The 72089-nt window shown below is 42.1% G+C and overlaps 1 protein-coding gene across 1 annotated transcript; it reads left to right on the plus strand.

Moving 5' to 3' along the window:
- Window positions 1–32705: 32705 nt before the first annotated feature.
- On the plus strand, window positions 32706–54754 carry LOC308501952 (cryptic protein-like; the record flags this gene model as incomplete). The annotated part of the gene is made up of 9 exons (XM_081058998.1): window positions 32706–32767; window positions 33079–33128; window positions 33220–33387; window positions 34143–34257; window positions 34770–34879; window positions 42061–42208; window positions 50757–50830; window positions 53999–54114; window positions 54614–54754. 9 exons carry the CDS (start codon window positions 32706–32708, stop codon window positions 54752–54754), a joined length of 984 nt encoding a protein of 327 aa, XP_080915124.1.
- Window positions 54755–72089: the final 17335 nt, after the last annotated feature.

Consider the following 72089-nt stretch of genomic DNA (forward strand, 5'->3'; position numbering starts at 1 on the left):
AAATCCTGATGGTATTTTTTGTAGAAATAGAAAATCCATCCTAAAATTCATATGGAATCTCAAGGGACCCCAAATAGCCAAAGAACAAAGCTGGAGGACTTACACTTCCTGCTTTCAAAACTTACTGCAAAGCTACAAAATGAAATCAGTGTGGTACTGGCATAAAGACAGACATACAGACCAATAGATTGAAGTAGAGAATCCAGAAATAAACCTTCACATATATGGTCAAATTATTTTCAACAACGGTGTAAAGATTATTTAATGGGGAGAGGACAGTCTTTTCAACAAAGAGTGCTGGGTAAACTGGATATCCACATGCAAAAGAATAAAATTAGATCTTATCTTACACCATATACAAAAAATAATTCAAATTAGATCAAAGACCTAATGTTAGAGCTAAACTATAAAATTTTCAGAAGAAAACATAAGGGAAAAGGCTTCATGATATTGGAACAGATGTTAGGTGTACACACTCTGTTCAAGTTCCTGTTTTCAAATACTTTTGTATGTATACCTAGAAGTGGAATTTCATTAGGCTATTGTCTTGGGGTGCATTCTGGGTGGGCAGGGGACAAAGTTGATAAATAAAGGGGGTAATATGTATATATATTTTTTACTTCCCTTCTTTTCTCTTCCCCCAATCCCAATCTTTAATTTTGTAAACATTAAGATTAAACCTTTCACTCTCAAAAGTTGAGTGGACCTCATCAAAAAGGTCCCTGTCTTCTAAAAGCAAGTTTAGTATAGATTAAAAAATTTTTTTTATTGTGTTAAAATACACGTAACTTAAAGAAATTCCACATCTGGCTTAAAGAAATGTTCCCTGCACAAACATTGGCAAGGTTATCTTCAGTGTCTTCTTCAGACATTTCTTGGTTTTGGTGAGAATATACTTCTCTCTTTTTTGTCTTGGACCTCACATGTGCTCAAGGGTATTGGATTGATTAACATGTGTCATTATGCTCCAGCTTCCAGTGTTAGAAGACAACAGTGTATCATTTCCGAAGCGTCTAATAATGAGCATTCCTGATCTTTGACAGCTGAGAGCAGCAGTTATTTCTGCTGCCTCTTGGAAGCAGGTTTAAGATTTCATGATGCTCTGCAGACGAATGCAGAAGAACAAAGATATGGAATGAGAATCTCTGTTATTGCTTTACTCGTACATATGCTAGAGCTGTTCTCTGGGGTCCTTTTTCCTGGCAAGGAAAGCTGTCAAAATAAACCTGCAGGATAAACCACCTAATTAACACCAAAAACCTAGGATCATTGTCCGAGGCGCTATAGGTGGCGCCAAACTCCACGGAACTCTTGTCAAGTTCCCGAGAGCTTTGTCGCCTCCCATCCTTAAGGGGTCTCTTCAGGTCATTCTGAAAGTTCCATAACCTGATAACTGCACTGGGAATCTTTTCACCTTATTGATTTTTAGAAGGACCTGGATGGAGAAGAGGGGAAGCTCTTCAAGTCCAGCCAGATCTATCTCCAGAGTTCTGAGCGCCCCAATTATAGAGGCACCCCACAACTCTGACCCACATGGGTATTCAGAGTTAGCTTCTGACAGATTTGCATGTCTTTGAGACTTTTAGATTTGAGTATAGAGGCATTTGATAAATACATGTCCAATGGATTGTTGGGTGGACAGATTATGATCTTTCCTGAACCCCAAAAGTGAGGGGCCAAGCTCCGCTCCAGTTGTACCATGCAGGCACAACAGAGCTCCAGCGGCCACAACCTGAAGGCGATGGTGTTGCTAAGCTTTCTACATTTAGACAGCATGGTCCCCCTTCTCCTAGTTTCCTGTCATATCTTCTGTACTTCCTTCTGAACTTTGGCTATTAGTGTCCTAGTGCTTCAAGGTCCTGATTTCTACTAAAAGTCTGTTAAAGGCAATTTAGCCTCTCTGTAACATGCCCTCAAAATCTTTCCAGCCTCCATTACCTGTTTCCAAAGACACGCCCACATTTTAGATGTTGTTATGGGAACACGCCTGTCCCAGTACTCAAATCTATATTAGTTATCTGTTGCTGAATTAATAATAACCCAATCTTAGTGCCTTAAAACCATATCCAGTATTGTCTCATAGTTTCTGGGGTTCAGGAGTCCAGGCATCATTTAATTGGGTCCTCTGGCTCAGGTTTTCCCACCAAGGTTCTCACGCTATTGCCAGAGATATGAATTCCTTGCCACATGGACTTGTAAAGTGCGAGTTATGCTTATGATATATGATATATGAAGTATAAAAAGCATGACAGAATCTTAGATTACCTATGTAAAGCAGAGTTCTTAAAGGGTGGGAAATATATTCCAAAGTGATCATTGTGGTTATTTCTGAGTAGTGGATCATGGGTAAAGTTTATTCTCTCATCTATACGTTTCTATAATTTCTATATTTTTATGTGTATATTGTATATGTGTATATATGAATGTATATGTCTATATGTTATATAATAAGGAAAGAAATATTTTAAAATACAAATGCAAGAGTAATTTATGAGTGCTAGATTGTATTATTACTAGTGACAAAACTTAGTAAATCTCATGGGAAAAATGAGGAGGTAAGATCGAAACATAAAAAGTTACCAAGAAAAAAACAAGGTGATTTTATATCTACTGGATATAGGATAGATGTTTATTTCAGGGAAAATTATGGCAAAAGCTTACACTGTGATTACACAGATAAATAAAAATGCTGACAATATATTAGGATAGTGAGATTATTAATGATTTTTCTTTTTCCTATATCATAAAAGGTATGATTAAAGCAATTTTATGATTAAAATTATTTAATCTTGGTAAAGATTTGTTGTGTGTTTATTCTTTCAGTAAACTGCTATTAAGAGAAGTCAAAGGAACTGAAAGGTCATTACAGCTAATATTTAGGAGGAAACATGGGAGCTGAGGAAAGTTGGAGGAAAAAGAAAACTATAATTTGTGTTAAAAAATGTTCTGGGACTTTGTAAGGCAATTTAAAGGTTTAAGGAAGGGTAGTTATATGATCAAATTTGTGTTTTAAGATCACTCAAACAGCAGTATGCACAAGAAATAGAGGGAAGTAAATGGCACCTGGAAGCCCAGCTGGGAGATGTTGCCGTTTTCTGGGCTTGGACCAGGGTGGAATAAGGGGATGAAAAGGAGGCGATGGACGTAAGAAGTGTGAGAAAGATGAATTGGTAAGATGCGGTGATTGCAAACAGCTCCACACAAATATGTGGTACAAAAATAACACAATTTAAGAAAAAATTAGACTTGGAAAGATTAATGATCTGTGTCCCCAGTGGGGAATGGTGATGCTAATGAAAGGTATTTACCTTGATTCCAAAAAAGCCTGGGTCTTGATAAGATCTTGGTGGTTGTCTAAATAGGTTCTGTGCAATATGAGCATAAGGAAGAGAAATGTTACTCATTCTTATCTTTTCCTGAAGTTTGGGGACAAATATTTCAAAACAATGGACTTGACCAATTTTTTGTACATTCCAAAGCCTTTTGAAAGGAAAAACAGGGAGAGAATCCAACACATAATAATGGTTTGCTAGGAACCAGGTCCTCCACCTAGGTAGGCAGCAAATGTACATTGATACTTTAACATTGAAGTTATGTCATTTAGTACTCACAGCAGTTTGTGGAATAATTCTTACTGTCTCTATTTCACACATGAAGAATGACATTCAGAGAGCCTGAGCAACTTCCCTATTAATAATAGTAATAATAATAATAGTTGCAGTCATGATAATCAGCACTTCTACAGCAATATATGAGAGAAATACTATTATCTACTTTTCACAATTAAAACAGAGGCACAACTTTGGCCTTTTGCTCAAGTCACAGAGTCAGTAGATAGCAGAACTGAGAGGCAGACGTGCTTGGCTCTAGAGTTTATGTTTTCAGCCTTTACAGTGGTGTTTCTTAAAGTGGGTCTCTGGACCTGCAGGACCAGCATCCCTGGGGAACTGGTCAGAACTGCAAGTTCTTGGGCCAAATCAGAACTGCTCAATCATCTATTATATTTTAACAGACGCTCCTCATGATTCTGATGCCACCGAAGCTTGAGAACACCACCATTATACCATACTATAGCATCTCAACAAATAACACATAGCAAAAGTCACAATTTTACCGTGGTCTATCCAACTCCAAAGTCTATGTTGTTTTCCACTCTGCCCAATGAAGAAATTGTTAAAATTTAAATCCTTTTGAGGCATTTCACCGCCCATGAGAAAACTCTTAAAGAAAAGAAGGAAAAAGAAAACAAAAGCATTTACCATCAATTTATGCAGAAACGTTTATGACTGGTGGCCATACGCCAGGCACTGTGGCTGGTGCTGGGCCTGGGATGGGGCAAGTCACCTTTTCCCGGTGAGGAGAGTAATCCAACTATTCAGTGCTGGGGCCAATATACACATAAAAGGCTAATGGGGACAGGCAGAAGGATGAGGAGCTCAGAGGTGAAACTTAAACTGTGCCTGGAAGAATGAGCTCAAAGCAGAACAGGGTAGGCAGGTGGAAAAGGGCCTTCCAGCTAATGTGTCAACATCTCCAAAGTCAGCAAAATATGAAGGGACAAAGCATTAGCAGCCCTGGATGGGTATAAGAGCATGCTGGGAGAGGGGGGACAACCTGGGCACCAGGACAGCGCTGGTGGACAACTCTGTGGGGCCTGGGAAGTGATGAAATGAGAGTAAGCAGAAAACAAAAAGATTATTGCACAATTCCCACCCAAACCACCAGGTGTTGACCACACAGAGCTGAGTTTCTTCAGCTTTCTGAGCAAAAGTGAGCACCACCTCAGCAGTATCCCAAAGGGAGAATGAGGGCAGCACGTTGGTAGGGTTTTGATGGTTCTGTGGTAGGTCTCGGCAGAGACTGTCCAGAATTTGTAAACCAGATGAGTTGCTGGTACAATCTTATTTTTGGAGTCTATGTGGAGTCCCGGTACTAAAGGTTTATCTTGGAACATACAGGTTTGAATGAGCTTGTGTTAAGCCAGTTTGAGCTTAGCTTGTCTTCCATGTCATGGTTTGGTGCAGTTCATTAGTTTTGAGACTCATACAGTTTGTTTTACAAATTGTGGTTTATGTTTCATTTCTCATTATGTTTGCATTTTAGAAAGATCTTCAGCATGTCATGTGAGGAAGGGATCAGGTGAGGATAGATGGGAGGCAAGGAGACTTATGGGAGACTTTCAAGTAACACACAACCTAAGGGGCAAGTACCGTACAGCAAGGAGCAAGAGACATACGGACAATGCAGAGAAAACGACAGGAGCACGTGGAAATGGAATAACTTTGAAAAGAGGACTAGGGCAAGACAAGAGAAAGGGAGGATTTTGGATTAACATTAGCCTTCTAGCTTGGATGAAGGAGGAGGAAGAAAAGCTTGACAAAAATATAATAAGTTCAAGGTGGAATGGTTGCCTGTGACATCCAGGTGCTGTCCAGAGGACACTCACTCATTCATCTCTCAACAAACATTTACTGAGCACTCATTATGTGCCAGACTCTCTTCCAGGTATTGGGGTAGATAAGCGAATTGCCTTTCCCCACCCCTCAAATTCCTGCCCATGTGGAGCTTCCAGTTGAATGAGAGGAGATAAACATAAACAATAAACATGACAAATAATCTAATTATCTGGTGTGTTAGAATGTGACTAACGTTACAGGAAAAATATAGAGCCAGGTAAGGGGATTGGGAGTGGTAGGAAGTGGCCTGGGTGGCAATTTTAAATGTGGCACTAGTTAGGCTCACTGAGGGAGAGTCCTCTGGGCAAAGACTTGAAAGAGGTTAGGCACCAAGATATCTGGGGCAGAGCATTCCAGGCAGGGCATTCAGGTAAAATATGTGACACCCAAGTAAATTTGAACTTCAAGTAAGCAATGAGTAATTCTTTCATATAAATATGTCCATTATAATATTTGGAACATAGTTGTTTAAAATTATTTGTTTTTCTGATGTGCAAATTCAACTGGGCTTCTTGTATTTTCATTTGCTAAATCAGCCCACCCAATTCCAGGCAGAGGAACAGCTCGTGCACAGGTCCTAAGAGAGGAGTGTGCCAAGGGAAAACAAAGGCCAATGTGGCTAGGACACTGCAAGGGTGGAGATGGGTGAGGGATGCAGGCTGTCCAAGGCCTGGCCAGTGGCCACTGTGAGGTTGTGGCTTTAACCTGAACAAGAATGGGAGCCGCTGTAGGGTTTGGGGCAGAGGGGATAGGAGCTGCCCCACTTGTTAACAGGATCATTCTGGCTGCTGTGGTGGAGAATGGGAGAAAGCAGGACGACCTCTTGGTGACCTCTGGAAAAGGGCCTGTGTGTGCAGAAAGGTGGGTGGTCAGAATTCCTTAGCTTTTCTGTACTTCTGAAGAATATTTAAAATTTGAGAATAAAGATACTGTTTGCAGTTTCATGGGCACTTATCTTATCTGTCTTAAACTAGATCATATACTCCTAGAAACAGAGACAAAAATCTCTCCTCCAGGATCCAGCAAACTTTATTTGTAAATATTCTAGGCTTTATAGACCAAGAGGCAAAATCGATGATATTACCTATATTCTTACACAAGCGAGAAAACAAATTTCCACCCATTTTACTGACAAAATTTGAAATATAATAACTGAGTATGATGTTTTGTGATACAGGAATACTAATGAAAACAATGGAATTCTTTTGGGGGCATAATATTTTGCTTAGTTGGAGTTCAAAGTTAGTGTTTCCTATCATTAAAATCTATTGCAAATGTTCATCTCTTACTGCTGATCTGTAATAAGATCTTACCTATTTTATCTTTGAAAATGTTTTTTGTTGTTGTTGTTTTTTCCCCCACACGGAAAAGTGCTGCCAAATACTGGGATCAATCCATAAAGATATTGCTTTAATTGAGAGTATTTATCACTTGGAAGTCATTTATAGAATTCTACCAGATTCTTCTCTTGATCTATTCTCTTTCGGATATCATTACATTGCAGATTAACCACTTCCAACTGAAAGTTATGTGGAAGCTCCTCTATTTCACAGGTAAATGGATTTTGAAACAAAAAGTTTCCTTTGCACTTTCATTGGGAACCAAAAAAACATTGTTAGAATTGTTATTTTCAGCTCAGAAAATATACCCACAGTAAATTTGTAGGGAAATGAAGATCTCACTTCTTGTCTTAATTTTTGACAGCACAGGAAAGCATCTTGACATTACTTGTGATTTAAACATTACCTGTTATCTAAATGACTTTGACACAATATAAATTTTGTACATAAGCTCTATTTTTCCTTATAGTTTTAGGCTGATTTCATTTAGAATCATGATCAAATCTGCACCCAAAGTTTATTTCTAAATTCATCCAATGTTTGATAATAGTGATTGAGGGTGGTTCTCATTCAGAAAAAATTCAATTTCATCCCTGAGCTTAAAAAAAAAAAAATCACAATAAAACTTTACCAATGCTAGCAATTGAATTGGTAAGTGGGCAAGTTAGGATATTCAGTTTTATTTTGATAAAAACTAATGAAAGTCATAAAAGTTAGCTTTTTATGGAGTTAGCTCTAGCCACTACTGGTTCAATAACATGTGATAGATTAAAATATTTTGTGCCAAGTACCTGCTGTAAAGAAAGAAAATAAACAACCATTCGCTTTGAAGACTTTACATTTTCAGAAGCTTTCTCAATTTTTCTGACAAAGCCCTTTTCTGCTCCACAAGTATTTTTACCACTATCAGTTGTAACACATCTTAACAGTGTCCATTCAGGTTGTACCGAATTAGTCTATGACTAGTGTGTGTGGAGAAAGAATATCTTTAAAGAGGTTGAGAAGACAGTTGACAATGGCTAACACACCATAGCACCACTTAAAAACAACTCCCTGAGCCTCCAATAAAGAAAAATCCAATTAAAAAAAAAGATGCTCACTTCTATGTCTGCAAGGTGGGCACACAAGAATTGTTAGAAGGGATGGATACTGGTGATGTGGTCTGACTTGGTCTTAGAGGAGAGGGAAGCCCACTTTTTTTATGTCCTTCTGTACTCTTTGGAATTTTAAACTGTATGCTTGAATTTATTTGTCAATTATCAGAAAAGAAGAAGTAGGAAAAGCTAATATCTATGGATTAAGTGGTTATTTCTTGATGTTACTGACTTTGAAATTTTCAGGTCCCACTATGGCTAATTTCTTAGTTTATTTACACACACACACACACACACACACACACACACACACACGTAAATGGTATCAGTCTTATTGTGTTGTTCAGCAACATGACTTTTTAGTCCATTTTAAAGAAGACTTCAAGTAAAATGATGTGGATCAAAAATATACATTTTGTTTAAAATTTCAAATCCCCACTAAAATGACAGTAAATCAGAAAGAAAAGTATTGATCACCAGAACACAAAGAATGGAAGAAACCTCTCTAAGGGAAAAGAAAAAAAACCTCTGAAAGGTGATCTGATGGGGTTTTTGAGGACTGTCAGAGGACAGGGTCACTACGGAGGCACTCACAAAATGCATGCATGGTTGTAAGTGGGTTTTACCTTGAAGGAGGGCCAATTGTGCTTAAGAAGAACAGGAAACATCAAATATTACATGGCTCCTGTGTAATATGATTTAAAAAAAACCACCAAGGGAATCTAAGATGGCAGAGTAGATAAACATTGTGCATGCATCCTTTTGTAAGGAACATTAAAATTACAACTAAATTATAGAACAATCAATCTGGGGAACCATCTAAAATCCAGCTAAACAGAAGTTTTATAATTAAGGGTATAAAAAGGAAGCCATATTGAGGCAGATGGGAGGGTCAGAGACGCAAAATAGGCCCCAAACCTCCATGTGGTGGTTGAGAATCAGAAGGAATATCTCGGCTGCATAGGTCTTCCCTGTTGGAGCGAAGGAGCCTAGCTCCACAACAGGCTCTCCAGCCCAGAGTACTGGTGCAGGAAGAGGAGCCTCCACAACACCTCGCTATAAAGGACAGTGGAGATTCCAACCATCTGGGTGGGATGGAAGCCTGTGGGAAACCCAGATGTCCTCTTAAATGGTCTGCACCCAGGTTCTCTCACTTGTAGGTACTCACCTTGGGCTCCAGTGGAGGGACGGTGACTCGGGGTGGGGGGGCATCAGAGGCATGTGGTGGGCAGATTGAGGTGTGTGGCTTCAAGGTGAGAGCTAGAGGACAGTCATCATCTTCCCTGTGTGGGGTCTTCCTCCTAAGCAGCTGGCAGGCGGGAGCCATCTTTCCTGTGTTGAGCCCTCCACCTATGCTTACAATCAAATCTGAATCTGATTGGTCTGATGAGCTCCACTGAGACTCCACCCCACCAATCTCTTCCAATGCCAGAGGCACTTTCTTGTGAGCAGACAGTCCTGTCCACATTGCATTCTTTCTTGGAAAAACATCAGAGAACGCAGGCCTCAGACAGGTGGAGATTGACCTCGGTGTGCTTGAGACTTCTGCTGAGTAGCTTCAGGCTCAGCACTGGCACCAACCCAGAATCTACCTTAACCTGATGATCACAACTCTTCCCACTCTAGTGGCTTCCTCAGACCCTGCCTCACCCAACTTGTGTACTGCACAGGGCTTTATCAGTGACTGAATCTTAAGGGAGCCAGCAGGTGACAGCAGGCCTCAGGGTGTCCTGGCTTTTTGTGGAGTTATCCCAACCCAGCACTGGTGGCAGCCATCCTCGGTTCACAGCATGGCTTTTCCCACGTGCCTCCAACTTTAGCACAGGCAGCAAACAACCACAAATTGCTTTGTAGCTCTTACTAGGTATCCCCTGGCTGGTCACAGGCTGTGGGTGACCTGGGCCTTCACTGGAACCCCTCCTAAGAGGGCTCAGAACCAACACACTTGGAGGTTGACTTCAGACCACAGCAGAACACTTCTGAATTAGCCCCACAAGTGGCAAGCACAAAAGGTGGTCTCAACAAGCACCACAGCCTGATGGGGCAAATTCCACTCAGTGGGGTAAAGGCCCCACACAGCAGCCTGTAAGCTATAGAAATGGCCAAAATCCATAGCCAACCACCCTGAAGGCCAATCCCACCTACTCACATGCCGATAGCAATCAAGGATCAACTATAACAGGAGGGCACACACAACCCACACAAGGAACACTCCTGGAGCACCCAGAGCAGGTGACCAGGGAGACTGTGCCAGGGCCCCGCAGGGCACCTACTACATAAGGCCACCCAGCCAAGACTGGGAGACATAGCAGATCTACCTAATACATAGAAATAGACACAGAGAGGCAGCTAAAATGAGAAAATAAAGAATGTGTCCCAACTGAAAGAACAGGAGAAAACTCTGGGTGTGGGGTGGGGGGAACTAAACAAAATGAAGACAAGCAACTTACCAGATATAGAGTTCAAAACACTGCTTACAAGGATGCTCAAGGAACTTAGTTAGAACTTCAACAGAGAGATAGCAAGCATAAAAAAAGACATAGAAACCATAAAAAAGAACCAATCAGAAGTTTAGACTACAGTGGTATTTCAGTTTTCAAACATAATTCATTCTGGAAGACTGAGTTCTGAAACGTTTGAAAACCAAGGCACGGTTTCCCCACAGAAAGTAATGCAAAATGGATTAATCCATTCCACACCTTTAAAACCAACCCCTAAAACTGCAAATTTAGCATGAATTTTACTATCTAATGATACCATAGATCCATAAAATTTATGGCGTTTGTAAACTGAAATGATTGTCAATGGAGACGTTCAAAAACCGAGGTACCACTATACAATAACTGAAATGAGGAATGCACTAGAAGGAATCACCAGCAGACTAGATGAAGCAGAGGATCAAGTCAGTGATTTGGAAGACAAGGTAGTAGAAAACACCCCATCAAAACAGCAAAAAGAAAAAAGAATCCAAAAAATGAGGACAGTTTAAGAGACTTCTGGGCTGGCTCAGTGGCTCAGGTGGTTAGAGCTCCATGCTCCTAACTCCGAAGGCTGCCGGTTCGATGCCCACATGGGCCAAAGGGCTCTCAACCACAAGGTTGCTGGTTCGACTCCCACAAGGGATAGTGGGCTGTGCCCCCTGCAACTAGCAGCGGCAACTGGACCTGGAGCTGAACGATACCCTCCACAACTAAGATTGAAAGGACAACTTGACTTGGAAAAAAGTTCTGGAAGTACACACTGTTCCCCAATATAGTCCTGTTCCTCTTAAAAAAAAAAAAGAGAGACTTCTGGGACAGCATCAGCATAACAATGTGAATCATAGAGGTACCAGAAAAAGAAGAGAACAAAGAATTGAGAACATATTTGCAGAAATAATGATTTAAAGCTTTCCTAACCTGGTGAAGGAAATAGACATACAAATCCAGGAAGTGCAGAGAGTCCCAAACAGGATGAACCCAAACAGGCCCATACCAAGACACACTAAAACTCCAAAGATTAAAGACAAAGAGAGAATCCTAAAACCAGCAAGAGAAAAGCAACTAGTAACTTATAAGGGAGCCCCTGTAAGATTTCCAGCTGATTTCTCAACAGAAACTTTGTAGGCCAAAAGGGATTGGCATAAAATATTCAACATGATAAAAAGTAAAAACCTACAACCAAGGGTACTTTATCCAGCAAGTCTATCATTGAAAATTGAAGGAGAGATAAGGAGCTTCCCAGACAAGCAATAGCTAAAGAAGTTTATCACCATCAAACCACTATTACAAGGAATGTTAGAGGGACTTCAAGACAGAAAAACAAAGATCAAAATTATGAATATTAAAATGGCAGTAGCTACATATTTATCAACAATTACTTTCAATGTAAATTGATTAAATGCCCCAATCAAAAGACATAAGGGGGCTGAATGGATAATAAAACAAAACCCTTACACACGCTGCCTACAAGAGACTCACTTCAGGTTGAAAGACACACACACACAGAAAGTAAAGGGATGGAAAAAATTATTTAATGAAAACGGAAATGAAAAACAAAAAAAGCTGGGGTAGCAATCCTTACACCAGACAAAATGACTTTAAAACAAAGTCTATAATAAAAGACAGAGAAGGACCCAGTAATCCCACTTCTGGGTATTTATCCGAAAAAAGCCAAAACACTACTTCGAGGGGACATATGCATCCTTATGTTCATTGCAGCACTGTTTACAACGGCCAACATGTGAAGCAGCCTGGGTGTCCATCAATGGAAGTATGGATAAAGAGGAGGTGGTACATATATACAATGGAATATTGCTCAGTCAGGGAAAGAAGTGAGCTTTTGCCATCTGTGGCAGCATTGATGGACCTGGAAGTTACTGTGTTGAGTGGGGTGTAACACAGAGAATGACAGATGGAATGTGATTTCCCTTACATACGGAATCTAAAGAACAAAACAAATAACAAAAACAGAAATAAACTCACAGATACACGAAACATTTTGATGGTTGCTAGATGGGAGGGGGGTTGGGGATGTGGGTGAAAAAGGCAAAGGGATTAAGAAGTACAAATTGGTTGTTATAGTTATCACAATGTAAGGTGTAACATAAGGAATATAGTCAACAATAATGTAGTAACTATGTACAAGATCTGACAATTGAGTTCGCAAAATTTCCACTTTGCTCTTACATTGGTAGTACTGTACAAAGAGCTCAGCAAGGTTTCATAACCTTACTGAGATACATCAGTGTCTCACAGAGATATTTGTGTCGACGTGTGGTGGTGTCTTGCTGAGTGGTGTTCATTATTGTTGTTGTTTTTCTGTGTTGTTGCAAGAATGTCAGAGCTTGAATTAGAGCAACGAACAAACATTAAATTCATTGTGAAACTTGGCAAGAGTGGAAGTGAAATCAGGGACATGTTAATTCAAGTTTATGGCAATAATGCCATGCAGAAAACAGCAGTGTACAAATGGATTAAACGTTTTTCTGAGGGAAGAGGATGTGTCACTGATGAAGAGAGGTTAGGGCAGCCAGTAATGAGCAGAACTGATGAAAACATTGCAAGAATTCATTGACTTGTGTGTGAAAATCATTGGCTGACTGTGAGAAGCATAGCAGACCAAGTAAACATTGATAGAGAAACAGTTAGGAAACAGATAGGAAAGGCTTACTGAAAATTTTGGCATGAGAAAGGCGTGTGCAAAAATCGTCCCGAAGGAGCTCACTGATGAATAAAAGCAAAGGAGAGTCGAAGATTGCTAAGACCTTTTGGAGAGGCAAGACGATGTTTTGAGCCATGTTATCACTGGTGATGAAACATGGGTGTACCAATACGACCCTGAAACAAAGCGTCAAAGTACATAATGGAAGTCAGCAAATTCTCCACGACCAAAAAAGTTCCATCAGTCCAAATCAAGAGTCAAAATGATGTTGCTAACCTGTTTTGATATCAGAGGGATTATTATTCATTATGAATTTGTACCAACTGGACAAACAGTTAACCAAATTTACTATTTGGAAGTGCTAAAAAAGCTGTGTGTAAAAGTTAGACAACCTGAACGTTTTGCCAACAATTCATGGCTCTTGCATCACAACAATGCACCAGCTCCCACAGCACTGTCTGTGATGAAGTTTTCAGCCAGTAAACAAATAACTGTATTGGAACACCCTCCCTACTCACCTGATCTGGCCCCCAATGACTTCTTTCTTTACCTGAAGGTAAAGGAAATATTGAAAGGAAGACATTTTGATGACATTCAGGACATCAAGGGTAATACGATGACAACTCTGATGGCCATTCCAGAAAGAGTGCCATAATTACTTTGAAGGGTGAATGAGACCTTGGCCTAGGTGCATAGCTTCCGAAGGGGAGTACTTCAAAGGTGACCATAGTGATATTCAGCAATGAGGTATGTGACACTTTTTCTAGGATAAGTTCATGAACTTAAGTGTCAGACCTTGTATGGTGTCAGATGGGTACTAGATTTATCAGGGTGATAGATGGGTGGGAAGTTGGGGGGCAGGGTGAAAAAGGTGATGGGATTAAGAAATAGAAAATGGTAGTTACAAAATAGTCATGGGGATGTAAAGCACAGGGAATATAGTCAATAATATGGTAATAACTATGTATAGTGCCAGGTGGGTACTAGACTAGTCAAGGGGTCACTTTTTAAGTTATATAAATGTCTAACTACTATGTTGTACACCTGACATTAATATAAAATAATATTGAATGTCAACTGTAACTGAAAAATTAAAAGTGGGGGGGGGAAGGTGAAGGGGAATGAGGTCCAAATTTCCAGGTATAACACAAATAAGTTATGGGGATGTAAAGTAAAGCACAGGGAATATAGTCAGTAATATTGTGACAGCATGGTACAGTGTCAGATGGTTGATGGACTTATCATGGTGATCACTCCTTTAGGTAGATAAATGTTGAATAACGATGGTGTACACCTGAAACTGATATAATGTTGTATGTTAGCTATATATTTAATAAAAATCTTTTAAAAAATGAAAGGATATTCTATTTTCACAAACAAACAAACCCCAAAACCCAAGGAATTTTGACTTAACAAAAAGAGAAGAGTTTAGTTTAATTATGTTAGAAGGATGGAAAGAGGAATACATGTGTGGGTGGAGTAACAGAATGAAATCTGAATCTTCCTTAGTAGCTAATCAAGAAATAATTGGGAAACATCAAGAAGCAGCAGAATAAACACATTGCATAGAAAGCTGACATTCAGGACATAGGACATAAATAGTGCCATCTGACTTAAATATTTTTTATGTGTACTGATTTGACACAAACCAAAATTAACTTTAAAACAGAAAATAAAAGAGTATAAGCAGATGGCACCAGATAATCGATCTGATTTCTTTGGTCACATAAAAAGGTGTCTTTCTCCCTCTGTAGCCAAGCCTTCCCAAATGGAAAAACATAGAAAACTAGGAGTCCATGGTTAAGGCTGGCGGACTCATCTGCCCTGACACGCCCCTGTCCTGACTGCACACCCCGCTGGCGTCTCCCTGGCTCCGTGGCAGCTCCTTCTTCTGTTCTCCTCTGAACTGCCTTCCTATTTACCCTCAGAGGTTCCTTTTCTTATCTTGTAGATGGCACTTGGGGGTTGAATCTTTTGTATTTACAGATCCACACACACATATGAGAATGCCTGTTTCCCCATAGCCTTAGCAAAAAATATTGTCAAACTTTTTGGATTTTTGTCAGTGTGATAGTTCAGATATTGTATGTCAGCATAGTTTTAATTAGAATTTCTCTTATTATGAGTGAGGTCAAACATGTTTTCATTGATTTGAAGGTCATTTAATTTTTTTCCAAATGAATGTCTTTATATCATGGTTTATTTTTTCTGAGGCTTTTACTACTTAACTCTTAGATCTCTCTACATACTAGAGTAATCTTTTTATTTTTCATTTGACATTACTTAGTGTTTTTATTAATTATGTAGAAGTTTTGTTTTTTACATTGCAAATATTTTCTTTTACGGAATCTGGATTTTGAGTCATAATTAGAAAGGTCTTTTAAACTCCAAGGTTCTAAACTATTGTACATATATGGCTGCTGCCCTGCCCCAAACAATCGATGTATTTGTGTGTTGGTTACTCACCTCTACGGTGATCTTAAAGGAACGACACACAGGGACGGAAACATGCCCTGGGAGCAGCCAGCACATGCAGGGAGGTCCAGCCCTCGCATCTCAGGCTGCTCCCTTCTCTGCACCAGCCATACCCAGAAGATCTTGTGTTTCAGGGTCTACTTGCCTCTTTTCCCCTCAAAGCTTGTCACTTCCTGAGGGCAGGACCTGGGTTTCTTTAGTCTGTACTTTCAGCACCTGTAGTAGTGTCTGACTCACAGTGGACACCAACGGAAACTGTCAATAGGTGGATGGATGAATGAATGTCAGTAGCACTGTAAGCATTTTGATTTTGGCCCACTTAAACATTTTACATACATTTTAATCAATGAACAAAATTGTGCCTATATTTTTTCACTATACCTGTTACTAGGGCTGCGTAACAAATTATCACAAAATTTACTGGCACAAAATAACCCTTTATTATGTTCAAAGAATTTAGACAGCGCACAGCAGAGATGACTCCACAATGTCTGGGGCCTTGCTGGGAGGTGGAATCATCTGGAGGCTTGTTCATTTATGCCTGGAGGAAGGTGCTGGCTGGAGGCTGAGGCTTCAGCCCCTCCCTATGCCATCACTCTGTAGGGGCTTCTCCAGAGCAATGGCCCACAACGGCAAGGCAGGCAGAAGTTGTATCTGTCACCTAGCATCACTTCTGCCATACTCTATTAGCTGGAGCAGTCGCAGCCCCCACCCAAATTCAAGGAGAGAGGACATAAACCTCAGCTTTCCTTGGAAGTCACATTGCGAGAGCATGTAGGACCACCATATTGTTGTAGTCACTTAGAAAATACTACCTGCTACACTAACTTTTCAAGACTTTCATTTCATCCTGAATTCTATCTACAACCATCATTAACTCTGTCTACCTACCACCGTAGCTTTTGACTGTGATCCAAGACAAAGGCTCTGGTTTACCTTGAGAAAGATTCATGTTTTCAAGGCTCAAGCTTGAGTTGTGTTGTGAGCTGTTGATGACAAGTTGGTGACTCTGGTCAGGTTGTTTTGCAATCTTGTTCTTGGTGCTAGCTTATAAACCAAAATAAACAAATGAGAGAAAATCATTTTAGCTCATTGTCACTATTTTTAGTCCTTCAACAAAAGAAGAACTTTAAAGAAAAAAATATACGGGCATAAGAGGTTGGAATCATTTCCTGTCTATGTTCTTTCAATGGCAGACCATTGAGGGCAGACCTGGTAAGCCTTCTTTAATAACTGGTAAATAGGCTGTAGAAAAACAGAAAAGGCCAAAAGTACCAATGGAATATGGATTTTTAATGTGCAACAGGATAACACTGAAAAGCATGTAAAGCTTTGGTTTAACATTTTATGTGAGCAGTTGTCAAGGGAGTCCTGAATGGGTTACTATTAATGAATACTATTATTCAGTTCCATTTTCTTAAATTAAGTCACCAATATGGGGTGCATATGAAAATTCATTAAACTCTGCACAGAACCATTTCTACAGGTGTCTTGGTGGAGAGGCCCAGAGATAAATGGGAAGCAAAAACAGACTTAAGTGCATCCCTCTTGGGCACTCATTAATGAAGGGGCTGTTTGACCATCTTCTCCACAGTTACCACTCTGCCCAAAAGTCCACTGTGCCCACTGTGATTCATTGACAGGAAGATAGGGTGCCTGTCTCTGCCCTGGCCCATGGTCATAAATCACAAGTATGACAATAATGCAGAAGTGTGCAATTTTCCTGGACTTCAGTTGGAGCTTTCGCATGACCTCATATCCAAGAATGCTGTTCTTTATCTTTTTTATAAAATATGAAATAGTAAGTTTCACTTAAGTGGACAAAATTCTATATAATGCTTATAAAAACGGAGAAGCTCAGAAAATGACTCGTATTATAAATGAATGCTTTAGGCTTTATAAAAAAATTAACCTTTGGTTCTTTCAAATGGTAAGCAAGCTCTTCTAGAGTATTTCATTTTGCTTTATTTCATTTTTAACATTTACTACTATTTACTGACAAAATCCAGAATGCCTAAGTTATATGCTTGTTTCTTATCGTTTATTAAGGGGAAGGCATAATTAATGTCCACTAGATTATAGGAATATCTGTGGAACCATCTCTGTCCCTAAAAATCTCTTTAGGCAAAAGCACAAGTCTCCACATTCCTAAATAAGAGCCATCAGTTGATGCTACATCTTTCAAAATATATATCTTATGTGCCCCTCCCTCCAGTTCTTGTGTTTCTCGAGGCATTTCAGCAATGCCTCTTTCTCTAGATACACTTTTCCTGGGTTGTAAGTGTTGTAAGTCTAGGTACATTTTTCCTTAGTTGTAAGTGTTGTAAATAAAAGATCAAAGGTAAACCAAGGGAAAATATACCATCAGTTGGCATAAATGCAGGGACTTCAATGTGAATCTTTGAAGTTGTATATATTTTTGTTTATGGCAGTATTTGTTTAAGTTTGTGTCATTTAAAATCATAGAATTGCAGACTTGGAAAGAATAAAAATCTTGAAACATTAAATTTGATTTTACATGAAACCTATTTATACCACACAGCCATTACCTTTGGTTGTTTTGTTTTTATACATACAGGCGTTTGTAAAAAAAAATTGTATAAATTTACATAAAATTTATTGGTACAAAACAAAATTTTATTATGCTCAAAGAATTTAGATAGAGCACAGCAGAGATGACTCCACAATGTCCAGGGTCTTGCTAGGGGATGGAATCATATGGAGGCATGTTCATTTATGTCTGGTGGAAGATGCTGGCTGGAGACTGGAGGCCTCAGCCTTTCTTTACGCTATCTCTCTGTAGAGGCTTCTTTTAGAAATAATAATAACTATCTAAAAATGAAAATCACAGCATATAATTGTGCTTTGTAAAATTGCTTCCATTGGGACAATTGATTTTGTGAGCAATTAATATAATTTTTATATTATTGATTTAGGTCATTTACATTTAGTGTAACTATTGCGTTATTAGGGCCTGTCTTCCATTTTGGCCCCATGCCTGGCACTGGTACCAAATCTGAGTCTGCATTAAACTGGTGGACACCTGTCACATTACCCTGATGATTCCCTGAGACCACCCCACCCAACACATGCACCGTCAGAGGCTCACTCTTTCAGCAGCAGGCAGCCAGCCTTGGCCTGCATTGCATTCTTTCTTAAAAGATCTCAAAGGGCTGCAGGTCCCAGGCAAGCAGTGGCTAGCCTTGATGTTCCCTGTGCCTTTTACTTAGTGGCCCCAGGCTCCCACTGGCACCAAATCTGAATCTACACTGATCTGATGAACAATACTCACCCAACTCTGGTGACTCCATGAGACCCAGACTCACCCAAACCATATGTTTCCCAAAGCTCTTTCAGTGACTGTTCCTTACGGGCAGCCAGCAGGAGACAGCAGGCCTCGGGTTGTAGTGTGGGCTTTTCCACGTGCCACCAGGTTTAACACAGGCAGCTACCTATCCTGGATTGTTTTTGTAGGTCCTACAAGTAACCCCAGGCTGGTCACAGGAAATTTCTGAACTTGATCTGCACCTGAATCCCTCCTCAAAAGCCCAGAACCAACTCACCTGGTAGCTGGTGTCAGACCACAATTAAGCACCATCTAAATAGCCCTACAAGGGTGGTGTCAGCTGGCACCAAAGCCCACTTGGGAAAATCTCACTCCATGGAATCAGCCCTGACATAGCAGGTTGTATACTGTGGCCATGGCCATTCCTCACAGCTAGTAAGCCTGAAGGCCAACCCCCCCACTGATGTGAAAACAGCAATCAAGTCTCAACTTCAACAGGAGAGCACACACAACCCACACAAGGGACATGTCTGGAGCACCTGGCTCATGTGATCAGGGAGACTGCACCATTGCACCCCATAGGACATTTACTACATAAGACTACCTTGCAAAGACTGGGAGACATAGCAGATCAACCTAATATATGCAAATAAACACAGAGAAGCATAAAAAAATGAGGAGACAAAGAAACATGTCCCAAATGAAATAACAGGAGTAAGCTCCAGAAAAGGAACTAAATGAAATAGAGACAAAATATCTACCAATTACAGAGTTCAAAACACTGGTTATAAGAATATTCAAAAAACGTACTGAGAACTTCCAAAAAGAGACAGTATGCATAGAGAAGGACATAGAAACCATGAAAAAAGAACCAGTTAGAAATAAAGAATATAAAAACTGAAATGAAGAATATACTAGAAGGCTATGGAAAACAGTATGGAGGTATCTCAGGAATCTGAAAATGGAACTACCCTATGATCCAGTAATTCCACTCCTAGGCATCTAGCCGGAGAAATCCAAAACTCCAATTCAAAAATCTGTATGCACTCCTATGTTTATTGTAGCACTTTACACAATAGCCAAGACATGGAAAGAACTGAAATGCCCATCGGTAGATGACTGGATTAAGAAACTGGTACATTTACACAATGGAGTATTACGCAGCCATAAAGAAGAAAGAAATCTTATCATTTGCAACAACATGGATGGATCTAGAGAACATTATGTTAAGTGAAATAAGTCAGAAAGAGAAAGACAAGTACCATATGATCTCACTTATATGCGGAATCTAAAGAAAAGAATATGTGTATGAACTAATCAGAAACAGTTTTGGGGACAAAAAGGAAAAACTGAGAGTTGTTAGATGGGCGGGGTGGGGTGGGGATAAGGAAAAAGGTGAAGGGATTTGGAAACAGTTGGTAACCACAAGATGGCCTCAGGGCTTTTGAAAATTAATTTGGGGAACGTAATCAATAATGTTGTAAAGATTTTGTTGGGTATCCGATGGACACGTGTCCCATTTGGGAGACCACCTCAGGGATACTGTAGATGCCTGATCATGGCACTGTACACCAAAAGCTAAACAATAATGAATGCCAACTATAATTTTATATATATAATGTGATGGCTCGGTGCGAGGTCGGAGGGATAGTGGATGGGGGGAGGGGAGTTCACAGTGTGAGGGATATAAATGATGAACGTCTAGGTATTACCTTGTCTTGTACACCTGAAACTAATAAATTAAAAAAGAGAGAGAGAGAGAGAGTAAAAGAATACACTAGAAGGAATCAACTGCAGACTAGATAAGCCAGAGGGTCAAATCAGATTTGGAAGACAAGGTAGCAGAAAACACCCAATCAGAATAAGAAAAAATAATTGAAAAATGAAAATAGTTTAAGGAACCTTTGGGATAACATCAAACATAACAACATTCACATCATAAGGGTACCTGAAGAAGAGAGAGAAAAAAATTGAGAGCCTATTTGAAGAAGTAGTGACTGAAAACTTTCCTAACATGGTGAATGAAATTGACATACAATTTCAGGAATGCACAGAGTCCCAAACAAGATGAAACCAAAGAAACACATACCAAGATACATCATATTTAAGTGCCAAAGGATAAAGACAAAAAGTGAATCTTAAAAGCAGCAGAGAAAAGCAGTTAGTTACCTGCAAGAGAGCTCCCATAAAACTGTCAGCTGATTTATTAACAGAAATTTTGCAGGCCAGAAGACAAAACATTCAAAGAGATGAAAAGCGAGAACCTACAACCAAAATGACTATACCCAATAGGCTATCATTTAAAATTGCAGGAAAGAAAAACAGCTTCCAAGACAAGAAAACCCTAAAGGAGTTCATCAACATCAACCAGCATTACAAGAAATGTTATAGGGATATTTTTAAGAAGAAGGAGGAAAGAAGAACATAAATATGAAAAATAAAATGGCAATAACTCTGTACCTATCAATAATCACTTTAATTGTAAAGAAATTTGGTGCTCCAATCAAAAGACAGGATGGCTGAATGAATAAGAAAACAAGACCCATACATATAGTACTTACAAGAGACCCACTTCAGATAGAAAGATACACACGGACTGAAAGTACAGGGATGGAAAAAGATATTTCATGTGAATGGAAACAAACAAACAAAACTGGGGTAGCAATACTTATATCAAACAAAATGCACGTTAAGACAAAGAAAGAAAGAAGGATATAACACAATGATAAAGAAATAAATCCAGACATCATCAAAATGGTGGCATGAGGTGAGCCTCTGTAAAGCTCCCCTAGAATTTACAACTAATCGAACAACAATAACTCCACAAAGGACTCCCTGCACAACAGACAGGCAAGACGAAGAGGCCCACTACTGAATTCACATAAAGGTGGGAGAATTGCGCGAGTGGGGGAGGAGGGAAGGGAGAAGTGCGGAGATGGAGCCGCTCGGTCACAGGATGCAGACCTAGCTCAGTGCTCTGAGCTCGCTGCGTCCCGGAACTACCACAGCATTGGGAGAGGGAAGGACTCGGACTGCGAGGGCTCCGCTTATGGCCCACAGGGCTGAGGGGGCAGCATACAAAACCGCTGAACCCAACGCTCACGGCAGACACCTCGGATAAAAGACTGAGGGAAGAAGGCTGAAAACGGTGGTTTAAGCCCTCACTGCCGAGCAGAGAACGGAAGCCTTAGGCACGGAGAGGAGCCACCCCCCGACCCTATCAGAGCTTGCCCAGCCCCCACCTGCCCAGTGCTAGAAGCGGAACAGTAGCAGTGTCAGATCAAAAGAACAGAATAGTGCAGTGATCAGGCATCTACATCATCCCTGAGGTGGTCTCCCAAATGGGACATGTGTCCATCGGATACCTTACAAAATCTTTACAACATTATTGATTACGTTCCCCAAATTAATTTTCAAAACCTCATGGCCATCTTGTGGTTACCGACTGTTTTCTAATCCCCTCACCTTCCCCTTTATCTCCATCCGCCCGCCAATCTAGCAACCGTCAGTTTTACCACTTTGTATCCAAAACTGTTTCTGAATAGTTCATTCACTTATTCTTTTCTTTAGATTCCTCATATGAGTGAGATAATATGGTATTTGTCTTTCTCTGTCTGGCTTATTTCACTTAATGTTCTCTAGGTCCATCCATGTTGTTGCAAATGGTAAGATTTCCTCTTTATGGTTGCGTAATACTCCATTGTATAAATGTACCACAGTTTCTTAATCATAGGTGGGTATACATGTAAAATAAAAAATAAAAATAAAAAAGAACAGAATATTCGCTGTTTTGAGAACTGTGGACCACAGATACAGATTCGCAGCCGAACTAGTTCCGGCAAAGAGGAGGGAGCCGTGGAAGCAGGACCGCCTGTGGTGCTGGTCGCAGCCATTGCTCTGGGCCACCTCTCACAACTCACCCTACCCTAGCCCCACCTATCTGGGCAGATCCCTGAAGGAGTAAACAGAACTGCTGAAACATACAGGCTCTGAATCTGGTGCAGGAAGAGCTTTGGAACTTCAAAAGCTCTCCGCATACCCAAATGGACACTATGCCCTGTGACCCAGGTGAACTGTTAGCAGAGGAGAACCCCACCATCCAGGGATTCCCCCCATTCTGTGAGAAGCTGGAATAGTGCAGAGAAAACATAGCACTACCGTGTGAGAGAGAAAAAAAAGGCTGCAGTCGGAGAGAAAATAAAACATTCTACCAACAAGTATTGGAAAACAAAAGAAACACCTCTTTCTATCAACCTGTTGCAGAACCTACTCTTGTAGATTTCTAGGAAGAGAAATAATAAATCATTAATTGCCATGAATAACCAAGACAACAAGACAGCTCAGAAGGAAAGTGAAAAGTCTCCAGAAAAGGAACTTAAAGATATGGAAATATGTGACTTAATGATAGAGAATTCAAGACTGCAGTTCTGAAAAACCTCAATGAGTTGCAAGAAAACACAGAAAGGCAGTTTAATGAACTCAGAAACACAATCAAATAACAACATGAGCATTTTACCAAAGAGATTGAAATTTTAAAAATGAACCAAGTAGAATTTCTGGAGATGAAGAACTCAATAGAAGAAATTAAAAATGAAATAGCCAGCTTAGGTAGTAGAGTTGACCAGTTGGAGGAAAGAATCAGTGACATTGAAGATAGAAACCTGGAAATGACATGGATGAAAGAAAAGAGACCTGAGACTTAAAAGAAATGAAAGAACTCTACAAGAACTTTCTGACTCCATCAAAAAGAGCAATATAAGAATAATGGGCATACCAGTAGGAGAAGAAAGAGAGAAAGGAACAGAGAATATATTCAAACAAATTGTTGATGAGAACTTCCCAAACTTGTGGACAGAACTGGATCCTCGAATCCAAGAAGCAAATAGAACACTTAATTACCTCAATCCAAAAAGGCCTTCTCCAAGGCATATTGTATTGAAGCTGTCAAAAATCAACTACAAAGAAAGACTCCTCAAGGCAGCCAGGGAAAAGAAGACGGTAACCTACAAAGAAAAGCCCATTAGATTATCATCAGATTTCTCAGCAGAAACTCTACAAGCCAGGAGGGAGTGGAACCAAATATTCAACTAGTGAAAGAGAGAAATTATGAGCCAAGAATAATATACTCAGCAAAGATATCCTTTAGATATATAGAAGCTGAGGGAATTTTCTAATACACGACCTGCACTAAAAGAAATACTAAAGGAGGCTATTCGACCACTATCAACAGGGACAATTTGTGGCAACCAAAACATAAAAAGGAGGAGAGTAAAGGCCTGAACAGGAATATGGGAATGGAGAAAGTAGGCATGCTGAAGAAACTGGAATGCTCTAAATATCAAACTTCCTTTTACATAAACTTAAGGGTAACCACTTAAAAAAAATCCAGAACTGAAATATGTACTGTAATAAAAGAAGAAATAATGGGAAACATCAAAGTATACCATCACACAGAAATAAGAGACAATAACGAAAAGGCAAAGAAACAATGGAGACACAGAATTATCGGAAAACTAAAGATAGAATGACAGGAAATCCTCACATATCAATAATCACCTTAAATGTAAATGGACTAAACTCACCAATAAAAAGGCACAGAGTAGCAGATTGGATCAAAAAACTAAACCCAACAATATGCTGTCACCAAGAGACGCATCTCAGCTACAAGGACAAGCATAGACTCAAAGTGAAAGGATGGAAATTGACACTCCAAGCAAATGGTACCCAGAGAAAATCAGGTGTAGCCATAATGATATCAGATGAAACAGACTTCAGGGTTAAAAAGGTAACAAGAGACAAAGATAAACATTTCATAATGGTAAAGAGGACTATACAACAAGAAGACACAACAGTCATCAATATTTATGCCCCCAATCAGGGAGCACTGAAATATACCAAGCAACTACTAACAGAACTAAAGGGAGAAATTGACCAAAACACAATTATACTAGGGGACCTGAATATGTCATTGACAGCTATGGACAGATCATCCAAACAGAAAATATATAATGAAATAGCAGCCCTAATGTACATTAGATGAAATGGACATAATTCACGTTTATAGAGCATTTCATCCTAAAACATCAGAGTATACATTTTTTTCTAGTGTACAAGGAACATTTTCAAGGATAGACCATATATGGGACATAAAACTAACCTCAGCAAATTTAAGAAGATTGAAATCATACCAAGCATATTCTCTGATCACAAGCCTTTAAAATTGGATATCAACTGCAAAAAGAAAGCAGAAAAAAACACATATACATGGAGATTAAACAACATACTTTTAAAGAACGACCAGGTCAAAGAAGAAATTGGAGCAGAGATCAAAATATATGTAGAAACAAATGACAATGAAAATACATCCTACCAAAATTTTTGGGATGTAGTGAAAGCAGTTTTAAGAGGGAAATTTACAGGCCTATCTCAAGAAACAAGAAAGATCCCAAATAAATAACCTCATGTTGCACCTCAAAGAACTAGAAAAAGAACAAATAAAACCCAAGGTCAGCAGAAGAAAAAAATAACAAAAATCAGAGCAGAACTATATGAAATAGAGAACAAAAAGACAATAGAAAAAATTAATGTGACAAAAAGCTTGTTCTTTGAAAAGATTAACAAAATTGACAAACCCTCGGCTAGGCTCACTAAGATAAAAAGAGAGACGATACTAATTAACAAAATCAGAAATGAAAAAGGGGAAGTTATCACAGACAGCACAGAAATACAAAGGATCATCCAAGAATACTATGAAGGACCACATGCCACCAAATTCAATAACCTAGAAGAAATGGACAAGTTCTTAGAAACATACAGCCTTCCAAGGCTGAATCATGAAGAACTGGAAAATCTAAACAGACTGATCACCAGTAATGAAATTGAATCAGTCATCCAAAACCTTCCCAAAAGCAAATTTCCTGGACCAGATGGCTTCACTAGTGAATTCTACTAAACCTTCAAAGAGGATCTAATACCAATCCTGCTCAAACTCTTCCAAAAAATTGAAGAAGAGTCAGTACTCCCTAACTCATTTTATGAGGCCAACATTACCCTGATACCAAAACCTGGTAAGGACAACACACAAAAAAGAAAACTACAGACCAATATCTCTGATGAATACAGATGCTAGAATCCTAAACAAAATTCTAGCAAATCGAATACAACAATGCATCAAAAAAATTATTCACCACGACCAAGTGGGGTTCATCCCAGGGACACAAGGATTATTCAACATCTGCAAATCCATCAATGTGTTACATAAACACATAAACAAAATAAAGGACAAAAATCATATGATTATATCAATTGATGCAGAAAAAGCATTTGACAAGATACAATATCCATTTATGATTAAAACACTTAATAAAATAGGTATAGAAGGAAAATACCTTAACATAATGAAGGCCATATATGACAAACCCTCAGCTAATCTCATAATTAATGGTGAAAAGCTGAAGCCCTTTGCTCTACGTTCAGGAACACGACAGGGCTGTCCTCTATCACCTCTGCTTTTCAACATAGTATTGGAAGTCCTTGCCAGAGCAATCAGGCAAGAGAAAAAAATAAAAGGCATCCAAATTGGAATGAAGTTAAATTATCACTCTTTGCAGATGACATGATGCTATATATAGAAAACCCTAAAGACTCCACCAAAAAGCTATTAGAAACTATCGACGAATACAGTAAAGTTGTCGGCTACAAAATCAATGTACAAAAGTCCATTGCATTCCTATATACTAACAATGAAATCTCAGGAAAAGAAGTGAAAAAACAATTCCTTTTGCAATTGCAGCAAAAGGAATAAAATACCTAGGAATAAACTTAACCAAGGATGTAAAAGACCTATATGTTGAAAACTACAAGACATTTTTAAAAGAAATTGAAGAAGACACAAAGAAATGGAAAGACATTCCACACTCATGGATTGGAAGAATCAACATAATTAAAATGGCCATATTACCCAAAGCAATATACATATTTAATGCAATCCCCATCAAAATCCCAATGGCATTTTTTAAAGAAATAGAACAAAAAATCATCAGATTTGTTTGGCACCACGTAAGACCCCGAATAGCCAAAGCAATCTTAAGAAAAAAGAACAATGTTGGAGGTATCACATTCCCTGACTTTAGCTTGTATTACAGGGTAACAATAAACAAACAGCATGGTATTTGCAGAAAAACAGACATGTAGACCAATGGAATAGAATTGAGAATTCAGAAATAAAACCACATAAATATGGAGAGATAATTTTTGACAAAGAATCAAGAAACAGACAATGGAGAAAAGACAACCTCTTACATAAATGGTTCTGGGAGAATTGGAAAGCCACATGCAAAAGAATGAAACTGGACTGCTATCTGTCATTATGTACCAAAATTATTTCAAAGTGGATCAAAGATTTAAGCATAAGACCTGACACAATAAACTGCATAGAAGAAATGATAGGTACTAAACTTATGGACCTTGGGTTCAAAGAGCATTTTATGAATTTGACTCCCAAGGCAATGGAAGTAAAAGCTAAAATAAATGAATGGGACTATATGAAACTTAAGAGCTTCTGCACAGCAAAAGAAACCATCAACAAAATAAAGAGTCAACTAACTGCATGGGAGACGATTTTTGCAAATAGTGTCTCCGATAAGGGGCTAATATCCAAAATATACAAGGAACTCATGAAACTCAACAACAAAAAAACAAACAACCCAATTGAAAAATGGGCAGAGGACCTGAAGAGACATTTCTCCAAAGAGGACATGGAAATGGCAAATAGACATATGAAAAAATGCTCAACATCACTAATCATCAGAGAAATACAAATAAAAACCACAATGAGATATCAACTCACCCTATTTAGAATGGCTATCATTAACAAGACAAATAGTAACAGGTGTTGGAGAGGCTGTGGAGAAAAAGAAACCCTCATACACTGTTAGGGGGAATGCAGACTGGGGCAGCCGCTATGGAAGGCAGTGTGGAGGTTTCTCAAGAAATTACAAATACAATTACCGTATGACCCAGCAATCCCTCTCCTGGGTATCTACCAAAAAAATTGAAAACAGTTATCCATAAAGACACGTGTGCTCCAATGTTCATTGTAGCTTTGTTTACGGTGGCCAAGACATGAAGACAACCAAAATGTCCTTCGATAGATGAATGGATAAAGAAGTTGTGTATATATACACAATGGAATACTATTCAGCGGTAATAAATGATGAAATAGGACCATTTGTGACAACATGGATGGATCTTGAGATTATAATGCTAAGCAAAATAAGTCAGACAGAAAAAGCAGAGAACCATATGATTTCACAGATATGTGTTATATAAACCAAAAACAACAAAAGAACAAGACAAGCAAATGAGAAACTAAAACTCATAGACACAGACAATAGTTCAGTGGTTACCAGCGGGTAAGGGGAGAGGGGGGTGGTAGATGAGGGTAAATGGGATCAAATATATGGTGATGGAAGGTGAACTGACTCTGGGTGGTGAACACAAAATGGGATTTATAGATGATGTAATACAGAATTATACACCTGAAATCTATGTAACTTTACTAACAATTGTCACCCCAATAAACTTTAATTAAAAAAATAAATAAATACATAAAAATAAAACAACAAAAATGCAAAAAAAAAAACCACCCCACCACAATGAGATTCTCACACGTGTTAGAATGGCTGTTATCAATAAGACAAGAAACAACAAGTGTTGGCAAGGCTGTGGAGGAAAAAGAACCCTCATATACTGCTGGTGGGAATGTAAACTGGTACAGCCACTTGGAAAACAGTGTGGAGGTTCCTCAAAAATTAAGAATAGAGCTGCCATATGACCCAGCATTTCTTCTTCTAGGTATCTAACTGAAAATTTTGAAAACATTTATTCATAAAGATATAAATTCTCCTATGTTCATGGCAGCGTTTTTCATGGTAGCCAATACATGGAAGCAACTCATGTGTCCATCTATGGATGTTGGGATAAAGAAGATGTGGCACACATATACAATAGGATACTACTTAGCCATAAGAAAAGATGAAATACTTCCATTTGCAACAACATGGATGGATATTGACAGTATCATGTGGAGTGAAACAAATCAGATGGAAAAGGACAAGAATCATATGATTTTACTCATATGTGGGATATAAAACAGAAAGCAACACATGAACAAACAAAAAAGTCATTGACACAGAGAACAAAATAGTATGGTAGGTTACCAGAGGGGAAGAGGGTGTGGGGGAGGTAGATTGAAAAGTGTATGGTGTAGGAAGGAGACTAAACTTTGGGTGGTGAGCACACAAGACAATATACTGATGATGTGTTATAATGTTGTACACCTGAAACTTATTTAATCTTATTCACCAATGTCACCCCAATTAATTTAATAGAAAATACAGAAATTAATATCTAATCCATAAGGATGTGATAATAGAATAAAACAATCTGTGTAACTTGGTGAGTATAGTATGCCTAATCTTTTAAAGCAACCTGAATGAAACATAGAGTTTAGATCAGATGAACCTGGGTTTAAGTCTCCACACAACTATTTGTTAGTCATTGTGGGGGTTCAGAATGAGTCACCCCAAGATGTTCCTCTGTGGAATGCAGATTATTTTAAGCTAAAGCAACATTAGCTACACTCAAGAGAAACTTCTGCCCCTCTCTTAACTACCCCGAAGAACTTGAATTAGGGGTAGTTAAAGCCATAGTAAACCATTATCAGAGATAACTTCTTTTGACCTATATGGCAGGACAGACTTCTATTATACTTACTAAGCATCTGCTCTTCTTATCATCCTGCAATGACCTTTTGAAGCCCCTAAGGAACCTTACCTCATCCCTAGCTCAGAATGTCTTGTATACCCTTGTTCCCTTTCTATCTCTGAACATCTTGTGCATATGGGGTCTCGGACTCCCTCATGTATCCGGGGTTCCCATACATATGTATATATTAAGTTTGGTTATTTTCTCATGTCTGTTGATTATTAGACCAGCCAGGAGAACCTTGAGGGTAGGAAATTTTTTTTTTTTTTTTTTGAGAGCCCACTGGCCCATGTGGGAATCGAACCGGCAGCCTTCGGAGTTAGGAGCATGGAGCTCTAACCACCTGAGCCACCGGGCCGGCCCGAGGGTAGGAAATTTTGTTCCTCCTTCATCATATATCCCCAAGCCGGTTTCTTCTCAGATCTCACTGTCCTCACTGAAAAGTGGGTGTAAGTATGATAATCCACTTATTCTTCTTTTCATACAAACAACACTTTACTGTCTGGCACTACTGTGCATCAGGCACTGTGCTGAAAGGTAGGCATGCAAAAGTATGAAAAGGGCGTTCCCATCCTCAAAAGCATACAGCCAAGGAAAACATGGCACAGAGTCGCAGTTTTGGCTGCACACCAGAGTCACCTGGGCTGGTAAAAAAAAAAAATCCTGATGCTGTTCTCTGCCCTGCCCTGGAGTTTCTGAGGGAAGGACTGAGGTGTGGCCTAAGGGAGACCCCAGTGAGCAGCACACAGTGACTAACATTGCTCAGAAAATTCCTTCACATCTAATTTGTTGTGGAACATTTTCTCAGTGATTGTTTGATGTACTGAGGACACAGGGGTAGTCTCCAATCCTGAGACAGGGTGTCCCAATTCCCACACACTTTATGGCAGCTCAGAAGGAGTCAGAAGTTCCAATGGAGGTCTGATGGGTGAGTTGGCTCCAGGCTTATCAGTTTATAGCTGATAACAAGAAAAAGGACCTTTCCCAGAGCTGGGGGTCCACCTCCCCACCACTTGCCTCCAGCTGCTCCCAAGCAACTCCTTTCAGCTGGGCCTTGTTAACCAAGTAAACCTGGGCTTCTCTGCAGTGAAATGCAAAACTCTTTTTATAAGACCTTTAAGTAAATGAGAGCAAGTGACAGGTTGCTGAAAAATAGGTTACAGCAGCTTTATCACCCCTAGGCCATCAGCCCTTTCCCTCCTTAGAGCTGACTTTAGATCTTAAGCCAACAGCCAGAGGTGGGACATTCCATGGCTATTTCTAGCCTCTTGGTCCTGTCTTTTTGGCAAGACATTTTTTTCCTTTTTCTAGCATTTCCATTTATAAAATGCATACTTTCAAAACCTACTTGATGGGAAATATCCTAATGTCTGAATTTTGCTTTAAAAAACTTCAAGAAAAAAATATGGGGGGAATACATGAGATAAGATTGGCAAAGTTTGATATTTAATTGGTGAACCCATGTTTATGAGATCATTGTCCTAGCTTTTGCGTATGTTTGAAAATGTCCACAATAGAAATTTAATTTTTAAAAAACGGTGGGGAAAAGTTAAATTTTTAGATACTACTTTTAAAACTTTGATATTATCAGAAAGGTTTGGATTCAGTATCATCCTGTAAACTGAACAGTTTTAAACTTCTTATTCAATAGAAATATAATACTTTAGCTTATACATGGTTTCCTTTTAGTGTATAACCCATTGAGATCATATAGAAGTTTCTATTGATTTAAAGTCATAAAATGTACTTACTTTTACATATAACTAAATTGTGGAATTAACAAGTAGTAGTCATTAAGTTTAAAAGTGTGTTTGTTGTGATTCCAGTTACATATGTTTCATGAAGGCAACAGTGTAATCCTCCACATGTCTTGCCCACTCAGGTCTGCTGGTCCTCACCTAGTCCTGGCAGCTCACAGAACCAGTGGCTGGGAGACCTCCTGGTAGCGAGGCTCACCAATTCCCTACTGGTTTATTTAACAACATCTTTAAAAAACCTCACATTTAAATGTTTAACAAATTAAATCAGTAACAAAGACAATTTCATCCTTAGAGGAAGCATGCTATCTTTAGAAAGCAGTTTTTTAATATTAAAATCTCAGAACAATTTGCACCAGAGTTGCTCGGTGTCCTCTTTAGTGATGATAAAAGGGCCCCGCGTCCCTATTTTGGCAATTAGATAAATTGAGACTCAAAAAGTCCTAGAATAGGCTCCCAAATCACTCCCTTCTTGGATTGGGAGAAGGTTTATTATCAGAAGGCTTATCAGGGGCAGCAGTTACCCCTGCGCCCCCACGCCTTTGCAAACTGAGCACTCTGCAGACTTCTTAGACTAGCAGTGCATTTCATGTCTTTTCAAAGATCTATCTACCACAAGGGATTTAAATTCTAAGCCTTAGTTACTTCATCTTTTACGTGGGGGATTAATAATACTGGCTCCCCAGAGGGGTACCATATGAAATGAGTAATGCATATAACATATTTACCACCATGCTGGGCATAGGGAAAAGGCTGCCAGTGGAACTATTGACTCATCCTTAGAAAGCAGGTGCTGAAATGTCACCCTTTATATTCATGCTCCCCATTCAAGACTTTTGGAACCCAAACCTGCTGGTTATGTCCCACACAGCGTCTCCCTTTTCTAGCTGGGCCCCTCCCATCTCCGGGTATGAAGGGTTAGCAATATAAAATCTCCATTTTCCTATGAAAACTTCTTTCTTCATGTTTAATCACCCCCTCCCCCCAGCACTGAGAGAAAGGATAGTTGCCTTGGTCACCAATGTTTTACATCAGGGATTGACCACTCCTGCTGCTGTCAGCACTGTAAACACTGTTGGGGAAAGAATCAGCCATGTCTCCACCCACTCCTCGCCCCCAGCTGCATCTCACTGAGGGGACAGTCCTTGAGGCTCTGTAGGGCCCTGCCTATCACAACAGGCCATTGCCTAAGGGATTTCCACAGCAGACCTCGGAGATCTCATTGTTTCCTGTGGCCTACAGTAGGCAGAGGGTAGGAAATACCTGTGTCTTCCGTACTCACCCATCTTGTATCCTCATGCAGTTACTCCAGGACCCGGAGTAAAGACACCTTCAAGTACAAACATCGTCAGACTCAGCTTCCTTGGATATTGATCTTCAATGTATTGATGAGAGGAGACTCTCATACCAGACGCGTCAGTGGGAAAATGAGCTGGAGCCACCCTGTCAGGTAAGGACAGAGGCCATCCAGGTCTTAGAGCCCAGAGGGGCACTTAAAAGCCTCCAGAATAAACTGCAATGCATGCACAATTGTTCCTTCTCATTAAGAGGCCTGTATACTTTCTTGGTCTCACAGTCTTTGAAAGCGATGACACATTAATCCAAATCTACAATTTATAAAATGATTGCATAATATGTATTATACATTAAATACCGTATATACCTTTATACTCGTTATTGTATTACATTTTGTACACATGTAAATTTCTGTTCATGCTTTTTTATATGTTAAGCTTCAATACTTTTCTCTAAATATTCTAGGCTTCTGTTTATGATCAGTGTGACATTACAGATCATCCATTTGGGAAACAGTAAGAAGCATTTTATTTACAGTCTTTTAGTTTTTATTGTGTATTTGTTTCTCAATCATTATCAGTCTCATATTTTCAATCTTTTTAAAAGGCTATCAAAGAGAGAAACATAAAGGTAGTAGAGAAGAAAACACCACAGCTCAGAAGCTCCAGCAGGAAATATTCACCTGGACTTGGAATAATTTTAGGGAGGTGAATGGGAGCGCGGAGGGCTGGAGGTCGCAGGATTCCCTTCCCCACTCCCGGGCTCTCCAAGAGCGTAAGTCGCGACGCTGCCTTAGCGCTTTTTTGGTCATCTCAGTCACCAGACGCCGAGTTTAGGGTTTGATAAAAACTTGGGATAAGTTAAGGATAAAACGTGAAACCCAACAGAGAACATTTTATCATCTTCAAATGATGATACCATATAAAGTAAAAATATCTCCTAGTGAGGTGTTCTTTTACTCTGAAAACAACGTTTTACTATTTCATTGGTAAAACTTTGCATTTGCTCTTAAGTGGGTATTTTTCTCCGGTCCAAAGAACTGATTTAAATGTATTTAAAACAAACATCCCAACCCAAGATAATAGCGGACTCTTGCTTGGCTTTTTGCAGACTTTCAGGCTCCAGTCCCCAGGTCCACAGGGGGCCTTCTTGCAGAGGGGTGTGTGTAGGGGTGAGGTGGCGTCATTGCGCCCGTGGGTGGTCACTGCCCGGGAGGCCTGTGTTTAATCAATGACACGGGAAGTCACAGCCTGAATTTAACATATGAAAGGAAGGAAGAAAGTAAACCCGATTTGTTGGGGGTAGGGTTTCATGTCTTGTTCATCTGGCCCGTTCCTTACCCACTGGCACCCCAGGTAGTTTGTTTTACATCGTTCAATTAACAAGCAGAATTTACCTGAGCAAACACACTTAGCGGGGAGCTAATTTTATTGCCTCCCCAGAGCAATCTTGTCCTGGTCTTTCCCGGTGGGTCTAACGCAGAGGGCGGCTCGCTAAGCGCCGAGCTGACGCCCAGGCGACCCCCACAGGTGCGACCCCGCGCCCGCGCTGCTGCAAGAACGGCGGTACCTGCGTGCTGGGCAGTTTCTGCGTGTGTCCCGCTCACTTCACTGGCCGCTACTGCGAACATGACCAGAGGCACAGGTGCGCGCAGGGAAGAGCGGGCGCGCGGGGCGGGGCGGGCGCGCGAGGTGGGGCGCGGGGCGGGGCGGGCGCGCGGGGCGGAGCGGGCGCGCGCGGGGCGGGGCGGGCGCGCAGGGAAGAGCGGGCGCGTGGGGCGGGGCGGGCGCGCGGGGTGGGGCGCGGGCGCGCGCGGGGCGGGGCGGGCGCGCGGGGCGGAGCGGGCGCGCGGGGCGGGGCGGGCGCGCGGGGAAGAGCGGGCGCGTGGGGCGGGGCGGGCGCGCGGGGTGGGACGCGGGCGCGCGGGGCGGGGCGGGCGCGCAGGGTGGGACGCGGGCGCGCGCGGGGCGGAGCGGGCGCGCAGGGAAGAGCGGGAGCGCGGGGCGGGGCGGGCGCGCGAGGTGGGACGCGGGCGCGCGCGGGGCGGGGCGGGCGCGCGGGGCGGGGCGGGCGCGCGGGGCGGGGCGGGCGCGCGGCGCGGGGCGCGGGAGCGCGCGCTGGCCGCACTAACTTCGCGTCCCGCTCGGCCTTCTCAGCGAGTGCGGCGCCCTGGTGCACGGAGCCTGGACCTTCCGCGGCTGCCGGCTCTGCAGGTGCGTCTTCGCGGCGCTCCACTGCCTCCCACGCCAGACACCCGGCCGCTGCGGTAAGGGGACCCGCGTCCTGTGCTCACAGCCCACACATGCATGCAGTTGCTCCTTCCACAGCGATCCGCAGCGATCTACCTGTGCCAGGCGACACAGAAATGAGCACACCGGGTCAGCCCATCACTCAGAAAAGTCCAATTGTAGCGAATCACATAGTGTATCATCAGTTTTAAATTTATTCCTAAGTTTCCCATTTCCTGATCGCTGGGTTGAAACGTGATTTCCAAGCAGTGTCCTTAAATGTCCTTTACAGTGAGCGGAATTTTGGGAGTGCACAAGCTGGGAAGCAGAGCCGAGCCTGGCAGGCATGTTACCTGACTAAATCTCCAGTGATTTCCCTACACTGCGACCATATTGGCCACACTATCTCAGCTGTGAAACGAGGAGGGCACTGGAGTGGGACCTAACAGTCCTGGATGGCCAGATGCTGCCCTTCCGAGCCAACCAGTCAGTGCCCCCAAGAAAGGAAGGTGTCTTGTAACCACAGGGCAGGCCTGCCACACATACCCTGTTTTTCCAAAAATAAGGCTGGGTCTTATATTAAGTTATGCTCCAAAAGACACATTAGGGCTTATGTTCAGGGGATGTCATCCTGAAAAATTATGCTAGGGCTTATTTTCCGGTGAGGTCTTATTTTTGGGGAAACACGGTATTAAAAGCCAACAAGGTGTGGAGAACACACAGGGGTGAACACTCATATGCAAAGATTCTGAACAGTCACCAACTCAAAGCAAGTGTTCCACTTGTAAAACCCATTAAGGAACATGAATTCCCCAGCTCAGAAAACAGATATAACACTCTGCGCTGAACCACCACCTTGGGCAGGGCCCAGGAGCCCAGGAAATAAGGCCCAGCAGTTCAGTCTCACATCCAGTGCCCCTTTCCTCTTCAGTAGGCTCTGGCTGGGATGGAGTGAGGAGCACAGTTAAGGAAGGGCTGCAGCCTGTCCTTCAGCCCTTTATGTCGGCCCTGACGGTGGGAACAGGGGCGCTTGGCTGTGCAGTGTGAAGTCAAAGCTCCTAAGCCCACTTTCCTGTTCCACCTCGCCCCCCACCTCAGTCAACCCTGGGCAAATTCCACAGTTGAAGGGCACACTTCATGGTAGCACAGCCCTTTAACCCCACTCCTTTGTCTGCTGTCAGGACTGCCGGTGGAGGGGCAGCACGGGGTTGGAGAGGGTGGGGGGTGTGTGGGGGTAGGAAGGCCAGAGCCCTTCAAGCCTACTTCCTGCCTCCACCCTTTGTGGGGCCAGTAGTGGAAGAACACACTTAATGGACGCTCAGCTAAACCCATCTTCTTGGCTCTCCCTGCCTCCTCTGCAACCTTGGGCAGGCTTAGCAGTCCAGGGGACACTCTTAATGAAGGTGCAGCCCTTCACTCTGTCTTCCTGTCCCTGGTTTCTCAGCCAGCTCTGCAGGGTGCTAGCAGTCTGTGGCACTCTTCCCTCCCTCCCTCTAGCTGACCACATTTTTCAAAGCCCTCCCTCTCTTATGGGCTCTCCATTTGCTGGGCTTATGCCCCCTGATTTACAATAGCTGCTCCCTCTATGCCCCAGGGAAAGGAGGACACAAATTAGGGAACAGGCATCAGAATTGCAGGTGGTGCCTGTGTGTTCCTACAGGTGAAATCATTTCCCACCTGCCATTGGTGCACCAAGCAGTAATGCGGGGAAGGGGCTAGCTGTGATCATTCTCATTCTCCTATGCAAAGCCAGCTGGAGTTGAGACGCAGCAGGATAGGAACTGGGTTCGGTGATATTTGCTGACTGTTTTACATCCTTGGAAATATCCAAAGCTGGGACTGCCTCTGCCAAGGACAGTGACAGAATTGTGGCTGTAAAAATGTGGCTTCTTCTCATCAAAGGTGAACAAAGTAGTTCAGAGTAATTTGAAATTTGAAGTAATTTCAGAGTAATTTGCCAGGTGCAGAAAGGGCAGGCAGCACCTCTGTCCTCTGACTCACTGGCCCTGCTTCAAGGCAATGACAATGGTGGTGGCTGTGCTGACAGTGATTATGATGACATGAGGATGACAGTGATCATGAGGATGACTGTCTGTTAGCTTTCAGCATATTTCATGTCTCTAAACACTTTATCCCATTCAATTCTCCTAATGTCAACCAGTGGTCGTTGGTGCCAATTCAATGCCAACAGGAACCTCCAGTTTGGGGTACGGTGAAGAAGGAAACTTTACTCAGTGCAAACAGCTTAATTGTGATACAGCTCGGCTGTGAGAACAGCATGTCTGTGGAATAGCTCAGCATTATTACAGCTCAATGTGCATGAAACAGTACAACTGTGAGATGGCCCTGGGGCAAGGCAGCCTGCGGGTGAGTCTGCTCTGCTCTGCTCTGCTCTATTCTGGTCCTGCAAGACATCTTTGGTGTTTCTTTCATCTTTGGTGCTTCCGTTCTAACTGGAGAAATGCAGTCTACTGTCTTGGGGAAAGTGCACTTCCCAAGCCACAGCAGACCTGTCTTAGTATAGGGAAGGCCTGCTCCAGTCTGTTATTAGTCCATCCTTATGCAAATGAGGGCTTTGATCCTCAAAGTTTGATTGGTCCAAAAGGCACTGTCCCAATTGGTCATAATGGAGCCACTCCATTGGTCTGTGAAGAGTTTGATGGTGACAGAGCAGTGCAGCTTTGATTGGTGGAAATACAATTACAGAATTACAGAAATACAATTACAGAAACTCCTGTATAAGTGTTGGCTCAGCTGGCAAGAACACAATGCAGGCAGGCAGTTCAGTGTGGGAGGCTGCTCAGTGCAGCCTGAAGTGAGGTTTGTGAGAGAGGCCCCTGTTTATAAACGGCTGCTAGACTCTGCTTTTAAATTTGAGCCCATTTAGCCACAGGAGTCCTTGGTAGGTGTCTTCTTTCTCCATAATTGCAAGCCTAGGAAATGGGTATTATTGCACCTTTTATATTTCAGGAAATTGAGGCTTAGAGTGGTTATCTCCAATAGTTAGTAAACAGGGTCTGATTTCTTTTTTTTCTTAAAAGAGCATTACAAGAGGCTAGTTAATTTAGAAACAAAACGATATTTTAAAATAACATTTAAGTTATTTAAAAATATTGTAAATTAACATACCATAGCATATTGATATAGAATGATAATTGATATGTAATGATAATTAATGTATAGTTAATATGAGTCTGTGAATAAAATTGCTACCATTCATGAAGTATGTAAGCACATCCCTGACCTATGTCACATTTTAAAAAATGAGATATAATTGCCATATAACGTTATATTAGTTTCAAGTGTACAGCATGATTCGATATTGTGAAATGATAGCACAATAAGTCTAGTTAACATCCATTACCCCACATAGTTACAGATTTTTTTTCTTGCAATGAGAACTTTTAAGATCTACTCTCCTAGCAACTTTCAAATATATAATACAGTATTACATATTATAGTGGCCACGCTGTAGATTACATCCCCATGAATTATTTTATAACTGGGAGTTTGTATCTTTTGACCACCTTCACCCGTTTCACTCTCCCCACCCCCACCTTTGGCACCCACCAATCTGTTGTCTGTATCGATGACCCTGGTTTTATTTTTTAAGATTCTATATATAAGTGACATCATATGGTATTTGTCTTTCTCTGTCTGACTTATTTCACTTGGCATGATGCCTTCAAGGTCCATCTGTGCTGTCAAAATTGGCAAGATTTCCCTTTTTAATGGCTGAATAATATTCTACTGTATATATATCCATTCAGCCATCAGTGTACACTTGGGTGCTTCCATATCTCGGCTATTTGTAAATAATGTGCAATGAACACAGGGGTGCATACATTTTTTCGAGTTCATGTTTTTATTTCCTTTGGATAAATACCCAGAAGTGGGATTACTAGAAAATATGGTAGTTCTATTTTTAATTTTTTGAGGAGACTTCATCTGGTTTCTATAGTGGCTTTACCAATTTACAGTCCCACCAACAGTGTACAAGGATTCAGGGTCTGATTCTCAACCACTGGTCCACTTCTATACACTACCTATAAGAAAATTATCAATATAAAATAAAGAAGAATATTTTTGATAGTTGTATTTAGAATATTGAAAAATTGGCCATGTTCTAAATCCAACAACAGAGGTAAGTTCTCTGGGTGTCACAGCAGGAGAGGAAGCCATTTGGCTCCCAGGGGCATCTCAGGGTATCTGCAAATTGGAGAGTTTCGGGAATGCTGTTTCTGGACCTCACATTGAAATATGATGTTATTTTTACGCAGACTGGCCTCCTAATGTTTTTTTAGATCTCCCAATCCACCGGTAAAATATCTGAGCATATTCCCTATTCAGTGGTGGTAACGATTGCCACAAACTTGATTTCACTTCTTTCTTCCTTTTCACATATACACAAGACTAATACACATGATAAAAATCTCTGATATGTGTAAGTTTAAAAAATGCTTTTTGTAAGTATATAATAAAAATCCCATATTTTAGAAAGTTATCCATCAGTAGCTGAGTTTTGTTTTTTTTTTTTTGGTATGATATAAAATATGGTAGACTGTAGAACCATTGATTCTGTGATTCTAATATATACAGTAAGTAATAAAGCTTTTCATATAAATATATACTGGTGTTACAGGAAAAGAAGGTCGTTTGTTTCGTACAGGAAAGAATTCAAGTATGAGCCAGTATAAAGTTTAAAGTGAAAATAAGTTCATTTAGCACAGAGTGAGAAAAGAAAGGAAAGGCCACCCCACAGACTAGAGTGGTGGTCTCTAATCGCTAGTGGAAGAGAGACCTCCTCCATCTGCCGGGTTAGGGTTTATATGTGTTTCTTATTTCCATGGAACACTTCTTCGAATGGGGAACTTTTGCAAGGTGCAAGAAGAACGGGGGCACGTTTACCTTTAACTTTTGTAAGGTACAGGTGAAATGGCCATAATGGAATCTCTTTGTTCAGTAGGCTTCAGATGTTCTGTTCTGTGATTAATGTCTGCCTGAGTGTGTATCTGGCAGTACACAGGCTGCAGGCTTGGAATCCAACCTTCTAGTTCCCTCTTCTGTAAAAACAATTCTCATGCCCATTTCCTGTATTACTGGAAGTTGTTATATTTTTCTCTCCCAGCTCAGTAGGTGACCTTGGGCCCCCTGAGAGGGACACTGCATGGTGCTCACAGCCCCAGTCCCTGTCATGCTGGGACTCAGCTCCTGTTCCCCACACAAGAACGCAGGATATGGTGAGGCCAAACAGGAACACCATCGGAGCCATATATAGGGAAGTCATACCACTATATTCTCGATGACAGCTGGTCGAGACACAAAAGCCAATATCCGCCAGTACCCCAACAAGGGGTCTTCCTGCACCCGAGTCTCGCTAGTGGCCGAGCGAGACACAGGAAGTAGGATCCACATGATCCACAATCCGCCATCCGCTTCTCTGCCTGCCAACCCACTTGCTAGCTGCAATTTGCTGTCTGCTTCTCTGCCAACCAACCAACCCCCTAGTGTAACCACGGCAGTTCTATTAGTGGCTAATGGCTAACCAGTAACAGCTGATGGCCACCCAGCCACAGTGGATGGCCATCTGATTACAGCCGATGGCCATTTAATAACCGAGCCAGCACCTTTTCAGGTGAGGCCGAGAGCCTGGAAACTGCTCTCTGGGACTCTGTCCCCACAGGACCTCTGCTTGAAGGGCTGACTGTCTAACTAAGTCCACAAAGCTGACTAGGGCAATGACTTTTGAGTTTACATACAGGAAAGATTGCCAGCTTGTTCCTTCTCTCAGGGGAAAATCAACATGCAGCGCAGTACGTGCTCACCCCTTTCTCACCTGAATAGCTTCCAATGCTGTGAGCACCTGTCTTATCATCAGCTATTCTGGAGCTTCCTCTGGGTCTGGAGGTTAGGGTTCCTGTATTGTGGGTTCTAGTACCCTGGAACAACGGTCTCCTGAGGTGGGGTGGGGTGGAGAAGGTGCCCAAGTCGGACCTTGTTCCCATCCTGAGTCTAGCCTCCCAGACTTGCCCATCTTAGCCCACCTGTAAGCAGGTGAAGAGTGAGTCCCTGCTGCCTGTCTTCATCATTACTTGTTCATTCTATTGTCTCGTGCTCCCCACAGGCTCCCACATCCATAGGGCATCTCCTGCAGGTGTCGTAGAGGGCAGGGCTGGCAGGCCCGTCTGGGGGTGGGGTGGGGCAGGCTGGCCTCTGCAGGACTGCCCCAGGGAGAAGTTCCGGTGGTAGGGCCCTTCCTCAGCTCATGCTTCCCTGCCCAGACAACCCCACATCCAGCCCCAGATTTGCTTGTGAGAATGTTTTGGTGGAGCTGGCTGGCGTCTCTGTGGGGCTCGCCAGCTTCCCAAGGTAATCACTCGTCGCCAGGGACTTTAGCCAAGACCTTTGTTTGGCCCTAGTGTCGCAGACTAGTGAGTAGATTGACAGTGATTCCTGCTCAGTCTGGGTCCCAGTGATACAGAAATCCCTATACTCACAGGCCCTTGTCGTGGAGGAGCCACCTTTGGACACCTGGGTAAGTGAGCTCTGTGGGGTATGGTGCCAGCCCCCGCAGTGCTGGGGAGCTGTTCCTGGCTGTGACTTCCCTATGGGACTGCTGGCATTGCTTTAGTGGTGGCGGCTTTCCTCCTGTTTAATTAACTGTTCCTAGTCAAAGAAATAGTGTTGGGACTAATGTGGGGGAAGTTGGGACTTCCTTGACCAGATAGATGCAAGCTATTATTGGATTGCATTTTAAATCGGATCTCTTTGTCCCTATTGCTAAATGACTTGGTGTGGAATGCTGGAAGACCACGTTGGTCAGCTCATGTGCTAAATGAGAGGGGCTGCAGGGTCGTTTCTTTGTTAGCCTTTAAAACAATCAACAAATATTCTTCAGCTTCAGGTTCCACAGAAATCCCATTGTTGCTAGCCGCAGGGAAAGGAATATGAGATATGAAAGCCAAGGCAAGCACACCTTCCTTAAGCTGCGCCCCACACCCCACACCCCCGTGCCCCACGCTGACTTCCGCCAGTGCGGAGCCCTCTGTCACTGTGGGTGCCAGGTGAGCGGCCGTGGGCTTGGCTTCATGCCCATCTGCCTGCTGAGGAGGCCAAGGCAGAAAAGGACCCTCAGCAGAGCAGGTGCAAACATCTCTGTTTCACTCCCTTGAAGCAAGTCTGCAGCACAGTGTCTTACACACTCTTGGTTTTTTTTCAGATCTCAAAGACTTTCTCACCTCACATTCGAATGGACTAAGCGCAAAGTGCCTGCTGAGTTTTCTCACTCTCCTGCCCTGCTTCCTCCTGCAATGCCTCCTCAAGGAAGGGGAGACTGTTGATTGGCCTGTGTGGGTAACCCTGCGTGGGTAACCCTCAGTCCCACTCGCAGGACCTCAGAGTCCCTGGCTCCCAGGAAAGCCAGGAGCTTGTATATCCTTTTTAGTTTCTATGTAATAATAGATTTGTTTCATTTTCTGTAAACTGAGCATGAGATGAGTGTTTTTATTAAACGTTTTCATGAAAGAGCCTTTCTTGCTTCCTTAAAAGCCTTATTTCAAGGTAACAACTGCATCCCTACATCATCTCTAGTGATTTCAGAGGGGAGAGCAAGTGGGCACTGGATAAGAGTGCCTCTTCCAGCCCTGTGCACAGATGCCCCAGTGGTACCTTTTGTTTGTTCACTGTCAGTCTCCCCACTAGTTCTTAGGGGCAGCTACAACACTGCATGTGTGTCCCCAACACTGCTGTCTCTGTGTCTAGCCAGGAGCAGCTGCCTAAAAACTGCTTCATAGAAAAAGGAAGGCAAGACGGAGGAGGGGGCTAAGCCTTTTCTCGGTTCCTTCTACTAGCTGCTCCTTTGTGACACCCTTTCCAATTAGAGTTCTTGGGATTATCACCACCACTGTAAAAGGGGAAGATTCTACATGACTGTAAAGGCAAAGCAGGGAGAGAATTCATCCAAAGACGTCATACAGTCTGGGTCCCCAGGCCTGCCCTCCTCTCGTAGGACTGTCATCACCTGACAGGCTCAGAGGGCAATAAATCAGGTTTACACACAGCAGGCCAGCCACCCAATCTGAACTCTAGTCTGAAACTAAATACCTCTAAAGAATTCTGGGAAAAACAAAGGGGACTAAAGGGCCAGCCTTTCTGCCAATCACACAGTACTTGGGAGTTAGGCGTTTCTAAGCTGGGTCTGTCAGGTGTAGTCGCTCTCCTCTGATTATCATGGCCCTGGTTGGACCGAAACCATGACTAGAAACCAGAGGAATGAAGACAAGAATATTACAAAATATTCAGGTAAACAAATAAGAGTGAAATACGAGAGAGAAAAGTCCTCTGAAATAGACACTACAGCCTCAATCAATAAATCAATTCATCAAAATATTGAAATTTCATAAACCTTAAAGGATTTCATTTAAAATGTTCACAGCTGAATTCAATGGACGCGCCATTACAGGATTTATTGCCTATATGATATAAAGCTACATGTACTGGAAAGGTTGGTGGGCAGAAAAGTGTCTTTCAGTCAACACTGGAACCCTGAGACAGTTGTCCCAGTCCTCAGCTGTGGAAACACTGCCAAGGAGGGTGGCTTTGAGCCTACCTGGATGCTTGAGGCTACAGGTATAGGTGAAGAGAGTGTTGAGCACCGAGGAGGGAAGTCGTGCTGAATTAAATGAGCTGCTTAGTGCTCTGCATAGTGTGTTCGCACACGCATGCATGTGTGCACGCGTACACATACACACACCAATTTAACAAATACATTTTGAGACCCACCGTCAGCTGGGCTCGGTGGCAGAGCCCTTCAAGCGGGGAATCAGAGAGGGAAGTGAACCAGTGTAAGAGTTGTCAGTGATTTGAAGTCCATCAGCATGTGGTGGGGTGGCAGGCTACACACCACAGGTGTGAAGACAAAGACCCATGTGTGAAAAGCTGTGCTGTCCAGATGTCCACTTTGAGGGCACACAATTCAAATAGATGATATTCTCACTGAGTTTTTCAGCTTTCTAAATCCACTTTAGTTCATAAGCCTATGTAACACAATTATTTTAAAAATCTATATTGTAAAATAGCTCATTGGCATTTTAACCTTTTTAATCATTGACTATGAAAATATGAATTCAAGGTAATATTCAAATGAGTGTTAAAGAGAAAAGAAGGTAGGGTTTAGTAAAGGGTTGACTTGGACTATGTTCATGGAAAAAAATTATTCAAGTTTTGAGACAAATATCTCTAGGCAATAATGACTTTTGATAAGAACGTTGTCTTTAAATAGTTTCAAATACATTCTGAGCAGTACCTTCTATTGCAGCTTAATTATTTTAGAAACAAATAACTGATGGCCTTTGTATATTTATCCTAAGAACTTGATAAGTATGTTTATGCTCCATGTAGAATGTTTATAAAATGCATATTTTCTATACTTTTATACCAATATGAAGTATGTTGAAAAACAGAGGTGGACAAAAAGGTACATTATCTTATTTTCAATAACTGCATTTAGGAAACTGAACTGAAAGGGCTGTTCCACATTTGAGAGGCTACAGTTGTAAAAAGTAAAACGAAGACATATTTGTTCATTTGTATGAATATCTAGGATATAAACATTCATTTACGTTTTAAGTAGAAAATTATGAACCAGGATTATAAATCCTCCTAATAGAATAATTCCTGATTATAAACAAGAAAACCAAATTAACCATTCTATCTATCATCTATCTATCTATCTATCTATCTATCTATCTATCTATCTATCTATCTGGTAAGAAACCTTTAGCTACGTAGTTCTGAAAAGAACATAAAATCTCATCCAGGAACTGTGAAAAGTATGCTGCCAGCTTTTTTCTGCAGTGCTTTGAGAATTTGAAGATAAAAGACATGTCCCTGTAAATGGCACCCCAGGTGTCCAGAGAGACCATTCAAAAGTAGAAACTTCCCAGGAGACAGAAGGGGTCCTTGGGCTCATGTTCACACCTTTGCATAAATGTGTCCCAAATCTTATCTGTCTCCTGCTGTTGAGGGCAGATAGAGACCCTTGCTTGGCCACTATCTCAGAGTTGCCGTGTCCGGGACCCTCTTTACTGCCCTGGTTTTGCTCACCCTGACAGAGAGTGAGGGAACTTCCCTTTGGAGAAAGTCATTACAAGCTTTCTCCCTTCTGGGTTGTTTATGGAAGCCACTCTTTCTTCGCCAGTTTTTGTTCTCACTCAGTCTACCCTAGAAAAGCAGGGTCTGTCACCACAAGTCCATGTGTGCTCTCATTAAGGAAACCACACAGGGACACAAAGAAGGAGCAGGGACAGTCACAGGATTTATTCTAGCCACATGGCTTCAACTCCTTGACTGTTCAGACCTTTCAACTCATGCATATGTTAGAGCTTCCTCCAGGGACAAAGCAAATGCCTGTTATGTGAGGAGCCCTCTTGAACCTTCCAACTACATCACAATTTCCCCTTTTTAGCCTGGAAGCTATCAACATTTTTCAGCTGGCAGCATTTAAAAGCAACCTCTGAACGTATTTCCAATTTCTGCTGTCTGCAGAAGCCTCTCTGGCACATGTAGCTTTACATCACACAGGCAATACTATCTTGCTACTGAATTCAGCTTTGCATATTTAAAATTAGTTCCATAAACTTTACATGCATAGGCTTTTCACATTTAATCTGGATTGTCTACTATTGGGAAAAGAAAACGAGGGGCTGTGTCTTCCACTTAACACGGCTCGGCACTTCACTCATCTCCTGACCAGCGACTGGGCCCTTACGGGGCCCCAACTAGACATTGTGAAAGTTTGTAGCCACAGAGATGGCAGAATCTCCAGCAGTTGAATTAACAGGACAAGTGAGGGTGCTGTGCTTGGAAACGTCTGTAGCACTCCACTGGGGTCGAATCACTCGTATGCAGGTAAATGTTTAATCCCCAGCTCCCAAGCAAAATTATATATATATATATATATATATAAATAATAAATAAAGTATATATAGTTTATTATATATAAAGTATATATAAGCACAGAATTCACAAATAATACAATTATAATACTCTATATTGTAAATGCAATATAGTCAATAAGCTTTTGTTGATTTTTACCAAATTTTACATCCATACTCAACCTATGGTTGTATTTCAATCATAATTTGACAAATGGTGCTGCATCCTAATTCACTGACTTTCTCCAATAAATTTATTGTCATTAAATCTGGTATGTGATCTGTGAAACTGTTTCGAATCTTTATACAAGTTATGTTATTTAACTGAAATCTCTTTGGCCTTTGGTACTACGTACGCGAAGTTATGTTATTTAACTGAAATCTCTTTGGCCTTTGGTACTACATACGCGAAGTTATGTTATTTAACTGAAATCTCTTTGGCCTTTGGTACTACGTACGCGAAGTTATGTTATTTAACTGAAATCTCTTTGGCCTTTGGTACTACGTACGCGAAGTTATGTTATTTAACTGAAATCTCTTTGGCCTTTGGTACTACATACGCGTATGTGAGACCTTCACTTGTTTGTCAACATGAGTGACTTTGCTGTTTTAAAATGTTCCTGGGATTTGTCTTATTAGGTCTGGTAAGACATGTAGACACAGAAATGACTGTCAAGTAGGAAGAAGTTTATACTCACAAAACCCTAGGCATGGAACCCACACAGGGCCACACAGGGAAGCAGCAGGGTCAGTGGGGAGACAGAAGAAGCAGGAGGAGAGTGTAGGCAAAAGCCTTAACTGTGGTTTCCATGGGTTAGAATAGGCGAGGAGGGTAAGAAGGTTTAGAATTTGCTAGTTTGAATCATTTCAGCAGGCTCTTGGCATAGAGGCTATCCTTATTTGCCTGGTACATTTTCCTCTCACTCTCTCTGCCTCTTAATCCACCCTGGTGCTTCTCCATGTGGCCCTGCATGGCATGGGGTGCCCTGTCCTCTGGAGATGATTATAACAAACTATCTTATGTGGCCTTGCCAAACCTAAATAATAATAAAACCTATATTTTAAAACAAACAGGCAAGAGCCGTTCGTCCCCTTAGACTATGATGGACTAAAGAACCACGTCAGCAATGGCACGGGGCCATCCCTGCTAAAGCTCCTGCAAATGCGGGTGTGACGACGTCACAGCCAGTGCTGACTGAGCTTCCCACAAAGGCCGGTCCCCCGACGTGTGGCCCACAGGTCTGCACAGGGAGGAAGAATCAGGAGCTTCCACTTGGACTCCAAGCATTGTCTAGATGGCAGCTTGGTGCTGCTTGGGCCTCTGGCGTTTGTTGTTTGCCAAAGGATAGCTCAGTACACCCCAGAGAAAAGCCCATCAGCCCTCCAGAAAATGTGTACAGGGTTATAAACAAACAGCTGTTATAAACAGGGTTATAAACAAACAGGGTTATAAACAGATAGTTGTTACTATTTGTCTTGATGATACATTTTTCAGAATTCCTGTAACTGAGTCAATAATAACTTCATCTAATCATAAACCTCGCATAAATGTAAGAGCGGGCTTTTACATTTCCCTTGTGGCAATTGATTTATCATGATAAAAGAATGCCACCATAACTGTCTTTGTTTGACATCTGAGGAAATGTAGGCCTTGAGGAGGTGGACAGACTAAGCAGGTCATACAACCCACAAATGGGAAACTGTGCCGCAGTTGTGGTGCCTTGATTCCAAAGCCCAGGCACTTTCTCTCAAATCTCTATTGCCTGGAAGAGACTGTACATTTCTATTATGAGTTTGTCATCAATTATGGTTTTAATCTTCATTCCAGGCACTTGCCAGGTCTGAGACTGCAGTAATCTGAGTCCTGCTCCCTCAGATATTTTAGCATCAAATGGATATTTTCTCCACTGATGCTTAACTCCTGCCCCTTCCCTCACTCCCAAACCCTTTTGACTACAGGCATCTTCAGAGTTACTCCTCCCATAATCTGAAAAGTTTGGAGTCTTGGGCAGGGCTCCTTCCTTTTGCATGTGGCCCCTGGGAGAGCCACAATGCCACACCAGCTGTGGTAGGAATCTGAGGCAGGAGGAGCCTCCAGGCAGAGTGGGGGGAATTCACTGCAAATTTCACCAATTGGGATCTAATATTTCACTTCAAACAATGTTCCAAGAATATGAAATGCCATTACCTTGTGGAAAATCTGTCTCCCTCACTTGTGCCCATCCTGGATTCTGTATGGTAAGCAAGAAACATTATAAAATAAAAAAAGAAGCAAGAGAAATTCTCTAGGGACCGAGCTTCAGGGTGGGCACTTGGCTTCCTTCCCAGAGGACAAAATATTAGACCATGTATTGAGAGGAGGAGGAAGAAAAGTTTGCACTGGGAGAGGAAAAATGCCAATCAGGTTACTGTTGAAATGACTTTAAAATAGCTCTTCTTTTTAAATTTATGGGGGTGACAATTGTTAGTAAAATTACATAGATTTCAGGTGTACAATTCTGTATTACATCATCTATAAATCCCATCGTGTGTTCACCACCCAGAGTCAGTTCTCCTTCCATCACCATATATTTGATCCCCCTTACCCTCATCTCCCTCCCACCTCTCCCCTTACCCTCTGGTCACCACTAAACTATTGTCTGTGTCTATGGGTTTTTGTTTCTCATTTGTTTGTCTTGTTCTTTTGTTGTTTTTGGTTTATATACCACATATCAGTGAAATCATAGGGTTCTCTGCTTTTTCTGTCTGACTTATTTCGCTTAGCATTATACTCTCAAGATCCATCCATGTTGTCACAAATGCTCCTATATCATCTTTCCTTAACGCCGAATAGTATTCCATTGTGTATATATACCACAACTTCTTTATCCATTTATCTATCGAAGGACATTTTGGTTGTTGCCATGTCTTGGCCACCGTAAACAAAGCTGCAATGAACATTGGAGCACACGTGTCTTTATGTATACATGTTTTCGGATTTTTTGGGTAGATACCCAGGAGAGGGATTGCTGGGTCATATGGTAATTCTATTTGTAATTTTTTGAGGAACCTCCACACTGCCTTCCATAGTGGCTGCACCAGTCTGCATTCCCACCAACAGTGTATGAGGGTTCCTTTTTCTCCACAGCCTCTCCAACACTTGTTACTATTTGTCTTGTTGATGAAAGCCATTCTGACTGGGGTGAGGTGATATCTCATTGTGGTTTTTATTTGCATTCCCCTGATGATTAGTGATGTTGAGCATTTTTTCATATGTCTATTGCCATCTGTATGTCCTCTTTGGAGAAATGTCTCTTCAGGTCTTCTGCCCATTTTTCAATTGGGTTGTTTGTTTTTTTGTTGTTGAGTTGCATGAGTTCCTTAGGTAGTTTGGATATTAGCCCCTATCAGAGGCATTATTTGTAAATATTGTCTCCCATTTGGTTGGATGCCTCTTGCAGAAACACATTTCATCTGAAGGGCGGTTGAAAGGACCAGGACAGTTGCTGCAACATGCTAGTTGCAGTGGGAGTGGGAGGGCATGGGCTTCAGTGCAGGGCGGGCTCAGCAGACAAATGGGAGGAGATTCCAGAGTTCAGGTGGTCCTTGCTGCTCCCTTTATGGCCTGGAGGACATCAGTTTCTGTTTCTCTGCAAGGATCTTGGAATTCTCAGGCAGGGACTCCCTGTCTAGGACCTCCCACTTGTGGGGACAGGAATCCTGGCCATGGGCAAACCCTGCAAAGGCAGCAGCTGTGTTGTGCATGTGGTTTCTCCCTGCAGCACTCAGCCCTGGGCAACATCTGATGAATATACCCCTGGACTGGGATCTCGTTCCGGTAGGGGAAGAATGCCTTCTCAGCTTGTTCAGGTCTGTTGGGCCCCAGACGAAGCAGGTGCCAGTTCAGGCTGTCATCTAGCGTCAGGGTGATAAGGCTTTGCCTCTGAAGACACTCAGGGGTTCTCCTCCCCTCTGCTCTTGCAGCTCTGATTGTGTCTAGCACAGGCTTTGCTGGGCCATGCTCTTCACTCTGTTTTCCAGTGGGTCTCTGCTGGGAAGTCCTCTAGGACCTGGATGTTGGCCTGACTCTTTGGGTGTCCCCAGGGCCTCACAGAGACCCTGACACTTGTGTATGTACTCTGGCTAGTGAATGACTCTGCAAGGAAAACGAGAGGAGGAAGGGATGCCTTGCTCACCATTAGAGCTCTAGAATATGGTAGCCGCTAGCTAGATGAGCCTGCTTACATTTCAATGAATTAAAATCCTGTCCCTCAGTCACACTAGCCCCTTTCAAGTGCCCATCAAGTCTATGTCCACCATGTTGGACAGGGCAGAGAGAGCTTTCCACCTTCATAGATGCTCTTCTGGGCAGCTGCTCTGAGCCCAGCACAGCGTCACCGCCCTGCAGTTCACATGATCTGAAGATTCAGAAACAGAAAGCAGCAGCCTGCATGTGAATTATTTCTTTTTTCTGTCTGTTTTTAATTCTCTCTCTTCTTCATGAATTCCTCTTTGTAGCTCTCTACCATTCCCTCTTTTATGAGTCTCATCCTGAAAGAGTAGGTCTCATTCAGGCAATGGAGACCACTGGATCTTCAGTGCCTGTAAAACCTCCCTCCTGCCCGCCTCACCACTTCCTTAGCACTGCCTGGTTTCTGACAGCATGAGGAGCAATCCTGATGCTGAGGGACCCCCCCCCTGCTGGAGGGGCCCCAATGAGTTCTGGTTTTGCCCTAAGCAAACCCCCCCAACCCTCAAACACAGTGAGTTTCCTGCCTTGGGTGGCTTGGGACACACATGATTGTTTCCTTCCGTCCAGCTTTCAACTCTACTCCAGCAGGAGTCTGGTTCCAGAAATTCTCTTTTCATGGGATTGAGAGAAGGGATTGGGGAAGTCAAAGGAGATGACAAGGCAGAGGAAACGTGCATGTGGGCAGGGAGGATGGAGAGGGGAAGGCAGATAAGTTGGCATGTACTTTGTGCTTTCCTGATGTTGTTTCAGGAAAACCAGCAAAATCAAGGGGGGCACTGGGCTGGCCACCGTGGGTGACCATGCAGGGAAGACAGAGGAGAATGGTAAGAATCAGTGCCCAAAGTGAAGCATGTCCTGAGCACATGCTCTCAGGGGAGAGATGCTGTTCCATAGAAGACCTAAGGTTGCTTGGCCTAACCCTCTAATTAGGAGGAGAGGTTGTAGGTATGTTAGGGCCACTGTCATTCATTTCATTCCCATGAAGAGTGCTGCTATCCCTGCAGGACCAACGCCACCCTCCTAACCCCATAAGGTCAACAAGGAGTCTCCTCGGTTAAGTGCTGGGTCAGCCCTGACCTGGGAAAAGGGTTAGGAGCACACAGGCACTCCGGACTCCCTCCCACACAAGCGGGAAGCCCACCTGGTCCAGCTTTGTAGGATATAAAGCTTGGGCATGGCCCAGGCCTGGGGGTCACACAGCCTCTGTGGAGCTCTGTCCAGGCCCTGGGCTTACCATGTGACACCATTTCTTAAAATCCGAAGTTCTATAGATTTTTTTCCATAGATATGTAAAAATCAAACAAAACATAAAAACCCGAGGGAATGTCAGTACAATGATAATTCCGGATATGTTTAAAGGGTAGGAATACAAATTACTTACATTCCTTTCATATAGTTCCAATTTTGTAATAAATAAAATAAATATAACAATATTTTACATTTTAAAAAGCAGTGACTTCTGTAACATTTTCACATTGGAATATACTAAAACCATAGCACTTATGTTTTTATCACCACAACATAATTCTTTTCTCTCTTAATTGAAAGGCACAGGTAAGGTTTGGTAGTTGTGCTGGAAAGAAAACTGCTGATTCAGGGGAAGGGAAACAGTCCAGCAAGGTACCCCTTGGTAAAGTGCAAATCTCCTGGCAGGATCATGGTGAGCGGAGGGGTCCGGGAGAGAAAGGGTCACCTGTCCCACTCCTGTGCCCTGAGGCCTGAGCCACCTGCTCCTCACTCCTTAGGTGTGTGGGACTGAGAACTTCCATCCCTGAGACCTAGTGTCTTCTCTCCCTCTGCGTTATTTCACCATCGGGGGCCAAGTGCCTGAAAGCTGCCCTGCCTGTCAGCCAGGTTGAACTGCTCTGTGTGTCGAGATCACAGCTTCAGCACAGAGCAGAAAACAGGCCTCAGTACCCTTTCATCTGACCCATGGGGATGCGAGGCCCAAGGTCACCTCCTAGAGCCTGAGGAACCTCCTACTCTCGCACTCTCGCCCGGGGAGCCTCTCTTCATCCATTGCTGTGCCTCCCTACGGATTCCAGCAGCTGTGTTTGTGGCACAGATTCTGAGGCTGCCATTTGCGAAGGTGACCAATGGCCTTAGACTGGGCCACAGAGAGGCTGGAGCTTGAGTAGTGTGGGGGCGTCAGTCAGCCACGAGGTCACAGCAGGAGCCCCTCATGGCTTCTCTCTGAACACTCTTTTCCCAGGTCAGCTGATGAGATGCCAGTTAGTTATTGTATGGATTTAGAATTAGTTTGGGTGATATTCTTTACATTAAATGTTGGAACATTTTGCTATTTATTACCAACTGTTTTAAAAATATTTTTACATATACTTCGATCATTTGTCTTTAAGGGATCATGGGAACAATATTCCCTGAGGTCTTACATGAGACTTGGATGTTTTAGACAAACACAAATATATCACAACATCATAAATGTTGTTAAAAGTATACCAGTGACATTCTGTGGAGGTGACTAACTCTTCCTAGGGCAGCTGATGTGTATAAGAGGTGACATTGAACTCTCCAAAAAAAGAAGAAAAGAAAGAACATTTGATGCATGTGCAAACTCTAAAGCTTATCATTTTATTTATTTTAGATTTACCTATTTTCAGGGGGATTTGGTTTTTATTATGGCAATTTACTTTTAGTTTTTAAGTGATTGTTTAAAATGTCTAGTTCTTTAGATTCCTAGTCATGTTGGGTCAGAATCATGTGTAACTAGGCCGACAACTTTATCAGCAAATGGTGTTTGCTATTATCAGACAGACACCAGGCTCCCTCCTGGGAAAAAGAGAGCACTCTTAATTTTCTTGACTTTAAAAAACAAACAATTTAAGTACACATATAAAAACATGTCAGCCACATTATATCATGAATCTGATTACTGAGCATCTTGAAAACATTTACCTAAGCTAGAATCATGAGGCTCAAAACACAAAATGGTGGTCTCCTCTAGGTGAATGGGCTCGTGTTCCCGGATGTTAGGAATGCAGTCGCAGGCATCGCATGCCCAGGGACCTGTGCCACTCACGGCTAGTGGACTGTGAGTGCTCGACTTGTGGAGCCAGTGTCCCAGCTGCACTGAAACACCTCTTCATGGCACCTCTCTTCACCAAAGACAAGAGTTACATCCCATGAGGCCCCTTCAAGAACTGATCCCCAGAGCACTGTCCCAGAATCTTCAAGTAAAGGTTGATTTAATTCATGAATGACAGTATGTGACACAGTAGATGAGCAGTGGGCCAGGGTGATTATGTCCTATGGGCAACTGTGAGCATATTTTTCACCTCTCTGGTCTGCACAGAGCTCACTGGTAAAACCTGTGGTCTAAGTCACTTATAAACTGATGAGAAATTGCGTAATTAGGCCATGGGCTTCTCCTGCACTTGCTTTTCAAATGGTGGACAGAAGGCCTTGTTTGCCCAAGGGTAAGAAGAACCAGAGAACAGATCAAATTCTTGGCTTTTCCGTGGAGAGAGAGAATGTGGGAGAAGAGATATGAGCAAGAGATTTGCCACCGGTGCAGTGTGGGACCCGGGGCAGTGATGGTGGAGGTCCCACCCAGGCAGAGTCCTGAGCAGTGGCAGGAGAAGGGCTGTGGCACATACTGCTGCCTTGTAATGTACCGTCCAGGGACCAGGATCAGGGGCTTTCCTTGTTATTGGAGAAGGCAGCAAGATGGACAGTGGGCAGGCCCAGCTTTGCAGGCATGTACTCAGTACTTATTTTCTTCAAGAAAATGTATTTGTACCTCTGGAGCAGAAGTGGGGAAATGCCATGTTTGTACAAAACATGCTTTTATGAAATGGATCGCCATACCACATTCTTTTTAATACAGGCTTGTTGCTGCAACATTATTCCCGGATTTTCAAAATCCATCCCAATGGATTCTCTGCTCCTCAGGCCTTCAGAGCTGCTTCCTCCCTTGGACAAGCTTTCTTTTCTAAGTTCAGGCGTGTTAAAAACTTATTTCTTTTTGGCAGCTTCCTTGGCCTCAATAACCATCAAGATGCATCCTGCCACTGTAAGGGCAGTCATTCCAGAGCGGAGCTTGACCGGAATCTTGTTCTTTGCAGCGTGGAGCATCTCAGACGACATGGTCTGCGGAATCTCCTAGTCCTGTTCTTCCCTTCCCTTCCCTTCCCTTCCCTTCCCTCCCCTCCCCTCCCCTCCCCTCCCCTCCCCTCCCCTCCCCTCCCGTCCCTTCCCTTCCCTCTTTTCTTTCTCTTTCAGTGCCGTTAAGTCTATTTATTGAATGGATATGTTAAATATAATTTAATAGGAAGGACATTTTTCTTCCCTCAACATAAATATTTTTTAAAATTGTATACTAATCACATTGCTCTTTAATTGTAATTGCATATTGTAAAGCATCTTCCTTTTCCAAGCTACCTGACCGTGCCAGGACCTCCCTCCGCCAGTCTGTAGGCTTGTGTAGCAGCATTCTGTGGCTGTGTAAGTGGGGCATGGAGCTTTTGCACTTTCTGGTGGTTGGTGCAAAATCCATGTATTCTCTTCAGATCAGAGTTTCTGGTAAGCCTTAGTGATGAGGAAGGCTTACCATCTCTTACATAACCTAAACCAATTTCCGTTGCCAGATGCAGACCCCGGAGGTCCCTCATGGCTGCCTGCTCCTAGACCAGCACAGTGCCTACAGGCGGCGGCAGGGCGGTGCCCTCAATGTCACCAAGTGCCACAGTGTGGCGCAGTCGTTTTTATCTTTGAACTGTCTTTTGTAACAGAGCCTGTGTACAGGTGGGTACACAGTGTGCCATGGGGAATGTGCCCAGGAGCAGTTGGCCTGATCGATTCGATTCAGGCTCTTTTGTAGGGATGGTGTTTGAAGTCTGTTTGAGATTTGTTCTGATCCCACAATGGCTCTTCTTAGTTGTTTCTTTCCCTGGTTCTCTTTGGTAAACCAGCTGTCCTGCAGTTCAACTTTTATCTCTAACAATCTCCCAGTCTCCTCTTAATTGCTTTTTACCACAAGCTCCATTATTTTTGAGGGAGCTCTTGGGCTGGAACTTACCACATTCTGTTTTAAATAAAGTCAGTTCCTTTGGGAAAAGCTTCAGTTCTCTTTATCATATGACCTGCTTCTCTCCCTGGGCAAAATCTGAGCCAGTGCTCTGGAGCCGACAGCGGGGACAGACACACTTCTCTGTCACCCCCCTTTAGGAGCTGGATGCTCCCTGATATGCAGGAGGGAGGGTGGTAGCCTCAGGTGCTCTTGGCCTGCCAGTCCTACCACGGACACTTTGCTACAGGGGGGCCAGAACAGCGGGGGCGCCAGTATTTTCAGTGCAACACACCCAAGGGAAAGGCTTCATCCAGAGCAGGCGCTGGTGGAAGAAAGAGCTCCAATCTCTTGTCCACATTTGCCCAGAACTTTGCTTCTGCAACAGGTAGCTGGGGGCAGGATGAGAAATGCTGACATCTGCCTCTCCCCAAAGGATGCTGTAAGCCTCTGGCTGTAACGCAGTGTCCTTGGCGCAGCCATCTGGAGTGGCCTTTCTGTGATGCTGAACTGGAAAGGGGAGGGAGGAAACAGTTTGTGGCTCAAGGGCCACAGACTCTTGCTTTTCTTACTAAGTTTCTGTAGATTTTCTTCACTTGCTATATGCCCATAGGACCATTTCTAGAGACTTTAATTTTTTAAAAAATAATATTCACCAATTTTAGTGGGGAGTTGGTCAACAGAGCCATGCTGGAAGACTCCTAGCCAATAGTTTTGAGGTCATTTGTTATTCAGTGAATGGAACTCAGACATAAAGATATTTCTAACAATTTACTTACAAGTTCTTTCAGTGAAAGGAATTCATACACATTCTGTAATGCACATAGTAAAGTCTTTGACAAGACTTGAAATACAATTTTTCTTATGAACTATTTGCAAACTACATCAGCACAGTGTTCTTTCAGGAAATGGACCTTCTGACAGGAGAGGTCATACCATGCCAGTTTAGTTGGGAGACAGAAGCAGGAGTCAGGGGACACCATGGCTCAGAGCCGGTATTGTGGTTTCCATAGAAAAAGCAAGGCAGGGCAGGGGAAACAGCTAGGACTTGTTAGTTTGAATAATGTCACCAGGCTCTAGGCTATAGAGGTGGTCTCTAGTTGTCTGGTATCTAGCCCCGTGGTGATTTAGGGCAGGAGAATATCGGTTGGGTCTGTGAGATAAAGGAGGTGGTTTGGGGGTATGGTTGGGGGTAAAGCATTAGTTGGTTTGCATATGAAAGGTATATTCACAGTTCATAATTATCTCTAGGAATGGAGCCTCTTCCTGGCTAGCAAGCATCCCCAAAGATATAAATCATCATACCATATAGTAAATAAAAAATATGATTAATATGGACTTGAATTGCAACATTGGCTCTTCCTGGTCTCTAGCCTGCCAGCACACTCTGCAGATTTTGGATTTGTGGTCTCCATAATCACATGAGCCAATTCCTTAAAATAAACCTGTCTATATATCATATCTATCTATCTATCTATCTATCTATCTATCTATCATCTATCAATCAAGTTTTTTCTTTTCAATTAAAGTTGACATTTAATGTTATATTAGTTCCAGGTGTACAGCATAGTGGTTAGACGTGTGTATAATTTATGCAGTGATTACCTCTATAAGTCTAATACCCACCTGGCACCATACATAGTTATACAACATTATTGACTATATTTCTTACACTGTACTTTACATCCCCATGACTATTTTGTAACTGCCATTCTGCACTTCTTAATTCCTTCACGTCTTTCACCAAGCCCCCCAATCCCCCTCCCATCTGGCAACCATCTATTTTTTTCTATGTGGATATCCAACTGATTCTCTGTAGAACACTGACTAATACAGCTTCTTTTGTGTTGCTTCTATAGATGTCTGCCGAAGCCCAGTCATGAGCTATAAGAATACCCTCACAGCAGAAAAAACTTTGGGTTTCAGATATTCTGATTATACTCAGTTGGCCTGGCAGATCCCCACTCTCTACCTCTTCAATGGCTTTATGAAGATTTTTTAAAAAAAATTAATCATAACTTTTAGTTTATTTTTTTAAGCAGGAGAGTTGATCCAAATAATCAAGACCACCTGGAACAGTACCTTCCATTTGTCCCCCCAGGACACTCTCCACCCCTTCCCAACCCTCTGTGGCATGGAAGTGGGAAGTGGGAAGGCATCAACAGGCTGCTATGTCCTCTGGCTGCAGTGGGGTTCAGCCAAAGAAGCCCCAGCTAAAGATGTGAGGAAATGAATAAAGTGGTCAGGGTACTTATTTCCATGAAATAAATGAAAATATTTCTGTCGTTTTCCTCAGCTAGCCGTGTCCCTCAGCTGCAGGTCCCTATTCCTTTCAAGGCAGCCTTCTCTCCATGGCTCACCCTCCTCAGTCTCTTGGGACCTAGGGGTGGCAAAAGCTCTGTGACTGCTGCTTGTGCCAGGCTCCTGCACTATGTCTTCTCTTTTCCTTCCACCCCAACCATGGATCTGGACCCTGACAGGCTTTGGGTCCAGATCTGTGGAGAGATCAAATCTAGATGAAAATACTACGCACTGGGGCTGGTTCCAGGTAATTGGGAAGTGGGCTGGAATACTACTGTGATTTGGCAGATCTGCACGGTGGACAGGAAATGTATTTGCCTTCACTGAGTTAGGGGGTACCCAAGGAACTTTACGGAGGACAAGAAATCACATCACTCCATGTTCCACATAGAAACATGGCTGTTGATGGACAAGCAGAAATCACCATGGGAGAGAAATCCAGCACAGCCAGTGTGAGGGCTACCACAGGTTGAAGGAAAGCGGCTATTCTGGGGACAGTGAGTAGCTAATGCTCGAAACCTGAACTGATCCCCACCCCACACACACTCAGGGCCCAGCACCCTGCGGTGGAACCCCATAACTCTGGCCGCTGTCAGGGAAGGAATGCTTTTCTTTTCACTTCTAGACACTGCTGAGCTGGGAAAGAAATCTTTGCAGGAGGGACAGAGGGCTGAGGGCCAAAAAGATTCTGGTGACCGTGTGCATGTGACTTTACTCGTTCTCACCTAGTGGTGAGGGTCTGGACTATTTGGGTGACAACAGGATTGGAAATAATTTGCATAGAACACCTGATGGTAATTTGGATGCAGGGACCTGCAATGACTGAGACTGCTCCCAGATCATCAAGGGTTCAGGTTGGGGGCCTGCATTTGCAAGGCCCTTGTGAGAGTTCTGTTAACTATTAAGATTCTGTGACCCAGACGTGTTTTCAGGGGACAGCTTGGCACATGACTTAGGGGTTTTGTGCTGGCCTAGCAAGTACTGGGTCAGCTAAGCCTCAAGCACTGGAGGCTATGGCAGGTCCACAGGGGGTGGTGGGCCAGGCCCCTGGAGGCTGGGAAAGGACAAGGCTGTGGGTATTGGGGGATAGGCTGAGAGCTATTCCCTGGAGCAGAGCTCTGAGGATGGCTGGGCTAAGCCTTTGACCTCAGCTTAGTGAACAGGGCCCTTCACAGTCTACTTCAAGTAGAGCCTTTCAAGCAGAGCCTCTGTGACGTGTGACCCTGGAAGATCTTTAATCCCAGCACAGGGCAAATTGTCCATCTCTAGGAGGACCCAATCCCCATTACACTGACCATCAGTGCCCCTCAGGCTCTAGGGCATGCACTTCCTCCACATGGTCCCTGGTCCCTCAGTCTGCCAGCTCTTCTGGAAGATGCCCCGAGGACAGTGAATCATCTCCAAATGGCTAGCTAGCCTTTGGTGTCCCTGTCCTCCACCCCAGCCCAGGGACAAGTCCTCACCTTCTTGTACTGAGGAACTTAGAGCCTGGTGGGTTGGAGTGGGGTGTGGCCCTGACAGGTCAGAAACAGGAACAGGAAGCTTGTTCAATTATTTTTATTTTGTCAGGCTGGGAGAAGGTCTGAGATGGACAGAACTCAGAGATGGACACATTTAAGGAGAATGCTGAACCCATCGGCACTAACGCAGTCAGGCTTGTGGGGTGAGGACCAGGAGGGGTCACAGAGCTCTGAGGGAAATCAGCAGCAGGAGGAAGCTCTGTGAAAACACCAGGGTTGTGCATGTCATAGGATTGTGGGCGGGGCCCAGAGAAATAAAGTCACTCAAAGCAGGAGGTTTTCCCTGAGGAGGAGCAGAAGAAGGATCCAGATTGGGTGAGGCTCTCTGCTTCCCACTGATCCAGTTGGAGAAGTAGGTGAGTCTGGTGAAGATGCTGGGGCTTATGGGCTCATGGCAGGTCAGGCTCCATCTGGACAGCCCCATGAGAAACCAGATACTGTTCAGCTTGCAGACAAGGGGACCCCCAGAATCTCCCTGAGGAAAAAGATGGCATAAGTTGTGGGAAGTAGGACAGAGGGGGACACATTGTTTAGTCAGTGTGAAGAGGCTACCCCTGTCCTCCACCAGAGTGGAGTTTAGGAGGCCTTGTGTCAAGGTGGGGTTGTAAGTAAGTTGATATTATCAGGACCACCTGGGTGATTTGAAAAATCCAGACATGGGGAATGAGAAGGTCCAAGATGGCAGAATAGGTGAATGCTATGCCTGCTGCTTCTCAGGATCACATCGAAATCACAACGAAATTGTAGAACAGTCAACTTCAAGAATCATCTGAAGAATAGCTGAACAGAACCCCTACAACTAAGAATCTAAAGAAGAGGCCACACTGACACTGGTAGAATGGGCAGAGATGTGAAATGGGTTGACTCCAAACCCATAGGGAGTGGTTGAGCACTGGAGGCACACCTCAGGGGTGGAGGTCCCACCTGAAGAAGGAGGGGTCCCAGCCCAACACAAGGCTCCCCGCCCAGGGGTCCTGTGCTAGGAAGAGGAGTCCCAACAACATCTGTCAGTGAAAATCAATGAGGACTCTGTCCATCAGTCCTAGTGAGGTGGAAGGAAGCTGGAAACCTAGACATCCTCTTAAAGGGCCCACACCTAGACTCACTCACTTGCAAATACTTATCTGGTCTCTGGTGGAGGAGTGGCAACTTGAGAGGCACCAGAGACATATAGGGAAAGACTCAGCTGTGTGGCTTTGGGGCGAGGGCTGCAAGGACAGCTACCATTGTCCCTGTGTGGTGACTGACTCATGTGTAGACTACAGGAGGGTGCCATCTTTTCTATGTTGAACCCTTCCCCCAAGGGCCAAAGCTGAGACAACACTGGTCCAGTAAAATCTATGCATGTGTACCACTTTGGTAAAGCCTTGGGTCTCTGCCACACCCAGCTAGTGCTGCATCACTGGGGGCACTCTTGGCTCCTGGGAGGCCAGCCCTGCCCCACAAGCTGCAGAAGCCTTTTATAACAGCAAACATTCCACAGAGGTGTAGGGAACTTTTGGTGGTGAGCAGTCAGCCACAGGTTACAAAGGTACACTACTTTGTGCAGCCACTCTTGGTCAGCTCTCAGGTCCAGCCCAGGCAGCAACCAACTGCATATAGCTTTGTAGCTACTACCAGGTAGCCTTGGACTGGTCACAGGCAAGGCTGAAATTGACTTGCACAGGAGCCCCTACCAAGAGACACCAGAAACAACACACCCAGAGGCTGGCTTCAGACCACACCAGAGCACTACCTGATTAGTCCCACAAGTGGCACACCCAAAGGGTGGCCTCAAAAGGTACAAGAGCCCACTGGGGTGAATCTCCTCCTGAGGCATCATCCTACACACAGCAGTTCATACACTGTAGGCATAGCCAATCCTCACAACGAGTCAGCCTGAGAGTCAATCCCACCCACTGATGTGCCAACAGCAATCAAGGCTCAACTACAACAGGAGAAAACACACGGTCCACACAAGGGACACTCCTGGAGCACATGCATAGGTGATCAGGGAGACTGCACCACTGGACCACACAGGACACATAAGGCTACCTGGCAAAGACTGATAGACATAGGAGATCTACCTTATGCATAGAAGGAAACAGAGAGGCAGCCAGAATGAGGAAACAAACAAACAAACAAAAAGAATATGTCCAAAATTAAGAATGGCAGAAAACTCCAGAAATGGAACTAAATGAAATGGCCGCAACCACCCTACCAGAGAGTTTAAAACACTGGTTATAGGAATGCTTAAGGAACTTAGTGAGAACTTCAACAAAGAGGCAGTAAGCATAAAAAAGGACATAGAAACCATAAAAAAGAACCAGTCAGAAATAAAGAATTCAATAAATGAACTGAAGAATACATTAGAAAAAATTAACAGTGGATTAGATGAAGCAAAGGATTGAATCAGTGATTTAAAAGACAAGGTAGCATAAAACACCCAATCAGAACAACAAAAAGAAAAAAAACAAAGTTAGTTTAAGAGACCTGTTGGACAACCTCAAGCATAACAACATCCACATCATAGGGGTACCAAAAGGAGAAGAGAGGAGTCAAGGGATTGAGAACCTATTTCAAGAAATGACTGAAAACGTCCATAACCTGGCAAAGGAAACAGACATACAAACCCAGGAAGTACAGAGAGTCCCAAACAGGATGAACCCAAACAGGCCCACACTACCACATATCATAATTAAAATGGCAAAGGTTAAAGACAAAGAGAATTGGAAAAGCAGCAAGAGAAAGGCAACTAGTTACTCACAGGGGAGCTCCCATAAGACTATTAACTGATTTCTCAACAGCAACTTTGCAAGTCAGAAGGGATTGGCAGGAAATATTCAAAGTGATGAAAAACAAGGGCCTACAACCGAGACTACACTACCCAGCAAGGGTATCATTTAAAATTGAAGGACAGATAAAGAGTTTCCCAGACAAGAAAAAACTAGGAATTTATTACCACCAAGCCAGTATTACAAGAAAATTTAAAAGGATTTCTTTATGAAGAAGAAGGGGGGAAACAAATTAACAAGCAAAAGAAAATTAAAAATGTGAATAATAAAATGGCTTTAACTATGTACCTATCAATAATCACTTTAAATGTAAATGGATTAAATGCTCCAATCAAAGAAAACAAGACCCATGCATATGCTATCTACAAGACGCCCACCTCAGATTGAAAGACACACATAGGCTGAAAGCAAAGGGATGGAAAAAGATATTTCACATAAATGGAAACAAACAAACAAAAAAAAACTGGTGTAGCAATACTTCTATTGGACAAAATAGATTCTAAAAAGAAAACTATAATAAGAGACAAAGAAGGACCATTACATTATGATAAAGGGATCAATCCAGCAAGAGGACATCACCCTCGTAAACATTTATGCACCCAATATAGGAGCACGTAAATATAGAAAACAAATATTGGCCAACATAAAGGGAGAGATTGACAGTAACACAATCATAATAGGGGTATTTAACACCCCATTGACACCAATGGACAAATCTTCCAGACAGGAAATCAACCCAGAAACAGTGGCTTTAAATGACATACTTGGATTTAATTGATATTTTTAGAGCATTTTACCCCAAAGCAGCAGAATATACATTCTTTTCAAGTGCACATAGAACATTTTCCAGGATAGACCACATGTTAGACCACAAAACAAGTCTCAATAAATTTAAAGGGCTTTCAAACTGGGATTACAAATTGGAAAACAGTATGGAGGTTCCTCAAAAAATTAAAAATAGAGCTACCTATGATCCAGTGATTCCACTTCTGGGTATTTATCCAAAGAAATCCAAACACTAATTCAAAAAGATTTATGCACCCCTATGTTCACTGCAGCACTATTCACAATAGCCAAGATATGTAAACAGCCAAAATGTCCATCAATAGACAATTGGATAAAGAAGGTGTACATTTATACAATAGAGTATTAAAAAATTACTCTGTTATAAAAAATAAATGAAATCTATTGGGGTGACAATTGTTAATGAAATTACATAATTTCAGGTGTACAATTCTGTATTACATCATCTATAAATCCCATTGTGTGTTCACCACCCAGAGTCAGTTCTCCTTCCATCACCATATATTTGATCCCCCTTACCCTCATCTCCCTCCCCCCACCCCTCTTACCCTCTGGTAACCACTAAACTATTGTCTGTGTCTATGAGTTTTTGTTTCTCATTTCATTAACAATTGTCACCCCAATAAATAAATTAAAAAAAAATAAAAAATAAATGATATCTTATCTTTTGCTACAACATGGATGGACCTAGAGGATATGTGAAATAAGTCAGACTGAGAAAGTCAAATACCATATAATTTCACTTGTATGTGGAATCTAAAGAACAAAATAAACGAACAAACAAAATAGAAATAGACTCACAGAGAACAAACGGATGGTTACTAGATGGGTGGAGGTTTGGGGGGCTGGGTGAGAAAGGTGAGGGATTAAGAAATACAGATTTGTAGTTACAAAATAATGACAGAGATGTAAAGTACAGTATGGGGAATATAACCAATAATATTGTAAAAACTATGTCTAGTGTCAAATGTGTACTAGACTTACCAGGAGGACCACTTCATAAATTATGTAAATGTCTAACCATTATACCTGTAACTAATATAGAATAATGTCACCTATAATTTTAAAAAATAGTCATGGTATATAAAATACAACAGAGAAAATATAATAAATAATATTGCAATAACTATGTACAATGTCAGGTGGGTAATAGACTTACTGGGGTTATCACTTTGTGATACATAAATGTCTAATCACTATGTTGATTTGTACATCTGAAGCTAATAATAATAAAAAAAGAAAAATCCAGACACACTGTCCCACTGCAGACCTCCTGGGTCCTTGAACCCATTCCACAAAGCTTTAGAGGGGACCCTGAGCAGCCCTGTAACTGGCCGTAGTGGACCTACAAGAATACACATGGGGACCCCAGGGGCTGGTGACAGCCCTCTGCTATCCTAACCTTATGTGGGAAAAGGTACCACCTGAGGTCCCACAGAGCAGTTTGTGGCAGGCCTCTGGCTAAATCCTCAGTCCAGTACTGCATCCCACCTCGGTCTTTGTTTTTGATTTATGAAGGTCTCTAGTTTTACCTCAATTTTGGTTGAACTTCTTTAGAAAATGCTAGGCTGTTAGATATGCTCAGAATAAAAGAGGTGATGCCCCCAGGCTGGCGGGGTGATTGGAATTGCAGGGCAGCTCAAGGGGTTCCCAGAAGAATGTTGGGGGCTTTGAGTGCAGGATACACCAAGGCAGGTAGGCACCTTCCACCATGAGATGTACTCCTTCCATCTCATTGGCCAAAATGTGGGGACCAAAGAAGCACAGTATCCCACCATCCTGCTGTTGAATAAACATGACTGAGCGCCCTGTGTGTGCAAGACACACTGAGATGACATGAACATAGACACAGACAGCACATCACACATATCTGCAGATTCGAGATGTGGAACAGAAGCGCCCAAAAGATGAGAAGTGATTGGGAAAGGCTGCTGTAACTGGGCCATCACAAAGCTTCTCTGAGCCAAGACTGGAGAGATGAGCAAAGTCTGACTCTGGAAGGTGAGGCAGAGGTGGCTAGCACGCTTGGCATGGGTGTGGCCAAAAGATGGAAGAGTCAGCCCTCATCAGTGGTGTGTGTGTGTGTGTGTTTGTGTGTGTGTGTGTACCCTGATGGACACTCAGCAGGGAAGTGATATTACCTGATCTAAAAGAATGGTAGGATGGTTCTGAGGGTGGGTGGAGCACAGCCAGTAGCCCGTCCTGAATTGGCACAAGGAGACCAGTCAGGACACAACTGCAGCAGAAAGGGTTACAGAGACAGGCAAGAAATGGTGAGGCCCAGGATTTGCAATATCTGACCTGGTCTGCCCATCTAAGTGGAAAACGGAGCAAGGCAAAAAGAGCAGAATGAGAGCTGCATGTGGGTCCTTGGTGTGTGGTCAGAAGGAGGAAGAGAGCAGGTTACAGGAAGGGCTGCCCTGGGGGTCTGATGGAGGCCCTGCTGGGGGTGCTGCTGAGGTAAGACAGCAGCCCTGGGAGAGGGGTCTCTGGTTATCTAGATAAGAGTGCTCTGGAGGAATGGCAGGCATAACAGCCTGATAGAGTGGACTGAGGCAAGAAAGAGAAGTGAGGAAGCAAGAGAGGGCAAGTGCAGACAGTCCTGGGGTGACCCTTGCTGAGAAGGCGGGCTGAGAATCAATGTGGTGGGCAGGGGTTTGGAAAGGAGAGAAGATGCATGTAGGGTGTTTTAAGATGGGAGACATGGCAGTATGTTTAGTAGCTGTTTAGGGATGGCCAGGGAGAGAGAGAAAGAGCTAGAAAGAAGGTACAGGGGAAGAAGAGGAGGCTATAGGAGGAATCCTGTGGTGGCCACAGCTCCAGGGGAGGGCTTGGCTTCTCCAAGTTGACTATGGTCTCACTACTTCACTTTGGGCTATCCACTTCCCTCTCGGGGCCTCCACAATAAAATAGAAGGATTACACAGTGGGAAGAGACATTCATAATACATACATCCATAATGTACTCATAACCAATTCAATAGGAAAGACAAACAACCCCATAGAAATAATGGCAGAAAACTTGAATAGACACTTTACAAAAAAGGTAACATACATGTGAAAAAGTGCTTATCTTCATTATTCGCCAGAGAAATGCAAATTGAAAATCCCATGCATAGAGGAGGGGAAAAAATGGCGGCGTGAGGTTAGCCTCTGTAGCGCTCCCCTGGAATTTACAACGAATCGGACAACAATAACCCCACAAAGGACTCCCTACACAGCAGACAGGAAAGACAGAGAGGCCCACTACTGAATTCACCTCCAGGTGGGTGAATCGCGCAAGCGGGGGAGGAAGAAGAGGAGAAGTGTAGAGATGGAGCCGCACAGGCGGGCGCAGGACGCAGACCTAGCTCAGAGCTCCATGCTCACTGCATCCCGGAACTACTGCAGCTGCAGGAGAGGGAAGGACTCGGACTGCTAGGGCTCCGCTTACAGCCCACATGGCTGAAGGGGCAGCATATAACACAGCTGAACCCAACGCTCACTGCAGCAAAAACTGAGGGAAGAGGCCTGAAATCGGTGGTTTAAGCCCTCACTGCCGAGCGGAGAACGGAAGCCTTAGGCACGGAGACTAGCCACCCGCTCCCTACCCTCCCAGAGCTCACCCCGCCCCCACCTGCCCGGTACTAGAGGCTATAAAGTAGCAGTGTCAGATCAAAGGACAGAATATTTGCTGCTCTGAGAACTGTGGACTGCAGACACAGATTCACAGCTCAACTATTTCCGGCAAAGGGGAGGGAGCTGTGGAAGCAGGACTGGCTGTGGTGGTGGTCGCTACCATTGCTCTGGGTCACCTCTCACAACTCACCCCGCCCCTGGCCCCACCTATCTGGGCGAATCCCTGCAGGAGTAAACAGAACTGCTGAAACAAAAGGGCTCTGAATCTGGTGCAGAAAGAGCTTTGGAACTTGAAAAGCTCTTTGCATACCTATCAACCTGTTGCAGAAGCCACTCCTGTAGATGTCTAGGAAGAGAAATAGTAAATCAGTGATTGCCATGAATAACCAAGGCAACAAGATAGCTCAGAAAGAAAGTGAAAAGTCTCCAGAAAAGGAATTTAGACATATGGAAATAGGTGATTTAAATGACAGAGAATTCAAGATTGCAATTCTGAATAAACTGAACGAGATGCAAGAAAACACAGAAAGGCAGTTTAATGAACTCAGAAACACAATGAAAGAACACCATGAGCATTTTACAAAAGAGATTGAAATTTTGAAAAAGAACCAAATAGAATTTCTGGAGATTAAGAACTCAACAGAATAAATTAACAATAAAATATCCAGCTTAGGTAGTAGAGTTGACCAGATTAAGGAAAGAATAAGTGACATCGAAGATAGGAACCTGGAATTTACACCGATGGAAGAAGTAAGAGACTTGAGACTTAAAAGAAATGAAAGAACTCAACAAGAACTTTCTGACTCCATCAGAAAGAGCAATATAAGAATAATGGGCATACCAGAAGGAGAAGAAAGAGAGAATGGAACAGAGAATATATTCAAACATCGTCAATGAGAACTTCCCAAACTTGTGGAAAGAACTGGATCCTCGAATCCAAGAAGAAAATACAACACCAAATTACCTCAATCCCAACAGGCCTTCTCCAAGGCACATTGTATTGAAGCTGTTTAAAATCGATGACAAAGAAAGAATCCTCAAGGCAGCCAGGGAAAAGAAGACGGTAACTTACAAAGGAAAGCCCATTAGATTATCATCAGATTTTTCAGCAGAAACTCTACAAGCTAGGAGGGAATGCAACCAAATATTCAAACTATTGAAAGAGAGAAATTATGAGCCAAGAATAATATATCCAGCAAAGATCTCCTACAGATATGAAGGAGGAATAAAGACCTGTCCAGACATCCAGAAGCTGAAGGAATTTTCTAATACACGACCTGCACTACAAGAAATACTAAAGGAGGCTATTAGACCACCATCAACAGGGACAACTTGTGGCAACCAAAACATAAAAAGGGGGAGCGTAAAGGCCTGAACTGGAATATGGGAATAGAGAAAGTAAGCGTACTGAAGAAACTGGAATCTCTAAATACCAAACTTTCTTTTACATAAACTCAAGGGTAACCACTCAAAAAACATCAGAACTGAAAAATATACTGTAATAAAAGAAGAAACAGAGGGAAACATCATAGAATACCACCACACAGAAATAATAGACAACAACAAAAAGGCAAAGAAACAATGGAGACACAGCCTTACCAGAAAACTAAAGATAGAATGACAGGAAGTCCTCACATATCAATAATCACCCTAAATGTAAATGGACTGAACTCACCAATAAAGAGACACAGAGTAGCATATTGGATCAAAAAACTAAACCCAACCATATGCTGTCTACAAGAGACACATCTCAACTACACTTTGAGCATAGACTCAAAGTGAAAGGGTGGAAATTGACACTCCAAGCAAATGTTACCCAGAGAAAATCAGGTGTAGCCATAATGATTTCTGATGAAACAGACTTCAGGGGAAAAAAGATAACAAGAGACATAAATGGGCATTTCATCATGGTAAAGGGGACTATACAACAAGAAGACATAACAGTCATCAATATTTATGCCCCCAATCAGGGAGCACCGAAATATACCAATTAACTACTAACAGTACTAAAGGGAGAATATGACCAAAATACAATTATACTAGGGGACTTAAATATATCATTGACAGCTATGGATAGATCATCCAAAGAAAAGATAAATAACGAAATAACAGCCCTTAATGACACATTAGATGAAATGAACATAATTGACATATATAGAGCACTTCATCCTAAAAAATCAGACTATACATTATATAGACCATATATTGGGACATAAAATCAGCCTCAGCAAATTTAAGAAGATTGAAATCATACCAGGCATATTCTCTGATCACAAGGCTTTGAAATTGGATATCAACTGCAAAAAGAAAGCAGGAAAAAATACAAATACATGGAAATTAAACAACATACTTTTAAAGAACGACTGGGTCAAAGAAGAAATAAGAGGAGAGAACAAAAGATACATAGAAACTAATGACAATGAAAATACATCCTACCAAAATTTTTGGGATGCCGCGAAAGCAGTTTTAAGAGGGAAATTTATATCATTACAGGCCTATCTCAAGAAACAAGAAAAATCCCAAATAAATAACCTCATGTTACACCTTAAAGAACTAGAAAAAGAACAAGCAAAACCCAAGGTCTGCAGAAGAAAGGAGATAACAAAAATCAGAGCAGAACTAAATGAAATAGAGAACAAAAAGACAATAGCAAAAATTAATGTGACAAAGAGCTTGTTTTTTGAAAAGATTAACAAAATTGACAAACCCTTGGCTAGACTCACTAAGATAAAAAGAGAGAAGACACTAATTAACAAAATCAGAAATGAAAAAGGGGATGTTATCACGGACACCACAGAAATACAAAGAATCATGCAAGAATACTATGAAGGACTATATGCCACCAAATTCAATAACTTAGAAGAAATGGACAAGTTCTTAGAAACATATAGCCTTCCAAGGCTGAATCATGAAGAACTGGAAAATCTAAACAGGACGATCACCAGTAACGAAATTGAATCAGTCATCCAAAACCTTCTCAAAATCAAAAGTCCTGGACCAGATGGCTTCACTAGTGAATTCTACCAAACCTTCAAAGAGGATCTAATACCAATCCTGCTCAAACTCTTCCAAAAAATTGAGGAAGAGTCAGTACTCCCTATCTCATTTTATGAGGCCAACATTACCCTGATACCAAATCCTGGTAAGGACAACACAAGAAAAGAAAACTACAGACCAATATCTCTGATAAATACAGATGCTAAAATCCTAAACAAAATTCTAGCATCGAATACAACAATGCATTAAAAAGATTATTTATCACACCAAGTGGGGTTCATCCCTGGGGCACAAGGATCATTCAACATTCGCAAATCCATCAATGTGATACATCACATAAACAAAATAAAGGACAAAAATCATATGATTATATCAATTGATGCAGAAAAAGCATTTGATAAGATACAACATCCATTTATGATTAAAACACTTAATAAAATTGGTATAGAAGGAAAATACCTCAACATAATAAAGGCCATATATGACAAGCCCTCAGCTAATCTCATAATTAATGGTGAAAAGCTGAAGCCCTTTGCTCTACGTTCAGGAACACGACAAGGTTGTCCCCTATCACCTCTGCTTTTCAACATAGTGTTGGAAGTCCTTGCCAGAGCAATCAGGCAAGAGAAAGAAATAAAAGGCATCCAAATTGGGAATGAAGAAGTTAAATTGTCACTCTTTGCAGATGACATGATGCTATATATAGAAAACCCTAAAGACTCCACCAAAAAGCTATTAGAAACAATCAATGAATACAGTAAAGTTGCTGGCTACAAAATCAACGAACAAAAGTCCATTGCTTTCCTATACACCAACAATGAAATCTCAGAAAAAGAAATAGAAAAAACAATTCCTTTTGCAATTGCAGCAAAAAGAATAAAATACCTAGGAATAAACTTAACCAATGATGTGAAGGATTTATATGCTGAAAACTATAAGACATTTATGAAAGAAATTGAAGAAGACACAAAGAAATGGAAAGACATTCCGTGCTCATGGATTGGAAGAATCAACAGAGTTAAAATGGCCATATTACCCAAAGCAATTACAGATTTAATGCAATCCCCATCAAAATCCCAATGGCATTTTTTAAAGAAATAGAACAAAAAATCATCAGATTTGTTTGGAACCACAAAAGACCCTGAATAGCCAAAGCAATATTAAAAAAAAAAAAAAAAAGAACAATACTGGAGGTATCACACTCCCTGATTTTTGCTTGTTCTACAGGGCTACAATAATCAAAACAGCTTGGTATTGGCAGAAAAACAGACCCATAGACCAATGGAATAGAATTGAGAACACAGAAATAAAATCACATAAATGTGGACAGATAATTTTTGACAAAGAAGCTAAAAACATACAATGGAGGAAAGACAGCCTCTTCAATAAATGGTGCTGGCAGAATTGGATAGCTACGTGCAAAAGAATGAAACTAGACTGTTATCTGTCACCATGTACCAAAATTAATTCAAAATGGATCAAAGACTTAAGCATAAGACCTGACACAATAAACTGCATTGAAGAAAACATAGGTACTAAACTTACGGACCTTTGGTTCAAGGAGCATTTTATGAATTTGACTCCAAAGTCAATGGATGTAAAAACTAAAATAAATGAATGGGATTATATAAAACTGAAAAGCTTCTGCACAGCAAAAGAAACTATTGACAAAATAATGAGGCAACCAACTGAATGGGAGAAGATTTTGGCAAACAGTGCCTCTGATAAGGGGCTAATATCCAAAATATGCAAGGAACTCATGAAACTCAACAACAAAAAAACAAACAACCCAATTGAAAAATGGACAGAGGACCTGAAGAGACATTTCTCCAAAGAGGATATACAAATGGCAAATAGACATGTGAAAAAATGCTCAACATCGCTAATCATCAGAGAAATGCAAATGAAAACCACAATGAGATATCACCTCACCCCAGTCAGAATGTCTTTCATCAACAAGACAAATAGTAACAAGTGTTGGAGAGGCTGTGGAGAAAAAGGAACCCTCATACACTGTTGGTAGGAATGCAGACTGGTACAGAGTTATGGAAGGCAGAGTGGAGGTTCCTCAAGAAATTACGAATAGAATTACCATATGACCCAGCAATCGCTCTCCTGGGTATCTACCCAAAAAATCTGAAAACATTTCTCTATAGAGACACGTGTACTCCAATGTTCATTGCAGCTTTGTTTACGGTGGCCAAGACATGGAAACAACCAAAATGTCCTTCGATAGATGAATGGATAAAGAAGTTGTGGTACATATACACAATGGAATACTATTCGGCGTTAAGGAAAGATGATATAGGAGTATTTGTGACAACATGGATGGATCTTGAGAGTATAATGCTAAGTGAAATAAGTCAGACAGAAAAAGCAGAGAACCTTATGATTTCACTGATATGTGGTATATGAACCAAAAACAAAGGAACAAGACAAACAAATGAGAAAGAAAAACTCATAGACACAGACAATAGTTTAGTGGTTACCAGAGGGTAAGGGGGTAGCGGGTGGGTGATGAGGGTAAAGGGGATCAAATATATGGTGATGGAAGGAGAACAGACTCTGGGTGGTGAACACACAATGGGATTTATAGATGATGTAATACAGAATTTTACACCTGAAATCTATGTAAATTTACTAACAATTGTCACCCCAATAAATTAGAAAAAAAAAAGAATCCAAGTGATCAAAAAAAAAGATTGCTTTACATCTGTACATTGTTTTAGGTAATATGGACATTTTAATTATATTGATTCTTTCTAGTTTCTTTGTGTCTTGTTCAATTTCTTTCAATAATGTCTTGTAGTTTTCAGCATATGTATCTTTCACATCCTTTCAGTTTATTCCTAAGTCTTTATTTTTTTTGTTGCAATTGAAAATGGATTTATTTTATTTCTCTTTCTGAAATTTTATTGTTAATATGTAGGAACACACAGATTTTTTACATTGATTTTGTATTCCGCAACTTTACTGTATTTATTTATTATTTCTAATTGTTTTGGGCAGAATTTTAAGGGTTCTAGGGATGTAAAAAATCATGT

The sequence above is a fragment of the Rhinolophus hipposideros genome (genome assembly GCF_964194185.1).
Source record: "Rhinolophus hipposideros genome assembly, chromosome: 9".
NCBI classification, from domain to species: Eukaryota; Metazoa; Chordata; class Mammalia; order Chiroptera; family Rhinolophidae; genus Rhinolophus; species Rhinolophus hipposideros.